The sequence below is a fragment of the Miscanthus floridulus genome, chromosome 1, assembly GCF_019320115.1.
Source record: "Miscanthus floridulus cultivar M001 chromosome 1, ASM1932011v1, whole genome shotgun sequence".
In the NCBI taxonomy this organism is placed as follows: Eukaryota; Viridiplantae; Streptophyta; class Magnoliopsida; order Poales; family Poaceae; genus Miscanthus; species Miscanthus floridulus.
The window spans coordinates 161,698,088-161,770,176 of NC_089580.1; the positions used below are offsets into that span (position 1 = coordinate 161,698,088).

At 46.2% G+C, this 72,089-nt stretch overlaps 2 protein-coding genes and 2 pseudogenes across 2 annotated transcripts; 2 read left to right on the forward strand and 2 right to left on the reverse strand.

Moving 5' to 3' along the window:
• Positions 1-546: 546 nt before the first annotated feature.
• Positions 547-2,883, forward strand: LOC136545865 (aquaporin SIP2-1). Its single transcript, XM_066537844.1, has 3 exons — positions 547-1,028; positions 1,483-1,743; positions 2,277-2,883. Exons 1-3 carry the CDS (start codon positions 714-716, stop codon positions 2,448-2,450), a joined length of 750 nt encoding a protein of 249 aa, XP_066393941.1. The 5' UTR covers positions 547-713; the 3' UTR covers positions 2,451-2,883.
• A 172-nt stretch (positions 2,884-3,055) lies between these two features.
• LOC136545876 (protein CHLORORESPIRATORY REDUCTION 42, chloroplastic-like) lies at positions 3,056-4,037 on the reverse strand. Its single transcript, XM_066537851.1, has 2 exons — positions 3,489-4,037; positions 3,056-3,407 (listed from the first exon to the last, which is right to left on the reverse strand). The coding sequence occupies exons 1-2, from the start codon at positions 3,776-3,778 to the stop codon at positions 3,272-3,274; spliced, it is 426 nt and encodes a 141-aa protein (XP_066393948.1). The 5' UTR covers positions 3,779-4,037; the 3' UTR covers positions 3,056-3,271.
• Positions 4,038-4,287: 250 nt separating this feature from the next.
• LOC136466415 (uncharacterized) lies at positions 4,288-47,107 on the forward strand (annotated as a pseudogene).
• Positions 47,108-48,291: 1,184 nt separating this feature from the next.
• On the reverse strand, positions 48,292-49,999 carry LOC136466422 (uncharacterized; annotated as a pseudogene).
• Between the last annotated feature and the right edge of the window lie 22,090 nt (positions 50,000-72,089).

A 72,089-nucleotide genomic window follows, 5' to 3' on the forward strand; every position in this document is an offset into this window, starting at 1 on the left:
TGCTCACCTATTTTTTAATCAAGAAATGTTATACAACACACATGTGTTTTAGCACAAAAAAACATATGGATTTTCTCTCTCTCTCCCTCTCTCTTTTCAACTGTCTTCTCGGCCTCGAGGACGACTTCTCCGTGCACTCCCGCAACGGCGTGATCAACTTGGCTCCCACGGAGGACCAGCGCGCTAGCTAGCCGAAGCTCCCGGCCGGCCCCACCGCCTTCGCTGCTGCCGTCGGTGCAGGGAGGCACCCGCACGACGTCCAATCCGTGCCAGACTCGTCGATGCTGGACAAGAACTCCTTGTTTGGGTCTACCTCCTCGGCCCCGTCGCTATCGAATCTTCCGCCTATTAGCGTGCGGCCGGAGGACCGCCCGCCGGATGTCCGATTTGTCTTTTCATGAAAAAAAATGTTTCTTGTAATATGTAGATTTGTGATCTTGTGATTGTCTGGAGATAGGAGAAGGACGAAAGCTGTTGGATCTTAATTCTATAGTATAAAAAAATTAACGTGTTGAAACTGTATAACACGTAGTTGTGTACTCTCGTAGATCCCACTTCCAACCAACGGGAGGGCGAATAAAACGCGAGCCGCCCCCAGATTACTTTGGTGGCCTCCTTCCTAATACCCGCCACGAGATTCCCTCTCCAGCTTGCGCACCACCGTGCACGGCCACTGCCCTCCTCCAAGGCTCCGACCCCGACCCGAGGCCGCCATGTCACCGGCGCCGTCGCGCCCCCGCATCCGGCCGTGGCTGGTGGTGGGCGACCTGGCGCTGGCGGCCGCGTGGGTGTGCGCGGGCGCGCTGGTGAAGCTGCTCGTGTACGGCGGGCTCGGCATAGCGGGACGCCCCGAGGCCGAGGCCGTCAAGGTCTCGCTCTCCATCGTATACATGTTCCTCTTCGCCTGGCTCGAGGCCGCCTCCGGTGGGGCCTCCTACAACCCGCTCACCGTCCTCGCCGCTGCGCTCGCCTCCCACGGCGGACCCGCCGTGTACCTGTTCACCGCCTTCGCGCGCATCCCAGCTCAGGTGATGTTCCTGTACTACACCGCGAATCCGCGATCGCGATCTGTGTCGTGCTTCTATTTGCTGGATTTGGTCTTCGGTCAATCGATCGTGTGCATTTTACCTATGAAGCTTATAACACTAACACCATCTGGTAATTTGGTTGAATGTGGGTGATCAACATTCAACAAAGACTGGAACTCGATAAGAAACTGAGCGATCACCATGACTAGTTATATAATTTGGTTGTCTCAAAACTAATCCAGTGTATTTCTAAAAAGAGAAAACGCACCAAGTCTAGCTATTATTACCATATATACTAGTGTAACATTCATTTATCGCAACATGGCTGATTCCATAAGTCAAACTTTGTTACTGTATCAAACTCACACTATGCAGTGATGGACATTTGGCTGCATTTATTTATGGATCTTCGTGTTTGTTTGTTAAGTTTTGTTGTATTCGTTCCGGTTATCAGGTGATTGGGGCACTTCTTGGAGTAAAGCTCATTCAGTTAACTTTCCCTAATGTGGGTAAAGGAGCCCGCTTAAGTGTTGGTGCTCATCATGGCGCGTTAGCTGAAGGATTAGCAACTTTCATGGTTGTTATGGTGTCAGTGACCCTGAAGAAGAAGGAGATGAAAAGTTTCTTTATGAAGACATGGATCACGAGCATGTGGAAGAACACAATTCATATCCTTAGCTCGGACATAACTGGAGGGATTATGAACCCTGCATCTGTAAGTTTGTCTACACATGAGGCATGACACATGTTTGATATACAAACGAACCTTTTTGGATTTAAACTCTTATTCCCTATGAATCAAACTGAAACAATCTGAAAAGTACAAGCACCAAATTTGTTATGATTCCGACATTCGGTACGCCCTCCTAGTCTGCATACTGTTATACCCATGTATTATTGCATCATACTATGATCGATTGAGTTATGCATTCTTCTCTTTGGCTTGTCAAATATTATGCAATGTTGTACTTGCCAAGTGGATCATGCAGGGGAACAGTTTATATGATGGTGTGCCTTATAAGATGTCTTGCGTATTGTGCATTTTTTTTTGTTATAGAAGTCTTGAAAAAGTTTGTTCTGTGAAAGGCTATGCAACAGTAATTGTAGATTATGACAACTAGCTTTATGTTAAAATGTTTGCTCCTATAATACCTGGCATTCATTGTTTGTCTTGGTTCATGTAATACTTGAAATTAGAAATCCAAATTCATTTTTCTGATTTTTGCATGTTCTGGTATGCGCTTGTAGGCTTTTGCTTGGGCGTATGCTCGAGGAGATCATACAACATTTGACCACCTACTGGTATATTGGCTGGCGCCCCTGCAAGCAACCCTGCTGGGAGTATGGGCAGTGACCTACTTAACTAAACCCAAGAAGATCAAGGAGCAAGAAGCAGATGAAAACAAGACCAAGAAGGAATAGACTATTCTTGAATTAGAGCTAGAGCTTCATACCATCTTCTTAGCCAGATAACTTGTGGAGCTAGAGCTTCATTTCATCTTAACCACACAAGGCGAAATGTTTTGAAGCTAATCTAAGAAATGGCAAATCTATCATGGTCAGCTTCTGAGAAGTCTCCTTGATCTGTATTTCTTGTATCTGGCTTAGCTTAGCTTATGCAGAAGCTTGTAAATACCTGTTCCAGGCTTCCATTCAAGACATTGTCATATTGGAAACAGTATATGAAAGTTAAATCTTCTTAGAGTTGACTCACAGACCACGCTATTGTTCCATAACATTGTTGAAAGTATCTTCAGTTCAATTGTCTATTGATAACCGGAAATTGCAGTCTCGTCTAGTTTCCAGGGAAATGAATTAGTCTGCGTTATGAATGATCGACTGCAACCTTTTTTTGTTTTTTGTTTTTTTTTTGGGGGGGGGGGAGGAGATATCAGCAAGGAATCAAGTATTGGACCGGTACCCCCAGAAACTGTTTGTTAGTCGTCGATTGGGAACTAGTCCGATGCCAACCTTTCTGAAATCTGATTGTGCTGTAGCACTGAGTTTCCCTTCAATGAAGCTGATGATTCAAAATCAAATGGTAGTTGATGTCATATGCGCATTGGACTTTTTAGACTTCGATCGAGAGTGAAACTTCAAGAATTCTACATTGGTGATACGATGCATGCTCACTTACTGTCGGCAGAAGTTACACATCATGAATCTTACAATGCAAATTGCAACCATTCATAGGCATGGACATGTGAGTAAACTTGCGATCCAACCGTCAAAGCATAGATCATTCATTCATCCTGGGCCTGGGGCTCATCATCGTCTCCGTTGTCAGAATCCAAGGGACTGAAAAACTTGCCGTCAAGCAGGTATGAGCCGACGGCGAGCCGCACGACCCAGACGTCCTTGGGCTTCCGCGCCATGATCCTGCTCGACCAAAACCAGCATAAAGGCACTGTATACAGTTCATTGTCACGTGCTAGCTAGAGCACTAGCTAGTAGTAGTACCTTCCGACGTCGCCGGCCTTGACCTGACCGCTGTTGTGCCGGAGCGACGGCACCGACGCGGCGGTCTTGAGCATCACAGGAGCCTCGAGGATGACGATCGGGGAGCCCACCTTGAGCTTCGACTTCGTGTCGGCGCCTGCTGTCACGCCACCTCCGTTCGGCGCGCACCGGACCGCGAAGCCACCAGGACGTCGTCGTCCCGGACCTGGAGAAGCTGGGACTCGCCGCGGCGGTGAGACGAAGGACGAAGAGACGGCAGCTGTTACTGCCGCTAGCAATGGGTGTAGCATCCTGTACCAACTAAAGAACAGGCACAGTACAGAGGTAAGTCCTCAAGTTTGAGCAGCTAGCTGCTGCCTCTGCCGCTCTGATTGGCGTGGTTTAGCTTCTCCTCGCCATTGCTACCCCTGCGTCAAGTTTGTGGGCATTGTGGTGATGGAATTTGGGTCCTCGCTCAACGTGTGGCTCTGACGGGATGGAGGGAGATGATGGAGTACTCGCTGTTCTGACGTTTTTTCCTTTTTGATTGATTGATTGAAAAGTGCGTGCGTGCTTGCGCGCTGTGGTGGCGCCAACGACTGGGGGAAGTGAACGGTGGCCGTGTGTCCCGTTGCCCTTGTTCCCTTGTTATCTCCTTATCCGTTCAGTCTCGTCCTGAGATATTGTTGAGTATGTGCTTTGTTCAGTCATCCTGAAATATGTATGTATTCGGTTGTAAAATCTCATCTAAGATACCGACCCAATTTGACATATGATTCTCGTTTATTTCTTGTGATTAAACTATGTCAAATGTACACTGATGTACAGTGGACCATCATACGTGATGGTTTGTGAATGTCATCATGCGGCAATTGTAAATACTTTGGTGTTAGTTTGGTGTGCAAGTGCAATAGCGTTACTGATTTTGACTGCAGGTATCCGGGAAGACATCTGTTCCCAATTACACACAACACACACATTCTCAAACTATCACGGGAAAAACTAAAAAAAACACTCCATTAGCGGACATTTGCTTACCTTTGTGTTTACATAGTCTCATGTACAACAATTCACTGGAGCTACGAAATCCAATGATTTTCCTTTTTTACGAGGGACACGATGTACTCAAGCTATGATGCATCTTTTTTTAATCCAAAGATATGATAGCTAAATAAATCGAACTCTTATTTGTAATTGCAGTCAAAATGCCATTATGAAAAGATTGCAGAGGGAGTCAAAGATTGAGATCTTTGGAATAGGTTCTATGAGTGGAGCGTCTGTGGTGTTGGTACTTGAGTGTGCATCGCTCCGGATGAGACAATGGTCTAGTACTTCGTGCCATATCTTTCGGCAATTCAATTGTACACCAACATGACAAATGTTCCTACTTCACAAAGGTATGCACAGGTATACATGTACTAATATCTGCATAAAACTTTTGTACATAATTGGAAAAAAATAAAAATAAAAGCTTACGGTACCGGTGTTGCTTACATGATCATTGATGGCATAATGGTTGCAACATGTTATATGATGGAAGATTCAATCAGGATAACCAATATGGTGCAATAAACTGGATGGACACTCATGGATATCAAGCACCATCACACATGTCCACTATTGGAATTGAAAGCAAGGGGGAGTTGTTCTTCAAGTATTTTGAACCTGACTCCCCTTACGAAAGGATACCTTTCGTAGACAAAGTTTGCTGTCCCATTATTATGTTCGGATCTAACTTTCAACATTCATGTTTTCCTAAATTTACAAACTTTATGATATGCACTCCACTTATGATACCTTGTTTGGCATCCATTCATAAGTTGAATTAGGTTCTAAATACTTGAAAGATACCCTCTTGCAGCGTATGTAGCTCCAATAGCTTTATATCTAGCGACTTCTATGTCATTCACATGTTTCAAATTTTCTACATGCACAACTCCCCCTGCATATATCAGATGAGAAGAGAAATTTATTAGCATACATAATTTACTGAATTTAAGATGTTTCTATTTACCTACCGCAAGATTTGTTTTCCCAAATAAGGAAGAATAAGTATACATATCTTTAGCAATGACGTTGGTACCTTGGATCTGGTTGTTAAAGACAACAAAGAGTGATTGGGGAAAATGAAATTCTAGATCAAGGCAGGCATCAGTGGAAATTATGTCGCTAGCTTGGATCAACGTAAGTGTACAAACAATTGAGGCTAGAGGGGACCAAAATTTAGATCAAGGTTCAACACCATCGATAACAATATAGCTATCTTGGGGTCCAAGCGAGTGCATAGGAAGCAAAGGCGTTGCATAACAAAGAGTTTGGATCAAGATGGGGGCACAACAAAAGGGATATGGTGTTTCTAGCTTTGATCTAGTGGAGCAGAGAGAAATTAAAGGATTGTGGGAAAACAAGAGATTGGATCTAGATGGGCTTGGACCAGTGGTGAAGGCTCCATGGGAGGAGCAAGCCAGTGGGGGTTCGATCCCCCGTCCCACACCTGGGCTCTTGTGAAGGCCGCACCAAGTGGTGCTACGAAATCCAATGATTTTCCTTTTTTACGAGGGACATGATGTACTCAAGATATGATGCATCTTTTTTAATCTAAAGACATGATAGCTAAACAAATTGAACTCTTATTTGTAATTGCAGTCAAAATGCTATTATGAAAAAGATTGTAGATGGAGTCAAAAGTTTCTACCTTGGAGATCTTTGGAATAGGTTCTATGAGTGGAGAGTATGTGGTGTTGGTACTTGAGTGTGCATCGCTCCGCATGAGACAATGGTCCAGTACTTCGTGCCATATCTTTCGGCAATTCAATTGTACACCAACATGACAAATGTTCCTACTTCACAAAGGTACGCACAGGTATACATGTACTAGTATCTACATAAAACTTTTGTAAATAATTGGAAAAAAGCTTACGGTACCAGTGTTGCTTACATGATCATTGATGGCATAATGGTTGCACCATGTTATATGATGGAAGATTCAATCATGATAACCAATTGTCGGTGTTTTGGACCAGCGGGCCCTCAACCGGCTAGTGAAAATGTACTGCGTGCCCCTAATCCCGGATGGTGATGCAAAGAGATACAAGGTTTATACTGGTTCAGGCAATAGGTGCCCTACGTCCAGTCTGAGAGAGCGATCTTGTATTCCTTGCACCGAGGTGCTTGTAGTAGGGGTTTACAAGCTGGGTGAGAGAGGGAGCTAGTCCTAGGTCGCTACATAGAGTGGCGTGGATTGCTTGAGATGTTGATCTCCTGCAGTGAGGAAGCATGAGTGTTACAGAGCGTTGTGCGTAGCTTGCGCGTGTGAGTCTCCATGAGTGTCTATGTCAGTCCCTCTAGAAGCGACCCTGGTCACTCCCTTTTATAGTCGAAGGGAGGCACAGGGGCGGTACATGGATTTGCTACGTTGCGTTTTGTGAGCTAAGGCGGCATGTCCGAGCCCTGCAGCTTGTCACTATGGTGGCATGGTCGACAGAGTGGTCTTGTCCTCGGTGCACTAGAGCGACGCGCCGGTCACACCCGATCCTGTGCGGCGTGGGAGGTCCTGTGATGGCTTAGTGCAGGGCATGGCACATACTGTGGACGACATGTCGGTCGCTGTATGTTAACAACATAGAGAGCCGAGGCCTAGTCGGTGCAGAGGCTGAACCATTGTGGGGGGGGCTCAGCGGGCACGAGTCCCGAGGCTACCGGGACCCCGAAGCGGATAGCCGAGGCTCGGAGGGAGCAGTTGGTCTTTGTACATCGATTCTGAGGCTACAGGGACCCGAACATGACTCTCCACGCCACGCTATCCTTGGAGCAGGGGTTAGGCAGCACAGTGCAGCATGGGTGTCAGTCGTGGGTATAGTGCCTAGCACAGTGGCCGGTAACCCCTGCCCCGTCCTATCCCGGACGGCATGGCGTCGATGTGACTCATGTCTCGTCGGCCACTCTGCTGTATCGAGCCGTCGTTCGGCTAATGTCGCGGGAGTGGTTGAACGCGCCAGTTGGACATGACGTCCTATCAGAGAGGTCGATCAAGGCGGAGGTGATGGGGTTGTTGCCGAGTCGGCCTTGAGCGAGGTGGAGAATCGGTACCTCGTCTGAGGCCTTACGGGCAGGGCTTCGGGCGAGTCAGAGAATCGGTACCTCGTCCGAGGCCTTACGCGCAGGGCCTCGGTCGAGGCAGAGAATCGGTACCTCATCCGAGGTCTTGCGAGGGGCCTCGGGCGAGTCGGAGAATTGGTACCTCATCCGAGGCCTTGCGTGGGGCCTCGGGCAAGCTGGAGAATCGATACCTCATCCGAGGCCTTGCGGTTTGGGGCCTCGAGCGAGGCGGAGAGTCAGTACCTTGTCCGAGGCCTCGTGGTTTCATTCTAGGCCGAGCCTACTTTGGGTGAGCCCGAATATTGTTCGAGGTGGGCCGGGCGGCCCAACCGAGCCTTGGATAAGGTGGGGGTTTGCCGGTGGTTGTCTCTTAGTTTTGATTTTTATAAGGTCTAAGCGATTTTTTCGGTCCTTGCTTAGGGGACCCCTTTTTATGGTACTCGACAGTAGCCCTCGAGCCTCGGGGAGAGTGTGAGCGTTCTTCCTGAGGTTTTGACGAGACTTGGCTCGCGGTAGCTCCTGGCGGGATGGTATTTTGTACTCGAGGCCTCGGTGGGTGCACGCGAGCACACCCACCGGGTGTAGCCCCCCGAGGCCCTGGAGGAGTGGATTTATTCCTCTAGGGGCTTTTCTCATGTTGAGCAAGGGGTTTTATCGCGTTTGCCGAGCCCACGAGTGCGAGTTTAGGTCGCTGGGCATCGACTTAGTTGTAGGAAGAGCCCCTGAGCCTCTGCTCAGAGCAAGAGGGTGATCAGGAGTTTTCTTGTCTTTTTTGTGTGGCCCTCGTGCATCCTTTTTATTTGGAAGGAGGGGTGGAGTATGCCATGCTACCCTCGATGGGCGTGAGCGGTGACACCTCCGGTGAGCTGTTATCGGGTAAGTCCAAGTGGAGGCCCGTGCCCCATTCGATAGGGGTCGGCTAGCAGTCTAGAGAAGCACTCCAAAAGTACCAGAGGGCTTCTCTAGTGGGTCCCAGGGCTGTTCGATTGGCCCCAGGGGCTCGGTGCCTCCCTACGGTGGGATCCCATTTAGAGACCTCCCTGCCGGTCTCGGACATGACTTAGGGCATTCCAAGCAATCGCTTGCTTGGGCCTCGACCATGTACGGGCTTGCCCATAGTCATCCCTGACTCTATTTGTCCTGGGACGGCTGTCGAGACCCTCGGGGGCCCAGCCTTTGAACCCCTGGACCGTAACAGGCTTGGTGCCTTTTATCGCGTTTTGCCGGAACCCTCGAGTGCGAGTTTGGGTTGTTGGGCCTCGGCTTGGTTGTAGGAGGAGCCCTTGAGCCTCTGCTCGGAGCAAGAGGGCGATCAGGAGTTTCCCTATCTTTTTTGTGTGGCCCTCGCGCATCCTTTTCATTCAAAAGGAGAGGTGGAGTATGCCAGGCTACCCTCGGTGCGAGCGGTGACACCTTCGGTGAGCTGTTATCGGGTAAGTCCAAGTGGAGGCCCATGCCCCATTCGATAGGGGTCGGCTAGTGGTCTAGAGATGCACTCCAAAAGTACTAGAGGGCTTCTCTAGTGGGTCCCAGGGGCATTCGATTGGCCCCCAGGGCTCGGTGACTCCCTACGATGGGATCCCATTCAGAGACCTCCCTGCCGGTCTCAGACACAACTTAGGGCATCCCAAGTAATCGCTTGCTTGGGCCTCGGCCACGTACAGGCTCGCCCATAGTCATCCTTGACTCTATTTGTCCTGGGGCGGCTGTCAAGACCCTCGGGGGCCTAGCCTTCGAACCCCTGGACCGTAACAGGCTCGGTGCCTTTTATCGCGTTTTGCCGAGCCCTCAAGTGCGAGTTTGGGTTGCTAGGCCTCGGCTTGGTTGCAGGAGGAGCCCCCGAGCCTCTACTCGGAGCAAGAGGGTGATCAGGAGTTTCCCTATCTTTTTTATGCGGCCCTCACGCATCCTTTTTGTTCGGAAGGAGGGGTGGAATATGCCAAGCTATCCTCGGTGGGCGCGAGCGGTGACACCTCCGGTGAGCTATTATCAGGTAAGTCCAAGTGGAGGCTGAAAGCATCTAGGCCCCTAGTTGGGTTTCGGTGATTAATGACAATACAAGATTACTATGACTAACATGTGTTTTACAGAGGCAATTAAGTTAGGTCATGGTAATGAAGATCGATTGGGCAATCAAAGTTGACATGCCCCCTCGATGGAAATCATTTCAATTTTCAAAGGATGGACGACAAGGTTAAGGATGACTAGTTCTAAGTGTCGATTAGAGTTGGAGAGACACTTAGAGTAGTTTAGGACTTTGTTTTTCCTTTGGCCATACTATTAAGGGGGGTATGGACGGGTAGCTTGACCTAGTTGAGTCTAGTGAGTTAGGTGTGGTGCACACTTAGTAAAACTAGCTCTAGGTAGCTCCTACGAAGCCCTTTGATCCCATGGAGCAAACTTCATTCATAAATGATCGAGAGTTGGAAGTGAATGGAGGGTCAAATACTGACCGGACGCTGGCTCCGGTACGACCGGACGCTGGCCGCAGGGTCCGGTCAGTTCATTTGACCGAGGAGAACAAGTCTGATGTGACCGGACGCTGGAAGGTCAATATGACCGGACGCTGAGGGCCAGCGTCCGGTCGACTCTAGTAAGGGTCCAGACTTGAGAAAGTGTGACCGGATGTGTCCGGTCAATACTGACCGGACCCTGAGTATCCAGCATCCGGTCGAGTATAGTAAGCATCCAAGAGCGACCGAACGCGTTCGGTCATTACTAATCGGACCTTGACAGCGTCCGGTCATCACTTAAAAACTGTTGCACAGGTTGATCTGTCCGGAGCGTCCGGTCAGCATGACCGGAGCGTCCGGTCACCCCGTAGAAGCTCATAACGGTTTGTTTTTTAGGCTGTCTTATAAATAGAAGCTCCACTCGTGTGTGGAGTCACTTTTGCTCATTCCAATAGCTGAGAAACATGTTTGTGAGTGCCAAGAAGAGCAAGATCCTAGTGAGGTGTTTGTGATTTGAGAATCCAAGAGTGAAACCTCATTAGTGAATCAAGAGTAGACAAGTGTGCATCCATCTTCTCATTAGGCTTCGCGTGGTCAAGTGAGAGTTTGTGCTTGTTACTCTTGGTGATTGCCATCACCTAGACGGCTTGGTGGTGATTGGGAGCTTGGTGTTCACCCGACGGAGCTTGTGGGTGACCCAACTCAAGTTATGAGCGGCTTTGGGTGATTCGCCGTGATGGAGGGTCGAAGAATCAACCTGTAGAGAGCACTTGATCCTCGCGCGGATCAAGGGGGAGCTACACCCTCGCACGGGTGCTCCAACGAGGACTAGTGGGGAGTGGCGACTCTCCGATACCTTGGCAAAATATCACCGCGTTCCTCTCTCCATTTACTTTGAGCATTTACTTTAAGTATTTACTTTGAGCAATTCAATACTTGTCTTTACATTCATAGAATTGCCATGCTAGAGTAAGTTTGGAACATAGGTTGTAAGTCTTTTGTGCGTTAATTTGATAGAAACACTTTTCTAGGCATAAGGGGTTAATTAGGCTATCCGCAGGATTTGATTATTGCAAGAAAATTTAGAATTAGCCCAATTCACCCCCCCTCTTGGGCATCTTGATCCTTTCAATTAGTATCAGAGCCTCGTGCTCATGTTTTTAAGCTTAATCGCTTAGAGTAAGATGTCTCACGGGGATGGACCTCCTCCTATCTTCGAGGGGGATGATTTTCCATATTGGAAAATTCGCATGGAGGCATACCTAGAAGCTCTAGACATTGGAATACTTAGAGCCGCCTCTCAAGGGTTCCCAACACCTAAGAATCCCACACAACTTCAAGGCGATGAAGTGAACTATGAAAAATGGAATGCAAAGGCTCACAACACCATCTTTAGAGGTCTTTGCAAAGATGTGTTCAACCACGTAAGGAACCACAAAGACGCCCTTGCACTATGGTCGGACATTTGTGCGCTCCATGAGGGAACTAAGAGTGAGCGTGAGAAACGCTATCATCTTGTGATTAAAAAGCTAAATTCATTTGAGATGCTTCCCAAAGAATGTGCTAATGAGATGTATTTATATTTGAATGTTCTTGTAGAGGAAGTCAATGGGCTTGGACTTACTCAAATGTCACCATCCAACGTTGTGAGAAAGATCTTGAGTGTCCTCCCCATTGACAAATATGGCCATATTGTGACCGTGCTATACCAAGGTGATCTTTCCACCGCTACACCGACACAAATCTTGGGAAAGATCAATGCTCATGAGATGTACATGCACATCACCCCACAAGATGGCTCATCCTCTACAAAGAAGAAAGAGAAGGACTTAGCATTCAAAGCGAGTCAAGATAAGGGCAAAGCAAAACTTGAGTATGAGAGCTCAAGTGATGAAGAAGATGATGAAGAAAGTCTTGCTCTCATGGTGAAGAAGACTGCCAAGATGCTAAAGAAGCTAAACAAGAGTGGCATCAAGTTTGATGGTAAGAAGAAGTTCTCCACTAGCTCAAGAAGAAAGCCAATCTCTGAGATAGATTGTTACAATTATGGTGAACTTGGCCATCTAGCTCATCAATGCACAAAGCCCAAGAAAGACAAGTTCAAGAACAAGAACAAGGGCAAGAAAGATGACTCAAGTAATGAAGATGAAGATGAGAAGAAAAAAAACAAGCCATACAAGAAGAGAGATAGCAAAAAGAGGGACTTCTACAAGAAGAAGAAGAGTGGAAAGGCCTACATTGTCGGTGATTGGCTCACGGACATTGATTCATCAAGTGGATCATCCGATGATGATAGTGACAATGAGAAGGTGGCCGCCATTGCTATTGATCTTGCATCTTCACCGCCACCATCACCATCATCCTCTACACACCTATGCCTTATGGCCAAGGGTGATCGCAAGGTAACTAAGAATGATGATAGTAGTGATGATGAGCAAGCTAGTGATGATGATAGCGATAGCGATGATGATGATTCACCTACATACGATGATCTTGTCAAAATACTAAGAAAATACACTAAGATCATTAGAAAGAGTAGAGCTACAAATGAAAAGCTTGATGCTAAAAATGATTCACTCCTAGCCAAGTGCGATACATTGGAAAAGGCTAATGATGAACTTAGACAAACTAATGATGCTATATCATCCAAACTCAAGGAGCTCAAATCTTCTAAGAAAGAGCTTAAAGACAAACATGATAAACTTGAGTGGGTGCACAATGAGCTCATCACTAGCCACAACAAGCTAAAAGATGAATATACAACTCTTAAGATCAATCATGATACTCTTGTTATTGCTCAAGAATTTTTACCAAATGAGCCACATGATGCTACTAACCATGTTGTTAAGATTGATATAGCTACATCATGTGATGATTTGATTGATGAGAGCATTGAGCAAGGATCTAGTAGCAAAGGCAAGCAAGTGGTTGAGTGTAATGACTATGATAAATATGTCAAGCTCAAGAACACAAATGAGAAGCTCATGAAAGATCTTGAAGAAATGAAAAGCCACAACACCATTGTGCTAGAAACTCTTGATCATGATGAAGAGTTGATCCTTGAGAACAAGAAGCTAAAAGAAGAAAACAAGAAGCTCAAGGAAGAGAAGAAAGATGATGCTCTAAAGGAAGAAAACAAGAAGCTCAAGTTGGAGAAAGAGCATCTCAAGATTGGATTGAGCAAGTTTGTAAGAGGCAAGCATCTCCAAAGTGAGCTACTTATAAACACCATCATGAAGATGGATAGAAGTGGCATTGGATATGTGGCACATATAGAAAAGAAGAAGGCTCAAGTTCAACAACAACAATCAAAGCCAAAGCCAAAGCCAAAGAGATGCTTTGAGTGTGGACAAGAAGGCCACTTTACTCATGAGTGCCAAACTCCACCACCACAACCCTTGCCCAAGCATGCTAGACCCTTTGCTTTCAATGCTCACTACATGCTTAGAAAGGATACTAGTGGAAAGATGAAAGTCATGTTCTTAGGTCCCCCCAACAAGAATAGGCCTAAGAAGATTTGGGTGGCTAAGTCACTTGTTGAGAAGGTGAAGGGCCCTCAACAAGTTTGGATTCCTAAAGCTTGAATCTCTTGTGTGTAGGTGAACTATAAGACCGGTGGAAGTCATTGGGTTATTGATAGTGGTTGCACTCAACATATGACCAGTGATCCTCGTATGTTCACCTCACTAGATGAAGAGGTAGATGGACAAGAGAAAATAACATTTGGAGATAAATCAAAGGGCAAGGTTAAAGGATTGGGCAAAGTGGCAATATCAAATGATCATTCCATCTCCAATGTACTCTATGTTGCTTCATTGAGCTTCAACTTGCTATCCGTTGGACAATTGTGTGATCTTGGCTTCCAATGCTTGTTCACCGAGAAGGAGGTCGTTGTATCCAAGGTAGATGACAATCAAGTGATATTCAATAGATTTAGATACAACAACCTATATCTAGTGGACTTTACCTCCGAAGATGCAAATTTGAATCCTATTCACCAAAACAACACTTGGGTGGCTATGGCATAGAAGACTTAGGGGGTGTTTGGTTCCATGGACTAAATTTTAGTCCATGTCACATCGGACGTTCGGATGCTATTTAGGAGAACTAAATATGAGTTAATTATAAAACTAATTACATAGATGGAGACTAATTTACGAGATGAATTTATTAAGCCTAATTAATCCATCATTAACATATATTTACTATAGCACCACATTGTCAAATCATAGACTAATTAGGCTTAAAAAATTCATCTCGCAAATTAGCCACAATCTGTGCAATTAGTTATTTTTTTCGTCTATATTTAATACTTCATGCATATGTCCAAACATCCGATGGAACAGGGACTAAAATTTCCCTGTAGTAACCAAACACCCCCTTACTCATGTTGGGATGAGCTCACTCAAGAAGCTTATGAAGAATGACTTGGTGAGAGGGTTGAAGGATGTGAAGTTTGAGAAGGACAAGCTTTGTAGTGCATGTCAAGCCGGCAAGCAAGTTGCAAATACTCATCCAACCAAAGCTTTCATGTCAACCACAAGAGTGCTAGAGCTCCTATACATGGATTTATTTGGACCAACAACATACAAGAGTTTGGGAGGGAATCTCTATTATCTTGTGATTGTTGATGACTATTCAAGGTATACATGGGTATTCTTTCTTCATGATAAATCCGAAGTTGTATCTTGTTTCAAGAAGTTTGCCAAGAGAGCTCAAAATGAATTTGAAGTGAAGCTCAAGAAGATAAGAAGTGACAATGGCAAAGAATTTAACAACACAAACATTGAAGCCTATTGTGATGAAGTTGGGATTAGCATGAAGTCTCCGCAACTTATACTCAACAAAATGGTGTAGTTGAGAGGAAGAACCAAACTTTGATCACTCTTGCAAGGACAATACTAGATGAGTACAACACCTCTGAAGCTCTATGGGCGGAAGCAATCAACACCGCATGCTATGCATCAAACCGCCTATTCCTTCAAAAGTTCCTTAGCAAGACACCTTATGAGTTGCTCAATGGGAAGAAGCCGGACATCTCCTTCTTTAGGGTGTTTAGTTGCAAATGCTACATCTACAAGAAGCGGCAACACCTAGGGAAGTTTCAAAGACGTTGTGATATTGGTTTTCTTGTTGGTTACTCATCAAAGTCCAAAGCATATAGAGTATTTAATCATGCCATCGGCTTGGTTGAAGAAACATATGATGTGGGATTTGATGAATCTAACGGCTCCCAAGGAGCACATGAGAATCTTGATGATGTAGGTGATGAACCATTGAGGGAGGCTATGAAGAACATTTCAGCGGGAGACATCAAGCCTAAAGATGATGAAGATGATGTACAAGTCATTGATCAACCTTCTTCATCAAGCATGCCACAAGATGATGAAAAAGATAGGAGAGTAGAAAATGAAGATACTCATGTCTCCCATGATCAAATGGTGATACAAGCACAAGATGTTGATGCTCCACAACCTCCTCCTCAAGTGGTCAATAGAAGAAATACACCTCTACTACAAGATCATCCACAAGATCTCATCATAGGGAGTCCATCAAAGGGAGTGATGACTAGATCTCAAAAACTTGCTTCATTTATTGCTTATCACTCTTTTGTCTCTTGCTATGAGCCTACCAAGGTAGAAGAAGCGCTCAAAGATCCGGATTGGATCAATGCTATGCATGAAGAGTTAAACAACTTCACTCGTAATGAAGTTTGAACTCTTGAAGAGCGACCAAAAGGTGCAAGAGTCATTGAAACAAAGTGGGTGTTTCGCAACAAGCAAGATGATCAAGGTGTTGTTGTGAGGAACAAGGCAAGACTAGTTGCAAAGGGGTTCTCTCAAGTGGAAGGCTTGGATTTTGGAGAGACCTTTGCACCGGTTGCAAGATTAGAAGCCATTCGTATCCTACTTGCATATGCATCACATCATGAAATGAAACAATATCAAATGAATGTGAAAAGTGTATTTTTAAATGGCTTTATTAATGAACTAGTCTATGTTGATCAACCTCCCGGGTTTGAAGACCCTTGATATCCTAGTCATGTTTATAGGTTGTCCAAGGCACTATATGGGCTTAAGCAAGCCCCAAGAGCTTGGTATGAGCGCCTTCAGGACTTCCTTATTGAGAAGGGCTTCACCATTGGGAAAGTCGACACTACACTATTCACCAAGAAGCTTGATGATCAAATCTTCATTTGTTAAGTATATGTTGATGATATCATCTTTGGATCATCAAATGAGGACTCATGCAAAGAATTTGGTGAATTGATGTCAAAGGAGTTCGAGATGTCCATGATTGGTGAGCTTACATTCTTTCTTAGTTTTCAAGTCAAGCAAATGAAAGAAGGTATCTTCATCTCTCAAGAGAAATACACTAAAGATCTTCTCAAGAGATTCAAGATGGATGAATGTAAGCCAATCAAGACCCCAATGCCTACTAATGGACATCTCGACCTAGATGAGGGAGGTAACCTGGTTGATCAAACTCTCTACCATTCTATGATTGGTAGCTTGTTATATTTGACCGCATCTAGGCCCGACATCATGTTTAGTGTGTGTATGTGTGCTAGATTTCAAGCTAGTCCTAAGGAAACACATTTAATTTCTGTAAAAAGAATCCTTAGGTATCTTAAGCACACCCCAAGCATTGGCCTTTGGTATCCCAAAGGAGCTATTTTTGAATTAGTTGGCTATTCCGATTCAGATTATGCCGGTTGTAAAGTTGATAGAAAGAGCACATTCGGAGGGTGCCACTTGCTTGGTAGATCATTTGTGTCTTGGTCCTCTAAGAAACAAAATAGTGTGGCTTTGTCCACCGCCGAAGCGGAATACATTGCCGCGGATGCTTGTTGTGCACAAATACTATACATGAAACAAACTTTGCTAGACTACGGTGTAGTTCTAGAAAAGGTACCTCTTTTGTGCGACAATAAAAGTGCGGTAAAACTTGCAAATAATCCGGTTCAACACTCTCGCACCAAGCACATAGATATCCGCCATCACTTTCTAAGAGATCATGTTGCTAAAAATGATATATTACTAGAAGGTGTAAGATCCAAAGATCAATTAGCGGATATCTTCACTAAACCGCTAGATGAGGCTACATTTTGTAGATTGCAGAATGAGCTCAATGTGCTTGACTTTAGCAACTTCACAAAAAATTGAGCTTGTGTTGTCTCGTGCATTCATTGTAATATACAACGTGCTTAATTTTTGGCAATGCATATAGGGCTTGTCTAACATGGTTAAGATAACCGCCGAAAAGCGTGTGAAGAAGCTTAACCTTGGATCAAACTTGACAAGCAACTAGTTTTACTTACAAAGTATTGCATGTGCATGGATGTTGTTTTGTCGTTTTGTTTCATTTGCCCTCTTATTGCCTATTTTCTTAAGAAGAATTATAGCATAAGGCAAAATATTTTGAAAAGTATGAGGGTTTGAGAGAGGTCACTCATATTAGTCCCAATTGGTGTTTATTTGGATCTTATTCATGTTGGGACTTGATTGGGAATAGGCAGCTCGAAGGAACATCGAAGATTTGCTGGAAAAGAGTGACCGGACGCTGCACGAACTCTAATGTCTAGCGTCCAGTCAGTTCACAAGAGGTGAACAACTGCTGTTGGAGTGACCAGACCCTACGCCTCAGTGTCCGGTCAGGAGGATCTTCAGCATCCGATCGATCGAAGGAAGAATAGGCTGTACTGACCGGACCCTGCCTGCGTCCGGTCATGGACCACCAGACGTGTCCGGTCCCGATTCCAGAGGATTTGGACCTCTCTGGAATCGACCGGACGCTGGGTGGTAGCGTCCGATCGCTACCACCGGAGCGTCCGATCAGTGGATCTCGCGCGACTTCAGGATTTTTTTTCCCGTTTCCTTCTCTGTCGCGTCAGGGGATCTATTTATTTTGGCCGTACCACGCCTGTTTCCCCGTGACCTAGCCCAAGCTGCCATTGCCGCCGCCTCCTATGCCTCCACAGCTCGCCACCGCACAGCCCGCGCCGAGCACCTGCCTCCACTGCCAGCCGCCGTGTAGCAAGCTCCGCCCAAGCCTCCCCGCGCGCCACCGTGCCACCGCAGCACCGCGCCCTCCACGCCGCTGCACTACCCTATCCACACCCTTGCTCCACCTCTTGCCAGAGTCATCATGCCCTAGCCTGAGCAGAGCGCCGCCTCTCTAGGTCACCACCAGGCAGTGCCTTCCTCGCCGTTGTTTTCTTCGGTAAGGACGTGCCTTTGAACCCGCATTAAGTTGCCCGTGACCTAGATTGAGTTCATCTAGCATTGATTTCACATTATGTCAGGGGCCATTGATTCACTACTTACCCTAACCCTAGCTTGGTTTTGAGGATCCCCCGCGTGACATCTCATCTTTTCTCGGATCGCCGTTCGTCAGGTAGAAAGCCATTCGATTCAAGTTCATATCTACATTGCTTTCTCTATTAGGGTTTCGCATCTATTAGATATATTGTATTTATTTGTATATCCATCTATTCTATCATGCGGCGTGTCGTGCCGCTGAGTTTCGTGTGACAGTTGTCAGATAACTCAAGGCCAAGCTCGCGAGTACGGACCGAGGCCAAGCCTCGAAAGCGGCAGTTTGATAGTTAATCTTGGTCAGTGACAGCTCATCATCTTATCAGATCAAATGGCTCGCACCAAGAATGTTGGAGGTGGTCTAGGCGATGATGATCGGAGGCCCCTGCCTCGCCAGCCTATAGATCCAAAAGGCAAGGCAACAAAGAAGACTGCATCTAAGAAGAGGAAGTACCCAGATAGAGAGACAGCCAGAGCAACAGCAGTTGCAGAGGCAGCAGACCATGCCGAGAGAGGTGGTGCCCGTAGCAGAGTTGTCATTATAGATCTGATTGGCCAGATAGGAGTATATGTACCTTCTTAGGTCCAGTAGTTTTATGCTTCGCTCTATGTTGACCTGCATCATAACTTCATACACTTTGCATTCAACGGCAGAGACTATAGGGTGACGAGTCAGAGGGCCAGAGAGATACTGAGGCTATTGGTTCAGCCTGTCAGGATGCATGAGGTTTGTTATGGAATGTAGGAGCCTCCTAGGCGTCCTCATGGTGGTCAGGTGCCCCCTACAGATCTTGTGCGCCATTGCTTCAAGGAGCCCTTTGGTGAGGGGTCGAGGAGGAACCCTAGTGACCTTACTCCTATAGCTAGAGTGCTAGAAGCTATCATCAGGAGGACACTACTTCCTAGGATAGGATACAAAGAGGGATTGACTCGTCTATAGCTTTGGCTCCTCAATGCCCTGATGCAACAGACATTATTTGATATTTAGGACCTCCTTCTTTTAGAGATGGAGGATACAATAGCTAAGGGATTCAAGGGTCGCAGGTAGCTTCCCTATGCTCACTGGATCACGTTTCTCATCCACAGAGTAGTGCTTGATAAGCCCCCAGGTATGATGGATGAGTATACAGGTGCCACCATAGAGTTCCCAGCTTACAACTTATCACAGAGGATCAGACACAACACTCCTTAGGCACCCAGACAGCCTAGCTATCGTCCCGACGTTCCAGAGTCCGTAGCTCAGCAGGATGAGATTATCAGAGGGATTGCAGCCACTAAGGAGGAGGAGCTAGAGGCACAGCAGGAGGTGAGCGAGTATAGTGACAGCTCTGACAACGACTACCAGCCTATTCCTTAGATGCCTCCATGCAGACACGATGCAGAGGCCGGTAGCTCCAGTTCTGCTCCACCTGCTCCACAGACAGACCCTGCTCTCATTGCTATTCTTGAGCGGATGCAGCAAACATAGGATAGACAGGCACAGGAGATAGCTGCTACTTTTGCCCAGTTTCAGGCTCGACAGGATGAGTTCTAGAGGTAGCAGCAGGTCATGCAGCAGCAGCAGCAGTAGTAGATGCATTAGCAACAGATACTCTTGTAGCAGCAGCTTATGGGTTTCATGCAGCTTGTAGTGACAGCTCGTGGGGCCCCACAGCCACAGCCTTCACCCTAGCTTGCTCAGCCTGCTACCACTTCAACGACTCCAGTAGTACAACCCAATGGGCTCCAAAGTCAGGGACAGCCTCTAGCTTAGTTTGCTTCACCTCTTGTACAGGTGTCCCAGTGGTTAGCCTCACCCATGGTAGCCTCGCAGTTCACTCCACTTTAGACGGGCTTCACACTAGAGTAGTCACCCTTGCTATTTGTGCCTGACACATTAGTCTACAGGAGTCTTGGAGCATCTTTCAGCGAGCTGACTGGCATGCCCACACCACCTCATATGCATGCCATCGGTCCCTCTACAGTAGCCCCAGTCGTAGTGACTACTCAGAGGCTTCCTAGCTTAGTTGCATCATCAGATCCTATAGATGTACCAGCAGCCTCACAGGTAGCACCTGTCCCAGCTCAGACCCAGACCGCTTCAGCAACACTTCCTACCACAGAGGGTCAGTCAGTTCAGAGCTCAGGGTCAGATGATGATGGCACCCAGTTCCAGCTTGCTCCTCACACCTCAGCACCCGGCTCGTCCGCTGCAGCCCCACCGACCGACCCCTAGGTTTTGGTGTTTGACGCCAAAGGGGGAGAGGGTTCGAGTATGTAGACTCAGGGGGAGCGACATTTAGGGAGGAGCTAGTTATCTAGTATTAGCTTATTATATACATTTGGAGTTTCTTTTGTGTGATACACTATTACTTTTATGCATTCGTGTGTTTAACTTTCATGCATATTATTATATCTATGTGATAGTGATATTTTCGTGATTGTGATATATAACATGTGTGCTCTCTACTTTACATTATTTATATGTCATATCACTTGTGTTATTGCTCATTTGCCTTTGCTTCCACATTTATACTCTGATGCAAATGAGCTTTGTTAATCGTACTCATGCTTAATTCACATCCTTTGAGTACATTGTGTTGGCTTGGGTCATATAAGCTTCACTAACACTTTTGTTCTTATCGACAAAAGCTTATATGAACCAAGCCCATCAAAAACCTCACTCTTTCACATACTCGAGGTGGTATTGTCATCAATCACCAAAAAGGGGGAGATTGAAAGCATCTAGGCCCCTAGTTGGGTTTCGGTGATTAATGACAATACAAGATTACTATGACTAACGTGTGTTTTGCAGATGCAATTAAGTTAGGTCATGGTAATGAAGATCGATTGGACAATCAAAGTTGACATGCCCCCTCGATGGAAATCGTTTCAGTTTTCAAAGGATGGACGACAAGGTTAAGGATGACTAGTTCTAAGTGTCGATTGGAGTTGGAGAGACACTTAGAGTAGTTTAGGACTTTGTTTTTCCTTTGGCCATACTATTAAGGGGGGTATGGACAGGTAGCTTGACCTAGTTGAGTCTAGTGAGTTAGGTGTGGTGCACACTTGGTAAAACTAGCTCTAGGTAGCTCCTACGAAGCCCTTTGATCCCATGGAGCAAACTTCATTAATAAATGATCGAGAGTTGGAAGTGAATGGAGGGTCAGATACTGACCGGACGCTGGCTCCGATACGACCGAACGCTGGCCGTAGGGTCCGATCAGTTCATTTGACCGAGGAGAACAAGTCTGATGTGACCGGACGCTGGAAGATCAATGTGATAGAACGCTAAGGGCCAGCGTCCGGTCGACTCCAGTAAGGGTCTAGACTCGAGAAAGTGTGATCAGACGCGTCCGGTCAATACTGACCAGACCCTAAGTATCCAGCGTTCGGTTGAGTACAGTAAGCATCCAAGAGCGACCGGACGTGTCCGGTCATTACTGACCGGACCCTGACAGCGTTTGGTCATCACTTAAAAACTGTTGCGTGGGTTGATCTGACCGGAGCGTCCGGTCACCCCGTAGAAGCTCATAACGGTTCATTTTTCAGGCTATCTTATAAATAGAAGCTCCACTCATGTGTGGAGTCACTTTTGCTCATTCCAACAGCTGAGAAACACATTTGTGAGTGTTAAGAAGAGCAAGGTCCTAGTGAGGTGTTTGTGATTTGAGAATCCAAGAGTGAAACCTCATTAGTGAATCAAGAGTAGACAAGTGTGCATCCATCTTCTCATTAGGCTTCGCGTGATCAAGTGAGAGTTCGTGCTTGTTACTCTTGGTGATCGCCATCACCTAGATGGCTTGGTGGTGATTGGTAGCTTGGTGTTCACCCGGCAGAGCTTGTGGGTGACCCAACTCAAGTTGTGAGCGGCTTTGGGTGATTCGCCGCGATGGAGTGTCGAAGAATCAACCCATAGAGAGCACTTGATCCTTGCGTGGATCAAGGGGGAGCTACACCCTCGTGCGGGTGCTCCAACGAGGACTAGTGGGGAGTGGCGACTCTCCAATACCTTGGCAAAACATCGCCGCGTTCCTCTCTCCATTTACTTTGAGCATTTACTTTAAGTATTTACTTTGAGCAATTCAATACTTGTCTTTACATTCATAGAATTGCCATGCTAGAGTAAGTTTGGAACATAGGTTGCAAGTCTTTTGTGCGTTAATTTGATAGAAACACTTTTCTAGGCACAAGAGGTTAATTGGGCTATCCGCAGGATTTGATTATTGCAAGGAAATTTAGAATTAACCCAATTCACCCCCCCCCTCTTAGGCATCTTGATCCTTTTAGAGGCCCATGCCCCATTTGATAGGGGTCGACTAGCAGTCCAGAGACATACTCCAAAAGTACCAGAGGGCTTCTTTAGTGGGTCCTAGGGCCGTTCGATTGGCCCCGGGGGCTCGGTGCCTCCCTACGGTGGGATCCCATTCAGAGACCTCCCTGCCGGTCTCGGAAATGACTTAGGGCATCCCAAGCAATTGCTTGCTTGGGCCTCGGCCATGTATAGGCTTGCCCATAGTCATCCCTGACTCTGTTTGTCCTGGGGTGGTGTCGAGACCCTCGGGGGCCCAACCTTCGAACCCCTGGACCATAACGGGCTCAGTGCCTAGTTCCTTAGTCTGAAAGGAATTGGGTGGGGGATATTCCCCTCCCTATCGGCTAACAATGGTAGGTGCACCTTTTGAGGTGGTTCCTTGGGGAGACGGAACAGCGCCTGCCATTGCTGTGGTTAGATGCGACGCGACGTCTACGGATGGGACGTTACTGTGTGCGCACAGTTAATAAGGAAAAGGTGGACGTGTGGGCGGTTTAGTCGGATCCGGATTAACTGCACTAGATTTGAGGGAAACTTCCCTGGTTTCGTCACCCATCCGTTTTGCCCCCTTCCCTCCCTCATAAATACGTGACGAGCCTCGCCCCACCCCTCCTTACCTTACCTGCCTACGTTCGCCCTTTTTGCCCTCGAGCGGTTGCTAAGAACAGAGAGCGTCGGGGAGAAGATGGGAGATGGGGGAGGAAAGGAGAGAGAGAGGGATAGCGAGAGCACGCCTTACCACCGTAGCCGCATTCTCCACCGCACCCATGGCCGGCGGCGCTGTTGTTGTCCAGGTGGATCCTTGGGGTCCGTCCGATGTGTCCATGGTGACGCTACAGTCACTCGTCGATGACAGCCTCCTTCGCCCGGTTACCGACCCCAACAGACCGGAGTAGATTGCTTCGAGGGCCGAGCCGGAGCCGAGGCCACGCGATGGCTACATTGTGAGCTTCGTGGCCTTCCACAAGTGCGGTCTCGGCCTGCCGGTGGACCAGTTCATGCGGGCGCTCCCGCATTACTACGGCGTGGAGCTCCACAACTTTAACCCCAACTCTATTGCGTAGGCAGCCATCTTCGTCGCTGTCTACGAGGGGTACCTGGGCATTGCCCCCCACTAGGAGCTATGGCTCCACCTCTTTTGGGCGGGGCTCACCACCAAGCCGGCAGGCACGATGGGCATGTGGAAGGCGTTGAAGGCCGGCGGCTGCACTCTCCAAGTGCGCCAAGACCGGCAGCCCCTCTACATCCTAGCCCAACTCGCGTCATCCAACCATCGCTGGTACAACAGCTGGTTCTACCTCTGTAATGACAACAGCGGGCTTCCCCCCTATACCAGGCAGGTCATGGAGAGCCAGCCAGAGAGGTGGAGGTATGACGTCCCGATGGTTGATCAGCCCAAGCCGTGGCCGCTCCTAGAGGCGCTGGAGAGGCTACGCAGCTGTAGCCTTACAGCGGCTGTGGTCGTGGCGGCCTTCCACTACCAGAGGGTGCTGTCGCTGATGGCTCGGTGGCAGCACCCATTCGAGATGACACCGAATGAGCCGGTCGATGGTGTCCGGTTGTCCGCCGTCGCCCTCTCCGATGAGGAGATTCTACGTCGGGTGAGAGAGATGGTGGAGGGGCGGTGTAACACCTCAGGTGTTAGCCTTGCATAACTTGGCTTGCATAACATGAGCATGAGCATCAAGCATTCATAAATCATCAATTACAACTGAAACATTTGATCGAAACACATGAAACATTACTTGTTATCGTGTGTTTCTTAGAACATATGCATGTGATCATGTACAAATGAATGCAAGTGGGTAATGTTGGTCACTAAAACACCTTAGCTATACTTAGGTTAACAAAAGGAATCTTGTTCATGAAGGCCACATTTCATGATCCAGCACTTAAGTGATATTTCATGTGTTGACCTAAATAGCTATATGTGTGACTACTACATGAAATGCTTAAATAACCTTGCAAATTGCTCAAACATGCTTAGGATATCATTAGGAACAACTTTGGTATTTAGTGCTAGGGCTAGTTTGGTCATTAAGCCATGCCTTGATGTGTTTCCTCTTTTAAATGTGACATGTTTGACCAAAGTTGAACTAGGTGTTAGGGACCTTGCATGGAGGAGTTCACTAAAGCAAAGTTGTAGTGTTTGACATAAGGAACAACTTTTATTTTTGGGTCCCTGACTGATTCAGCTCCTAACATGTTTGAAATTAGATCACAAGAATCATCAAAACCTTGACTTCAACACTTAAGAAATTTTTCTAAGTGGTTGATCGACTGACCGACTGATAGCCAAGATTGGGCACGAGATTACTCCGTCTCTGTTGCAAATTAGAACGAAGTGCTTGAACCAAAGTTGTAGCTGGTACTTCGGGCTACAAAAACCATGTAGATCATTTTCGCTGAGAAGCTACGGATTAGCGGTTAAGGGAGTGTCAAAACTTGTCGTCAGGCTCGGCCATCGCGTTTCTGACTAACTGAATCGCGACGTCAATGGCCGACCGGCTTCAGACATCGCGCGCCGCGTGTCCCCGGCGATGGCCGCGCGTCGCCAGCACTCTGTCCGCGCAAGCCACGCCGCGCCCGAGCGTGCCTTCATCACGCCAGCGCCCGCCCGCACTTGGCCGCGCTCCCATTTCGCTCCCAGCGCCCTTTCTTCTCCGCTGCAGCAGCCGCCGAGCGCCCACAGCTCCGCCATCGCCATAGCCGTGCGCAGCCCACGCCTAGCCACTCCAGCACCACCACCAAAGCTCCACCGTCTTCTCAGCAACCCACTGCTCCCTCCCGTGCTCGCTGACCAAGCTTGGTAAGCCGCAGCAACGCGCACGCTCTCGCCGGAGTTCGCCGCCGTGATCCGTCGTAGTGGCCACACCGTTGTAGCCTACCATTCCCCGCGATAGCTGGTGCGCTAAATCCACCGTAGTACCCCGGTGCTCGTCCGAGCCTTAGATCGGGCCACCGAGGTCATCACCGGCGTTTCACTGTCGACCCGCGCCTCCACCCCGCCATGGCCACCGCCGTAGCCGCTAGCTCCGACGAGAAGGCCACCCACGTAGCTCAATCGATGCGCGAAGTCGAGTAGATCATCGTGTGATGATGTCACCGCCGGCGAGTTCGCCGTCGGCGAGCTCTGGCCGCACCCGCAGCGTACAGCGCCGCCACTCTGCTTCGGTGTCGATGACATGTGGGGTCCCCTGACCAGTGGGTCCCACCTGTCAGCGACAGCAGTAGTGAAGGCTAACTCATTTTGAATCCAGTTTTTGATGTGTTTTGTTATTTTTGTATCTTTAGTTTGGTAGCTCCTAAAATTGTTAAATAAATATGATTGTGTTGCTTAGGAAATGTAGTATTTAAGAAAAATATGTTCTTGGCTTCAACAGTAGAAATTTCGGGAGATTTAAATAGGGATTTCAAATGTGCTTTTGAATGCATTCAAATTTGTTTATTTTATATCTAAAGTTCCTTTGCTCCAAAAATTATGAAATTTTTGTGGTAGGCTATTCTTGTCATACATGAGCTTGGGTAAAAATTTGAGGACCAGTGCATGTGTAGATCTATAGTTATAGATTTTTCTTTTATAAATAGTTAATCCTTGCATGAATTTTTATAAATTAATTATGAGTCCAAAATTCATGAAATTTGTTGGAGGTGATACTAGTACCATATGGATGTTAGGAAAAATAAGAAATCTATTGCTTGACACTTTTCAATAGGATTTTCCATTTATGCTATTTCAAGCCTTGCTTCCTTATCATTTTTGTATAGAATGTTCTACTTAGTAAAATGACATAAAATTTTTATAGTAGTCCTTTGATAGCATTAATAAGACTCTGTAAAATTTTGAGAATTTATTAAGCACATTTGATATATATTTATTATTTAACCTAGATATCTAAATAAAATAATAAAGGCAATTTAATAAATAGTTTGGGCTTCACCATTATATCATCTTAACTGTATTTGGTATGCTAAAACTGTTGGTAGGTTCTAGGTTGTCAAATTTTGAATAATTACCTGAAGTAGAAGTGTTATTACTTTATATTGCATGTTAAGTAGTTTTTGGACTGATTCTAGAGTGTAATGAGTTACATGTTGAAACAAGTGTAGGCTGTAAAAATGGTTAATAACAAAGTTGTAGAGAATTTGATAAGCTTTCCAGAAAGTCTAGGATCACTGTTTTTGAATTTGTAGAACTCCAGTTATGAGTGAAACAAGTAGCTACTGTTTGTGGTATAGTCGATGCATTGTAGAAATAGTTAAGTAGTAATCGAGAAGAGATATGCACCTACTCAAACAACGTGATGCACTTGTTAACATTATGCATTCGTAATACTCATATCATACTCATGCATCTAGGATCGGAGGAAGAGATCACGTTGCTAGAATTCGAAGAAGCAGAGGAAGGGAACCCGCAGGAGAATCCGCAAGCCCCAGCTCCCGAAGGCGTGGAGCAGAACCCTAAAGAGCTTCCGGAGTGCCCTGACCACCACCCTACTTCCTTTCTGCGAGGCAAGCCCTAGAGCATTATAAGTCTCCCAGTAATTTACAAATGTTTACTTACGTATTGATGTTTACCCGCGAAATGTGTACCTGAGTTGTACCAAAGGTGACCTAAGACTATCGTGGCTGATAGATCTGGGTTTGTGTTAGGAATAAATTCCCAGCTGGTTGAAATCGATTCGAATCGCCGTCTCTCCCGGATAGTGAGAAACTTGGCTAGTCCCAACATCGTAGCAACTATATTATGAAACATGATGGTTCAAATGAATATGGAATTACAATACCTGCTATGGTTACTATTGTATGATTCTAAATAATATACGACATGTTTGGCATAGGATAGTTGCTAATCTAGAAATGGATAGTTATAATTAACTTGATAAAAGAATCACAATTGTACAACGGTTAATTGCCTTTTTTGCAAAATGTTGTCAAGTTACGTCCACTTATATAGCATTGCATAATCCTTGGAGTCATTTTATTTCTGGTTCATGACGGGTAAGTCTAGCTGAGTACCTTCTCGTACTCAGGGTTTATTTTCCCATTGTTGCAGATGGCATTGTGTATCATGGTTATTGCAAGAGTTGCTTCTATCCCGCTGTGGATGAGGAGTAAGCCTTGGGCAGGCTTCTCTAGAAATTCCTATCCTTGCTTTTGTGGACCGTGATCTGGCTTGGCACTGTATCAAACTATGTTGGAAACTTTATCTTCAAACTTATTTGCTTCCGCTTGTTTACCAAACTCAGTTTGTAATAACTTTTTATTCGTACTCTGATGACGAAAAGTATCTGCGAACTTTATGTAATATGTGGCATGTATGTTGAATCCTGTACGATCTTGGTTGTTGTAAATCGTTTATCGAGACCCGTCGTGGTACTCGACGGACTACCGGGTTTATATGGATTCAAGTATGACAGTGCGACCGCTTGCGGATTGCCATTGTACTTGTATTCTTATAAATTGGTCGGTTCCGCGATAGCTGGTATCAGAGCAGGATTCAACGTTAATTGTCACAAGTGTATTTAAAACAAAAGTTTTTGTGTTCCAAAACCCTTTTCTAGCAACTAATAGTAATTAATCGGTATTTGAAATCTAAAGTGTGCCAATGATCACTTTCCTTATGCCCAGATTAAGGACTATTAGGTGGCTATTTAAGTACTAACATGGGGGTTTTTACTTCATCGTCCATACGGCGTGCTATAGTATGGATGCCATTCACTTGAGTGGTAATGTATGGATCAAATGCCTCTACGCCAAGGTAAGATGAGTGCATGATCGCAAGATGTGAGCGTGCGGTCGGGAAGAGTTTGCTTTGGTACGGCTATGTATGCCTGCTTGCATGTGTACATGGTACGTATTTAATTGTGGGTTTAAATTATTGTTGGGTAGATTGATACGGAAGTATATGTATGGGGATACATATATGAAAGTATTTACAATTACATTCTACATATTTCATTATGGGTTTAGGGCTGAAATGAAATTTTATGCAGGTACACTAACAACGAAACGTGTAGTTCGACTAGTTACAATCTATATGAGAGAACGTATGTATGCCACCGTGTCTACCGTTAGAAACAAATTTTTCCTAAGTTTGTAAGGACGTACGGAACGAGCATGCATCATGTTAAATTACCATTCACAAAACTACATGGTTCCTCCCCTTATAAAATTCTTACTCGGTTATGTAACTCTTATCCATTATGGCATTGTCTCACAAAAGGGTACATGTTGATGGTGCAGATGGCATGCACCAAGCAGACTGCTCGCAAGTCCACTGGAGGCAGAGCTCCTAGCCGTCAGCTTGCTCCACGTACCCATCAACGTCACACGTTCCTCGGAGAGTTTGGGATGCCTACACTCTTGTGGAGAGTGCTCAGCTATGTAGGTTATCCCGATGGAATGGAACCCCGCTACTTTTGGGCAAATGAGCGGTTGGGAGAAGGTCTCTTAGTTACAGTGGAGGCCATTGTCCGTCCCCGAGGTGACGATTCTGAGTGGACAGGTTGGTGTTATGAGTCGACTGGCAGGACTGCTGAAGAAGCAGCTGGCAGGGCAGCCTTTGGGATCCTGAGGGATATCATGGATCATTTTCCTCAGGAGCTAGTAGCCGCTTTGGTTGGAGTCTTTCCAAGAGGTAATCCCTCCACTGACTCATGGCAGTAGGAAAGAGGAAGATCTTTGGAGATTGGTGCAGCAGAAGGGCAGAACAGCGATAACCCTGCCATGAGTGCCATGTTCGCAGTGATGAGAGTGTTAGAGGGAGTTGAAGGTAGCCTCAGACGTGTGTCTGGTGCTCTTGGTCATGCCCGCGAAGACCGACGTCAGCTTCAGAGGGAGCATGACGCCGAGATTGAGAGGCTCACTGAAGAAATGATTCGGTTAACTCACCAGCGAAATGCAGCTTGGTCCAGGGAAGATGTCCTAAGAGCTCGATAGTTTGAGCTAGGACAGCAGCTGGCCAATGCGGAAGAATACAACGATAATCTGCATGAAGAGGTTCATCTACTGCACAATCAGCTCCACCCTTATGTCCCACCTGGAGTCGTAGAAATGGATCTAGAAGGGTACGAAGAAGAAGAAGTGGCACCTGAAGAAGAAGTAGAACCTGAGGAAGGAGGTGATTCTGTGTCTGACCTCGATAGTGATCATGATGAGGATTAGATCGCTTAGCGTGTAGTGGGAAGACTAATGTATCACCTTTATTTATGTAATGGACCTGTAGTTCCAAGTTGGCATTAGTAACCAAACTATCATGTAATGTTAATCGCACGTTTGGGTAAACATTAATGCAATTCCAGTTCCTTGTCGGTAATCACGCTTTAAATTACATGCGTTATGAGCACGATAAGTGGTCAAATTGGCGATGTCATGTTGCGAGAATGAATTATTATGCCTCTGTTTTTATTGTGTTTTTGAGAATTTTCTCCAGTAATTTCATTTTGGCATGAGTACCTAATTCATCTGCAATCTCTTGGCATCGACCAATAATCGCTTATTGTTGCAACTTCGCAGATGATGCGCACCCGTGCTGGAGCTAGCAGCAGCCAGGATGGCAACCATGATGACTTGCCACCCCCACCGCCACCATCTGCTCAGGAATTCTTTACCCAGTTCCTAGGGAGCCAAAGGACAATGGAGGAAGCCTTGCGCCTTATCACGCAAAACACTGCTCGTGGCCACCCACAGCAACCAGGGGCCGAGCCAAATCAGCACAGTTCATTCAAGGAGTTTCTGAACACGAAGCCTCCGATCTTCAAGGTGGCTGAGGAACCACTGCAGGCCGATGAGTGGCTGAATACCATCGAGCAGAAATTTCGTCTGCTAAGGGTCACAGAGCACCTGAAAGCTGAATATGCTTCTCATCAGCTGCAAGGACCAGCAGGAATCTGGTGGATGCACTTCCTGTCGTCTCTGCCTGCTAATGCGAGAGTGACCTGGGATCAATTCAAGCTAGCTTTTAGGGGACACCATATTCCCCCGGGCCTGATGCGCATGAAAGCAGCCGAATTTATGAGGCTCACACAGGGAACCAAGTCACTCACAGAATATATGCACGCATTCAACAACTTGTCAAGATATGCTCCAAGTTTTGTGGATACTGAAGAGAAAAAGATTGAGAGTTTCAAGCGAGGTTTGGGTACCAAATTAATGAAGACTATGGCAAATTCTCGATGTGCCACGTACAATGAGTTTATTAGTGATGCCTTGACCCAAGAAAACCACAACAACATACATGCAGTTGCTAAGGGTCGCAAGAGGGCATATGAGGCCGGTGCATCCGGATCTTTCCAGTCAAAAGCGCCTATCGCAGCTAGGCCACCATTCCGTCCACCTACATCCAAGTTTAGGCCTCCACCACCGAAAGCTCAGAATAACAGGCCACAGAAACCGTTTCGTAAGGCGTTCACTATTGCCTTACCAAAAGGAAATGGCAATCAGGACAGCTCCACCGGATTCAAAAGTAATCAACCTTGTTTCAACTGCAACCAACTGGGTCATTGGTCCAAGGAGTGCCCCCATCCCAAGAGGAATAGCAACTCAAATCAGAACAATCAGAGGCAAGTGAATGCCAGGGCACGTCAGGGACAAGTGCACTATACCGTTGTGGAGGAAGTGCCTGCCGGAGAAGTTGTCACGGCTGGTATGTTTCTCGTCAACAAACACCCCGCTGTTGTTTTATTTGATTCGGGAGCTTCTCATTCATTTATGAGTCAAGCATTTGCATCTAGACATGATCAAGAAATAATAGAAGTAAGTAAAGGGGGTTTTAACATAAGTTCAGCAGGGGGTACTGTTACTACCAAAAAGATAGTCAAAAATGTACTCATCTTGATACAAGGGAGAGAGTACACAACAGATTTGATAATATTGCCGGGGTTGTCGATAAGTGTAATCTTAGGCATGAATTGGATGAAGGATCATGGTGTTCTTATTGACACTAGCACCCGTACTATTATGTTGAGAGAACCCACGGGAGGGAATGCTTTTCTAGTTCCACTCTCCCGCGATTTCAAACCCCAACATTTAGCCTGTGCTATCCAAACCACCACCATATGTGATATTCCAGTGGTTTGCGAGTTTCCGGATGTATTTCCAGAGGAATTACCAGGTCTACCACCGGATAGGGACGTGGAATTTAAGATTGAATTAGTGCCAGGTACCGCACCCATATCCAGAAGGCCCTATAGAATGCCACCCAATGAGTTAGCAGAACTCAAGGTTCAATTGCAAGATCTATTGGACAAAGGTCTTATCCAACCTAGCTCATCTCCATGGGGATGCCCAGCATTGTTTGTGAAAAAGAAGGATAAGTCACTAAGAATGTGTGTAGATTACAGACCACTCAATGCTGTGACCATCAAGAACAAATACCCATTGCCCCGCATTGACATCTTGTTCGATCAACTAGCGAAGGCAAAGGTATTCTCCAAAATTGACTTAAGATCAGGGTACCATCAAATAAAGATCAGACCGGAGGATATACCTAAAACCGCTTTTTCTACTAGGTACGGCTTATACGAGTATTTGGTTATGTCTTTCGGACTAACAAATGCCCCAGCCTATTTTATGTACCTAATGAACTCGGTATTCATGCCCGAACTGGATAAGTTCGTGGTCGTGTTTATCGATGACATATTGATTTATTCAGAAAATGAGTCAGATCATGAAGAACATCTGAGGATTGTCCTATCCAGATTGAGGGAGCATAAGCTATATGCTAAGTTTAGCAAATGTGAATTTTGGATGAGCAAAGTACCTTTCCTAGGTCACATTTTATCGAGAGATGGAATCTCAGTAGACCCATCAAAAGTACAAGAGGTCATGGAGTGGAAAGCCCCAACTTCGGTTCATGAAGTTCGGAGTTTTCTAGGGTTAGCAGGATACTATCATCGGTTTATTCCAGATTTCTCAAAAATAGCTAAGCCTATGACCAGACTACTTCAGAAGGATGAGAAATACAAATGGACACCAGAATGTGAAACCGCTTTTCACACCCTCAGAACTTTGTTGACTATAGCACCTGTGCTAGCACAACCAGACATTGAAAAGCCTTTTGATGTATTTTGTGATGCATCAGGAATAGGTTTGGGATGTGTACTTATGCAAGAAGGGAGAGTAATTGCATATGCCTCTCGGCAATTGAGGAAACATGAAGTCAACTATCCTACACATGATTTGGAACTGGCAGCCGTTGTCCATGCATTAAAGATATGGAGACATTACTTGTTGGGCAATGTATGTCATATCTATACTGACCACAAAAGACTCAAGTATATCTTTACCCAGCCAGAACTGAACATGAGACAACGTAGATGGTTGGAATTGATTAAGGATTACAATTTGGAAGTGCATTACCATCCGGGTAAAGCAAATGTAGTAGCTGATGCACTTAGTCGGAAGTCCCATTGCAACACTATGGAAGCACTATGGGAAGATGGATTCAACTTGCTACATCCTGCCGTACTCCACAATATCACAATCAGTTGTTCGCTTGAGGGCAGAATCATAGAGCTACAGCAGACAGATGTAGGAATAAGTCACATCAAGAGAAAAATGCTAGAGCAAGAAACCAAACATTTTAGATTGGATGAAAGAGGTGTATTATGGTTTGAGGACCAACTAGTGGTGCCGAAAGACCGTGAGCTAAGGAATCAAATTTTAGAAGAAGCTCACTCCTCCAAATTGTCTATCCACCCAGGTAGTAGTAAGATGTATCAAGACTTGAAAACTTGTTTTTGGTGGACTAAGATGAAGAAAGAGATCGCGACCTATGTTGCAAGGTGTGATAACTGCAGTAGAGTGAAAGCCGTCCATATGAAAACCGCTGGATTACTTCAGCCACTGCCTATTCCAGGATGGAAATGGGAAGAGATCAGTATGGACTTTATTACAGGCCTTCCAACAACGCCACAAGGTCGTGATTCAATCTGGGTTATTGTTGATCGTCTTACCAAGTCAGCACACTTTATACCCATGAACATAAGGTATATAGTTGGGAAATACACTGAGATATACGTATCCCAGATCGTGAAGTTGCATGGAGTACCCAGGACCATAATCTCGGATAGAGGACCGCAGTTCATAGCTCGTTTCTGGGAACACTTACACCAAGCTTTGGGAACCAAGCTAATCAGGAGTTCAGCTTATCATCCGCAAACTTCAGGACAGACAGAGAGAGTAAACCAAATCCTAGAAGATTTACTTAGAGCTTGTGTTATATCTTCAAAAGGGTCATGGGAGAAATGGTTACCTTTAGCTGAATTCTCCTATAACAACAGTTATCAAGTGAGTATCAAAATGGCTCCATTTGAAGCCTTGTATGGCAGAAAGTGTAGAACTCCATTGAATTGGATTGAGCCCGGTGAAAGGAGATATTTTGGTATTGATTTTGTCAATGAAGCCGAAGAACAAGTACGTATCATCCAACAACACATGAAGGCAGCTCAATCAAGACAGAAAAGTTATGCCGATAGAAGAAGAAGACCACTAACTTTTGAAATAGGTGACTATGTGTACTTAAGAGTATCGCCCATGAAAGGTGTGAAGAGATTTGGGATGAAAAAGAAGCTTTCACCAAGATATGTAGGGCCATACAAAATTTTGGAACGAAAAGGAAATGTTGCGTATAAGCTACAACTACCACCAGAGATGAGTGCAATCTTTGATGTGTTCCATGTTTCTCAGCTAAAGAAATGTCTTCGAGTGCCGGAAGAAGCTATTGCACCCACCAACGTGCAACTTCAATCGGATTTGACTTATGAGGAAAAGCCAATTCGAGTATTAGAAGTGATGGAGAGAGTGACAAGGAGTAAGATTATTAAGTTCTATAAGGTGGTGTGGAACAATCATAGTGAACAAGATGCTACATGGGAAAGAGAAGATTATCTGCAAGAAGTTTATCCCGCCTTTTTCCAAGAATGGTAGGTCTTGCAAATCTCGGGACGAGATTTTTATAAGGGGGAGGGGCTGTAACACCTCAGGTGTTAGCCTTGCATAACTTGGCTTGCATAACATGAGCATGAGCATCAAGCATTCATAAATCATCAATTACAACTGAAACATTTGATCAAAACACATGAAACATTACTTGTTATCGCGTATTTCTTAGAACATATGCATGTGATCATGTACAAATGAATGCAAGTGGGTAATGTTGGTCACTAAAACACCTTAGCTATACTTAGGTTAACAAAAGGAATCTTGTTCATGAAGGCCACATTTCATGATCCAGCACTTAAGTGATATTTCATGTGTTGACCTGAATAGCTATATGTGTGACTACTACATGAAATGCTTAAATAACCTTGCAAATTGCTCAAACATGCTTAGGATATCATTAGGAACAACTTTGGTATTTAGTGCTAGGGCTAGTTTGGTCATTAAGCCATGCCTTGATGTGTTTCCTCTTTTAAATGTGACATGTTTGACCAAAGTTGAACTAGGTGTTAGGGACCTTGCATGAAGGAGTTCACTAAAGCAAAGTTGTAGTGTTTGACATAAGGAACAACTTTTATTTTTGGGTCCCTGACTGATTCAGCTCCTAACATGTTTGAAATTGGATCACAAGAATCATCAAAACCTTGACTTCAACACTGCTCCCTCCCGTGCTCGCTGACCAAGCTTGGTAAGCCGCAGCAACGCGCACGCTCTCGCCGGAGTTCGCCGCCGTGATCCGTCGTAGTGGCCACACCGTTGTAGCCTACCATTCCCCGCGATAGCTGGTGCGCTAAATCCACCGTAGTACCCCGGTGCTCGTCCGAGCCTTAGATCGGGCCACCGAGGTCATCACCGGCGTTTCACCGTCGACCCGCGCCTCCACCCCACCATGGCCACCGCCGTAGCCGCTAGCTCCGACGAGAAGGCCACCCACGTAGCTCAATCGATGCGCGAAGTCGAGTAGATCATCGTGTGATGATGTCACCGCCGGCGAGTTCGCCGTCGGCGAGCTCTGGCCGCGCCCGCAGCGTACAGCGCCGCCACTCTGCTTCGGTGTCGATGACATGTGGGGTCCCCTGACCAGCGGGTCCCACCTGTCAGCGACAGCAGTAGTGAAGGCTAACTCATTTTGAATCCAGTTTTTGATGTGTTTTGTTATTTTTGTATCTTTAGTTTGGTAGCTCCTAAAATTGTGAAATAAATATGATTGTGTTGCTTAGGAAATGTAGTATTTAAGAAAAATATGTTCTTGGCTTCAACAGTAGAAATTTCGGGAGATTTAAATAGGGATTTCAAATGTGCTTTTGAATGCATTCAAATTTGTTTATTTTATATCTAAAGTTCCTTTGCTCCAAAAATTATGAAATTTTTGTGGTAGGCTATTCTTGTCATACATGAGCTTGGGTAAAAATTTGAGGACCAGTGCATGTGTAGATCTATAGTTATAGATTTTTCTTTTATAAATAGTTAATCTTTGCATGAATTTTTATAAATTAATTATGAGTCCAAAATTCATGAAATTTGTTGGAGGTGATACTAGTACCATATGGATGTTAGGAAAAATAAGAAATCTGTTGCTTGACACTTTTCAATAGGATTTTCCATTTATGCTATTTCAAGCCTTGCTTCCTTATCATTTTTGTATAGAATGTTCTACTTAGTAAAATGACATGAAATTTTTATAGTAGTCCTTTGATAGCATTAATAAGACTCTGTAAAATTTTGAGAATTTATTAAGCAAATTTGATATATATTTATTATTTAACCTAGATATCTAAATAAAATAATAAAGGCAATTTAATAAATAGTTTGGGCTTCACCATTATATCATCTTAACTGTATTTGGTATGCTGAAACTGTTGGTAGGTTCTAGGTTGTCAAATTTTGAATAATTACCTGAAGTAGAAGTGTTATTACTTTATATTGCATGTTAAGTAGTTTCTGGACTGATTCTAGAGTGTAATGAGTTACATGTTGAAACAAGTGTAGACTGTAAAAATGGTTAATAACAAAGTTGTAGAGAATTTGATAAGCTTTCCAGAAAGTCCAGGATCACTGTTTTTGAATTTGTAGAACTCCAGTTATGAGTGAAACAAGTAGCTACTGTTTGTGGTGTAGTCGATGCATTGTAGAAATAGTTAAGTAGTAATCGAGAAGAGATATGCACCTACTCAAACAACGCGATGCACTTGTTAACATTATGCATTCGTAATACTCATATCATACTCATGCATCTAGGATCGGAGGAAGAGATCACGTTACTGGAATTTGAAGAAGCAGAGGAAGGGAACCCGCAGGAGAATCCGCAAGCCCCAGCTCCCGAAGGCGTGGAGCAGAACCCTAAAGAGCTTCCGGAGTGCCCTGACCACTGCCCTACTTCCTTTTTGCGAGGCAAGCCCCGGAGCATTATAAGTCTCCCAGTAATTTACAAATGTTTACTTACGTATTGATGATTGATGCATTAGGTTATAAGAGTTGAATGAAACCACTTGATGCATGTACCTTCCTTGTCCAGATATTACACCTTTAACCGGTATAGGTCTAGGATCGAATATATATGCTTAGCCATGCTTAGACTGGTAGAAGTCGGGTGATGTCCTGTCACCTACGAGATATAGGTGGATACCGGAGCACGGTTGGCTATATCTGCTATCGTGGAACAGAACCATGTGGTAAAAGTAAATTGAGACCGGACAGGAGGTCGATAGGGAAGCAACAAGGCATGGAGGTCTTGGGTGTGGACTTATCCCCATCTGTGTCGATTAAGGACCATACCGTTGTTGGCGCTTCTGACAAGATTGAACGCATGCCTCTCACTTAGCTGGCCGGATAACTCGTTCCGACCGCGAAGCCGAGTAATTCAACTCAGGCCGGGAACCATTCTGTTGTGCGCTCCTTTCGGGGAACGATCAGACTGAGCCCAAGGGCAGGTTTGGCCTGAGCATCCTGGCATCTGGTGTTCCAGATTGTGCGGCGCGGTACGGACCCGCAAAATGTGTACCTGAGTTGTACCAAAGGTGACCTAAGACTATCGTGGCTGATAGATCTGGGTTTGTGTTAGGAATAAATTCCTAGCTGGTTGAAATCGATTCGAATCGCCGTCTCTCCCGGATAGTGAGAAACTTGGCTAGTCCCAACATCGTAGCAACTATATTATGAAACATGATGGTTCAAATGAATATGGAATTACAATACCTGCTATGGTTACTATTGTATGATTCTAAATAATATACCATATGTTTGGCATAGGATAGTTGCTAATCTAGAAATGGATAGTTATAATTAACTTGATAAAAGAATCACAATTGTACAACGGTTAATTGCCTTTTTCGCAAAATGTTGTCAAGTTACGTCCACTTATACAGCCTTGCATAATCCTTGGAGTCATTTTATTTCTGGTTCATGACGGGTAAGTCTAGCTGAGTACCTTCTCGCACTCAGGGTTTATTTTCCCATTGTTGCAGATGGCACTGTGTATCATGGTTATTGCAAGAGTTGCTTCTATCCCGCTATGGATGAGGAGTAAGCCTTGGGCAGGCTTCTTTAGAAATTCCTATCCTTGCTTTTGTGGACCGTGATCTGGCTTGGCACTGTATCAAACTATGTTGGAAACTTTATCTTCGAACTTATTTGCTTCCGCTTGTTTACCAAACTCAGTTTGTAATAACTTTTTATTTGTACTCTGATGATGAAAAGTATCTGCGAACTTTATGTAATATGTGGCATGTATGTTGAATCCTGTACGATCTTGGTTGTTGTAAATCGTTTATCGAGACCCATCGTGGTACTCAACGGACTACCAGGTTTATATGGATTCAAGTATGACAGTGCGACCGCTTGCGGATTGCCATTGTACTTGTATTCTTATAAATTGGTCGGTTCCGCGACAGGCGGCTGAGGAGCAGTGGTCTAACCCCATTCCTGATGCGCTCGTTGCGGGGGTACATCTCTCTGGTGAGTCACGCACCACTGTGGCCCCCGAAGCCTCCTTGCTCCTTACATTATCGATCTGTTCCCTTATTTGTGTTTGTCGTTCCTGCAGAGGATGAGGGATGTGCGAGCCTCTTCATCGCTCGTTCCCGAGGACGCAGAGCGATGGGCAGCGAACAGGGTGCAAGCCGAGGCATACAAGAAGCGAAAGGACACCGAGGAGACAAGGCACAAGAGGAAGAGCCTCAAGCGCGACGAGCTAGAGAAATGTCGTCGGTAGTAGAGGCACGATGGTCTCCCGATGGAGCCATCTCCATCACTGTTGTCGATGGATTCTTTGAGTGATGACGACGAGAGTGAGGTGGGGTCCTCTAGACCATCTCCCTAACATCAGGGGGACTACGCCCGGGGCGTCGGTGAGCGGCCTAGTGTTTCTAGGAGGAGGAGGAGGAGAGGATGCCTCGTGGCTGGCGATCGCCCGCCCTAGGGCTGAGGCCAACACGCTCAAGGCACAGGCATTGGGGAAGCACGCCGTTAGCCCGATGGGCTCGACGGCGGAGGTGGAGCGGGCGATGGTGGGGGTGACCCAACAGCCTCCGTAGAGGGTCGAGGGGGCGTCGGAGTCCAGCGAGGGCCGGACGGCACCGGTGGACATGGGGGCCATGCCACCATCACCGCCACCGTCACTGCAGAGGATGAGGGACGCAGTGTGGAAGCTATTGTGTCCCCATTCGAGGTAAGTGTTTTGTCAATGGAGTTTGCGACATCTTCCACTTGTTCTTTGGCCGTATGCTGACCTCGTGAGTGCTTTTCCTTTAGCTGGAAGCGTTAGGCGGAAGCGCCTACCCTGCCGCCACATAAGGCACTCAAGGTGAGCACCAGCTCCACTGCCTAATGAGTGGTAGAGGTGCAAGACACCATACAGCGTGGCGTGGCGTCGGCCAGGGCTGACCCGAAGGAGCCGGTCGCCCAAAGAGAGGCTACCGAGGTGGCCACGAAGCAAGCGGGGGAGGAGGAGCCTACGCCCCGCAAGGCCGAGGCCCACGAGTCAGATGAAGCTAAGGTGCCTTCAGTCGCTAAGGCCATCGAGGGCGAGGCCAGGGCCCCTAAGACCTCTAGTGCTGAGGTGGCGGATGCTGAAGCTCCCAAGACCACCGAGGCTGAGGTGGCAGAGGCTGGAGCTCCCAGGACTACCGAGGTCGAGACGGCGGAGGCTGGCATGGGCGTAGCAGAGCCGGCAGCCCAGGATGCAGAGACGGAGGTGGGGCAAGCTTCGATACTGCCCCCGGAGGTGGAGGTTCATTCAATCTCCTCCGACGATACTTCCTGGGGGAAGGAGGTGGCGGATGCCAAGGTGGCCAGCACCACGAAGCAGCTGGCTCTGACCTCTGGTGAGGGGAGCTCGGCCCTTGTCTGGGTACAACCCGAGCCCCATGGGTGGGATAGCCCGTGTGTCTTATGGTGGAGCCAGGGTGACCCTGAGGAGGAGCCTTTGTTTGCCCTCAAGGACACGGCCGAGGGGGGCGCTGGGACTCCTTTGAGCAATTCCGCTGTCTGGCGGAGCAGTCATTTTGGACAACGCTGTCCGTCGTGGCTGATGACCTGCCCGGTGTTGCCTAGGTATGCGCCTTCCTTTCTCGTGCTGTGTCGTCTTTTTCCTGAGTTTTCTCGTAGTGCTTGACGTCTGTTCTGCCTATCTAGGAGCTCGAGGCCCGGTCCCTCGGAAAGTCATTGTTCCTCCAGCGGGAGAGGGACGTCTGGGACCAACTCTGGCAGTAGAAGGACTTGCTTGCCAATGCCAATGAGCTTCTATCGGCATGGAGCGCGGAGGTGGAGGACCTCCGCCTTTGCTGTGTTGATATGAAGGCCGAGGCGGCCACGGCTTGGGAGCAGGCCACCCCTTTGGCGGCGTGGATCAAGGAGCTGGAGGAGGAGTTGACCCAGGTGGCTGGCGAGCAGGACAACTTTAGGTCCCGGGCTGAACAAGTGGAGGCCTCTACCAAGGCCATCGCCGGGCAGCTAGGGGTGGAGCAGGGCACGCACCTGCTGACGAAAGGTGCCCTGGCGGAGGGCCTCAAGGTGGCCGAGGCCTCCCGGGTCATGGCCTTAGCCTGGAAGGAAAAGGCCGAGGGTGAGTCCCATTGAGCCGCGCCCCTTGTTTTATTTGTTTTTCTTGTGTTCGACCCCTAACTCCCCGATGTGACGCAGGGCTAGAGAGGGAGGCTTCCAGGATGATCGAGGCCTCCTGGGTTGAGGTCCAAAACTAGAGGGAGAAAGCCGAGGGTGAGTCTCATAGGCTTGTGCCCCTGTTTGGCTTGTTTTCTTTCGTGCTTAACCCCGTCCCGCTTGTCTTGGCACAGGGTTGGAAAAGGAGGTCACCCGGGCAGCTGAGGCCTCCGTCGCAGTGTAGGCGGTGCTCGAGGCCGAGATCTGGGAGCACAACGTGCTGTAGAGCACCGCTCGTACCGCCTGCGAGGCCTTAGAGGTTGGGGGGGGGTGAGTCGGGCAGCTCCCTCGGGAGCCGCCTGATCATGTTGAGCGACCGAGTCCATGAGCGGCTCCGGGGGGCGCTGCATACGGGCGTCAAGCGTGCCCTGTCCATCGTTTCCTCGCACTATGCTGGCATCGACCTTGAGGCTGTTAGCGACGGTTACGTCGTGGCTAAAGATGATGAGAAGGTCGAGGAAGAGGTAATGAAGCTGGTGGAGGTGGCTGAGGCCCCTGGCACGGCGCTGGCCAAGCTGTTCGAAGAGGAGGTGGTTCCTCCTACGCCGACGCTGGCGACCCTGAGCTTTGACCTAGGCCAAAGGGGCCATGTAAATAGATTAGGACTTACATTATTGTACCATAATACTTGTGGCCGTCGAGGCCTTTTTAAAGTACTTATGCGTATATGCTTTTTAATCGTTTTTATTGTATTTCCGAGCCTCTACCCTCTGTCTCGTCTTCGAACATATCTCTTGCAAAAAACTTCCTTGGAGTCTAAGCTACCCTTAGGGCAAAAGGTGGTGAGGGAGTTGCCATAGCCTAGAGGCGTAGGCCATCTCACGGCTCGGCCGGCCTTTTGGCCCTGAGATAGACTTTTGGTCCTTAGGTTTTTTACAATCGATTTGTCAAAGTACGCTAGAGAGTTTGGCATAGAAATTTTTTCGAAAAACAACTAAAAATGGTGCTTGGGACTTAGGGGGGTCCCCCCCTTCTAGCTCCCGAGGGAGGCTCGGTTCTGCAGAGGTAGAGCCAAGTCTTGTTCGAGCCCCGCGGTGGGCACCTCTGCAGAGGCAGAGCCGAGTCTCCCTTGTAGCGTTATCGTAACACTGATCCCCCATCGATGGGCTCGGGGGGTTTCTCGAAAAATTAGAATAACTAAAGAATGCTTCTTTATTATATTTCGAGAAACAATGTATATAATGCTTGGAAATTTAAGGGTAGAAGCGACGTAGCTGTTCTATGTTCCAAGTGTTGATGAGGATTTCACCCTTCTCGTTGGCTAGCTTGTAGGTCCCAGGCTTTAGCACTTGGGCGACGATGTATGGCCCTTCCCATGGTGGGGTCAGCTTGTGGCGGCCCTTATTGCTCTGCCTCAGTCTCAGCACCAGGTCGCCTACCTTTAGGTCTCGGCTTCGAATGCAACAGGCTTGATAGCATCGTAGGGCTTGCTGGTACTTGGCCAAGTGTAGCAGCGCAATGTCTCTGGCTTCCTCCAGTTGGTCGAGGGCATCCTCGAGGGCACTGCAGTTGCTCTGCTCGTTGTAGGCCTATAGCCTCGGGGAACCATACTTCAAGTCAGTGGGGAGGATGGCCTCGACTCCATAGACCAGGAAGAACGATGTGAACCCCATGGCTCGGCCCAGAGTGTTCCTCAGGCTCCAGATGACCGACGGGAGTTTGGTAAGCCATTTCTTGCCAAATTTCTTCAACCAGTTGTATATTCTTGGCTTGAGACCCTATAGGATCATGCCATTGGCACGTTCTACTTGCCCGTTTGTCAAAGTTCCTCGGGGGCGGGGTTCTCGTTCAGCGCTGCCCGAGACTCGACATGTGGAGGCATGGCATCGCCTACCCCCTCGCGGGGTGGGAAGCGACTGCCTGCCCCTTCATCCTCATCGCCCGCGCTCATAAGTGCCTTCATCATTGGAGTTGGAGTAGCCGAAGCAGTAGTCGCTCACGGCCATGAAGCGGCGCATGGCTTCAGGGTCGCGAACCCCGAAGAAGTCCACTCCAGCCCACGCCTCATCCTCCTCTGAGGAGTCAGCGTGGGTGTGGGTCGAGGTTGTGGTGATGAGGTCGAGGGCGAAACGTTGGTGGCGTCCTAGGGACTCTGCGTGAGCGAAAGCATAGGCAGAAGCGTAGGCGGCGGCATTGCTCAACCCAAAGGGGTACGGGGATGGTGTCGTCGCCTGGCTCTGCTCTGCCAGAGTTGACTCCTTAGGAGGTGGTGGGGTAGAGCTTGATGACGGAGCATCGCTACGCACCACCGGCGTCTTTCCTTTGCCCAGGCTTAAGCTAGACAGGTCCCCAACTAGGGACTCCGTACCAACAGCTGGGCATGGGATACTGGCGGAGCGCGGTGCGTTGCCCTAAGCTCGCGCGGTGTCAGGGTGGTCCCGCTCGCGTCGTGCCTAGCGAGCGCAACGAGAGCGATGGCCCAGGCGCCGTCTGCGCCTAAGCTACTGGTGCATGATGTCATCATCGGTCGGTGGGGCTCTGGGTGTGAGGAGTACCATATCATACTCACATCCTAGAGACATAAACTCTAGGCTCCTAAACTAGATCACCGTGCCGAGACACAGTGGTCGCACGGGGTTTGCCATCTGGAACTTGTTGGGATGACTAAGCTGACACGCAGTATGGCCCCTACCTGGCGCGCCAACTCTCGGTATTTTGGACCGGCGGGCCCTCAACCAGCTAGTGAAAATGTACTACGTGCCCCTAATCCTAGATGGTGATGCAAAGAGACACAAGGTTTATATTGGTTCAGGCAATAGGTGCCATACGTCCAGTCTGAGAGAGCGATCTTGTATTCTTTGCACTGAGGTGCTTGTAGTAGGGGTTTACAAGCTAGGCGAGAGAGGGAGCTAGTCCTAGGTCTCTACGTAGAGTGGCGTGGGTTGCTTGAGATGTTGATCTCTTACAGTGAGGAAGCGTGAGTGTTACAGAGCGTTGTGCATAGCTTGCGCGTGTGAGTCTCCGTGAGTGTCTATGTCAGTCCTTCTAGAAGCGACCCCGGTCACTCCCTTTTATAGTCGAAGGGAGGCACGAGGGCGGTACATGGATTTGCTACATGGCATTTTGTGAGCTAAGGCAGCATGTCCGAGCCCTGCAGCTTGTCACTATGGCGGCATGGTCAATGGAGCGGTCTTGTCCTCGGTGCACTGGAGCGACGCGCCAGTCACGCCCGATCATGTGCGGCGTGGGAGGTCCTGTGATGGCTTAGTGCAGGGTATGGCGCATACTATGGACGACATGCCGGTCGCTGTATGTTGACAACGTAGAGAGCCGAGGCCTAGTCGGTGCAGAGGCTAAACCATTGTGGGGGGCTCAACGGGCGCGAGTCCCGAGGCTACCAAGACCCCAAAGCGGATAGCCGAGGCTCAGAGGGAGCAGTTGGTCTTTGTACGTCGATTCCAAGGCTACAGGGACCCAGACATGACTCTCCACGCCGCGCTGTCCTCAGAGCAGGGGTTAGGCAGCATAGTGTGGCACGGGTGTCAGTCGTGGGCACAGTACCAAGCACAGCGGCCGGTAACCCCTGCCCTGTCCTGTCCTGGATGGCATGGCGTCGATGTGACTCACGTTTCATCGGCCACTCCACTGTATTGAGCCGTCGTTCGGCTGATGTTGTGGAAGTGGTTGAACGCGTCAGTTGGACGTGACATCCTATCAGAGAGGTCGGTCAAGGCGGAGGCGACGGGGTTGTTGCTGAGCCGGCCTCGAGCAAGGCGAAGAATCGATACCTCGTCCGAGGCCTTACGGGCGGGGCTTCGGGCGAGTCAGAGAATTGGTACCTCGTCCGAGGCCTTACGCGCGGGACCTCGGGCGAGGCCTTGCGAGGGGCCTCGGGTGAGTCAGAGAATCAGTACCTCGTCCAAGGCCTTGCGCGGGGCCTCGGGCGAGCTGGAGAATCAGTACCTCGTCCGAGGCCTTGCGCGGGGCCTCGGGCGAGCCGGAGAATCGATACCTCGTCTGAGGCCTTGCGGTTCGGGGCCTCGAGCGAGGCGGAGAGTCAGTACCTCGTCCGAGGCCTCGTGGTTTCATTCTGGGCTGAGCCCGCTTTGGGTGAGCCCGGATATTGTTCGAGGTGGCCCAGGCAGCCCAGCCAAGCCTCGGATAAGGTGGGGGTTTGCCGGTGGTTGTCTCTTAGTTTTGATTTTTACAAGGTCTAAGCGATCTTTTCGGTCCTTGCTTAGGGGACCCCTTTTTATGGTACCCGACACCAATATGGTGCAATAAATAGGATGGACACTCATGGATATCAAGCACCATCACACATGTCCACTATTGGAATTAAAAGCAAGGGAGAGTTGTTCTTCAAGTATTTTGAACCTGACTCCCCTTACGAAAGGATACCTTTCATAGACAAGGTTTGCAGTCCCATTATTATGTTCGGATCTAACTTCCAACATTCATGTTTTCCAAAATTTACAAACTTTATGATATGCACTCCACTTATGATACCTTGTTTGGTGTCCATTCATAAGTTGAATCAGGTTCTAAATACTTGAAAGATACCCTCTTGCAGCGTATGTAGCTCCAATAGCTTTATATCTAGCGACTTCTCTGTCATTCACATGTTTCAAATTTTCTACATGCACAACTCCCCCTGCATATATCATATGGGAAGAGAAATTTATTAGCATACATAATTTACTGAATTTAAGATGTTTCTATTTACCTACCGCAAGATTTGTTTTCCCAAATAAGGAAGAATAAGTATACATATCTCTAGCAATGATGTTGGTACCTTGGATCTAGTTGTTAAAGACAACAAAGAGTGATGGGGGAAAATGAAATTCTAGATCAAGGCGGGCATCAATGGAAATTATGTCGCTAGCTTGGATCAACGTAAGTGTACAAACAATTGAGGCTAGAGGGGACCAAAATTTAGATCAAGGTTCAACACCATCGATAACAATATAGCTATCTTGGGGTCCAAGCGAGTGCATAGGAAGCAAAGGCGCTGCATAACAAAGAATTTGGATCAAGATGGGGGCACAACAAAAGGGATATGGTGTTTCTAGCTTTGATCTAGTGGAGCAGAGAGAAATTAAAGGATTGTGGGAAAACAAGAGATTGGATCTAGATGGGCTTGGACCAGTGGTGAAGGCTCCAAGGGAGGAGCAAGCCAGTGGGGGGTTCAATCCCCCGTCCCACACCTGGGCTCTTGTGAAGGCCGCACCAAGTGGTGCTTTTTTTTTAAAAAAAAAGGTTGTTGATTTTGGAGGTGGAAGACTCACCGTAGCAAGTGAAGAAGACGATAGTCATCGTGGGAGACGACGATGAGTGACACCATCATCTATCTCTTGGATGGCTATAGGTGTAGCAGACGGTGGTTGATTGATCAATCCTGTATTGAAGGAATTTTGGGTAGATAACATGTGGGTAGGGTGGAGGCAGCGGAAGAGTGAGTAGGGTTAAGGTAGAGACGACGGAAGGGGAGGGCCGTATATATAGAGAACAATGCAAGGATGAACCCGTTTGATCTTGATCCTAGGGTCACTAGATACACCTTTTTTAAGAGGAAAAGTCATGACGTTGATGGGGGTGTTTGGTACGGATGGGCCAGTCCATAACTGTGTCTCCTTGGGTTGTAAAGGGTGGGGCAACAGTTATTGCTGAGTGAATGCTACCGTATAAATCGTAGCGGTTGCTACAACAATCACAAGCAAACATGCTCGTTGTCTCTTTATGCAAAGTCACATGCAGAACACTAAAGTATCAGGTGGAGTTAGACTTAAATGTGAATTTTTCTAGGGGTCCATAAAATTCCCTATATTTTATGATCTTATTTGCAGTTTTTCTCTTGTGTTTAGGTGTATGATCTATGCTATGGTTGTCCTTCCCTATCATCTTTCAGTAGTGCAGAGCTCTCACGATCAAGTTGGATGTCGGTTTTTTTTGTAACTTTTCATAATCACTTACTTTCAATCTTGACATAGAAATATTTATACATATATGACATTCACTTAAAGTAAATAATGACCATGATTTTACTTTCTTCTATTGTCATCTAGGTATCCAACAAGTCATGTCCCTGTGAAGAATAAAAAAGATCTAAATACTTGCTTTTTGACCTACCATAGCCTTTCAACATGCAAAAGGTATGCGACACTTATAAAAGGTAGTAATAAGGAGTATTTATTGTGATTAAACTGTGTCAAATGTGCATTGATATAGAGTGGACCATCATGGTACGGAATTACGGATACATGATGGTTTGTGAATGCCATCATCTGGCAATTGTAAATACTTTGGTGGTAGTTTGGTGTGCAATTGCAATAGCGGTACTGATTTTGACTGCAGGTATCCGGGAAGACATTTGTTCCCAGTGACATGCAGTACAGCAGTACTGTATATTCTGTTTCAGTTGATTTGGTCTACGAATGATTTTCTATAAGGATCCTTGTCATGGGGATGATTTGAGTACCAAGTGCCAGCAGAGTTGCAGAGAAGTACTAAAAATCAACAACAGGCCATCAGACGGGCTGCTAAGCGGGCTAGGACAGAAAAAGAGGGCTTCACCTCTACAAAAGCATCAGCATCGTGGGAGGCAAGCATCGAACGAGAACAGAACCCTCTGCTCTGCTGTTCTTGCTTCCTGCCTCTAGTTCTTGCTTTCCCCGTCTATTTACCCTGTTGAATCCTGGATTGAGTAAATCTTGATACTACTGTTTTTTTTTTTTTTTGAGCAACATCTTGATACTACTGTTGAGTGAATCTTGTTGGGACATCTAGGTCCAGAACACAATGGGCCCGTTTGCATGGGTCCAGGACTCTAGTAGGTCCATGTGACATGCCTCTTTTGTGCAGCGCATGTGGGCCCGCGAAAGGCATGCTGGCCCAGTTCAGAACTCCAGACCCACCACTGTCAGCTACATGACCATGAGTAAATGCTGGTCCTTTTCTGTCTCTCTTTTGCGGATCCATTTTCCTTTTTTGCTGGGAGATTGCAATTAGTACTAGAACGCAGAGACTCTTTTTAATGTACAGAGACAACAAAATGGTGTCCTAAACTGAGCAGTTGCCCATGGTGAAAAAAGTCTATGCAAGTCTCTCGCTCAATATGGATGGTTTTTACAGCGACACATGTTGCCGAGGTTAGAATTTATCGATCCACAATTTGTAGTGCGTTTAGCGTAAAAGGCCCTACGAAGAGAGACAGAAAAAAAGGGGAGTAATATGCATCGTGGATCCTTAAACTTGTCTTGTGGTGTCACTTAGGTTCACAAACTTTTAAATCGTACTTCTGGCACCCTAATATTGTTTAAGTATGCCACTTAGGTCCATAACTCATCGGAACAAAGTTTTCACCGACGTGGCGTGGACAGCGTGACGCAAGCGCACAGGGGCACGGGCGAGCAGCATGCACGAGCATCCGCCACATAGCGAGCAGCATGCATGAGCAGCCACCTTTACCAGCGTGTATGTTCGGCCTGTGTTGTTGTTGCTGCTGCTGCTGCGGCGGCGGCGGCGCTTTCCCGCGCGACCACGACAGCTGCTTGCTCGCGCACACCAAGCACGCCCTCGCTGCAAACCTATAGAGCCTAATGGAGAGAGTAGCCACGCGTCACTCACTCCTTGCCCCTCTTGCCAAACGCCGCCCTGGTCACGGCCCTGATGCCCCCCACCCACATCTACGCGGCCTCCTCACCGTCTTGGCACACGAAGTGCACCTCCCTCCCTGTCGCAGTCACCACATGGAACAGACCCGGCTCACACGCGTCTCCCTTCCGCTGCCTATGCCGCTGGAACGCCGAGCTGCCACCGACCTTGCCCTCCCGGTAGATCACGTTGCGCCGGCTCGACCCGCCCCACCGGACCACGCCCGTCGTAGCGACCATGCACAGCGACTTGCCATGAGGCCTCCCGCGCCCACCCTTGGTGTGCTTCCTGACGTGCGCGCCTTGGAGGACCACCTGCCGGCCCAGCTCATCCATGATCACGTCCTTGGTCTTGCTGAACCCCGCCGTGGCCAGCGCTGCTCGCGCCAGGGAGAGCGCCGTCTCGCCGCGCGACGTCCGGAGGTCGCAGTGAGCGTCGTAGGAGATGAGAAGCTCGCCCACGCCCACGTGGCCTTCCCTGGCCGCGAGCATCAGCGGGGTGTAGCCATAGCCGTCGAGGATATTCACGTCACAGCCTGTGCTGGCGAGGTGCCGCACGACACAGTGAAGCGCATAGAATCCTCCAGGCATGCCCTTCTCCAGTGCGAACTCGAGCATGACCAGCTCGAAGAGGTCCCTCTTCTTGCTCTGCTGCGCCAGCCCAATGGCCGTCTCGCCACGCTTGTTGCTCAGCTTCACGTTGGCGCCAGCAAATACGAGGGCGCGGAAGGCCTCCACGTTGCCCATCTTGGTAGCAGCCATTATGGGCGAGCACCCATCCAAATCCTGCTCGTCCACGTCCATGCCTGACTGAGCGAGCAGCACTTCCATCGCGGTCGTGTTGCCGCAGAGTGCGCCGAACATCAGCCGGGAGAACACGTTCCGATCGCTCGAGCGTGGGATGGTCCCAGACCGAATCGCGCCAAGAACAGCCCGTTCGAAGCGGGTCTTCCATCCCCCAGAGGAAGCGACGGAGGCCGGGGAGTCGCTAGCCGAGTTTAACAACGCGACGTCTGTACCGGCGGACACGAGAACTCCAAGGCAGTCCTTGCGTTTGTGGCGCGAACAGAGGATGGCAGCGGTGTCGTCGGCCTCTGCCCTCGCGTTCACGTCGCAACCCCCTGTCAACCAGTATCTGCAGGATCTTCGGCTGGCCGAGGCATGAGGCGAGGTGAACCGGCCTGGACCTGTTGCTCCTGGACGTCTTCACGGGAGCTTCGGAGTCCGCACCGGACGCCAGCAAGGTCTGGACGGCACCGGCGCTGCCACAGAGGATGGTGTGGTGGAGGAGCGTCCAGGCGAGGTGACTGGCAGTCGACGTGTACTCGCTATGGAGGAGCATGTGCAGGATGGTGCGCGTGCCTGTCCGGCTGCTCGTAACACACATTCGCATCGGGAGCCGACGGCGCAGAACGGTGGAAGGAAGAGGAAGGAACCGGCGGCAGCGACACCCTCCCCCTCGGTGAGCCTCGCAGGCATGGCGGCTCGCCTCCTCGGCCCGCGACGCTGCGCGAGCACGACCTTTGCGCGGTTGCGCCCAGCTCCAGCGGCCGGCACTCGGCAGCAGCGGCGGCGGGGACACCGCGAGCGCGGCACCCCGACAACCCGTGACAGGCACGGTTTGGGAGCCGGCTTGCCCGCGCGCCTGTGCGCGGGCGCGGCTGGTGCTAGCCTGCATGGCGGCGGCTTACACGCGTGCCTGTGCGCAGCCGCGGGCTCGCCTGCACGGCGGTAGCTCGTGCATGTTCCTGTGCGGCTGCTCATGCATGCAGCTTGCGCCGTGCTCCTGTGCATGATGCTCGCCCGTGCCCTATGTGGCTGCTCATGCATGCTGCTTGCCCGTGCCCCCTGTGCGCTTGCGCCACGCTGTCCACGCCACGTCGGCCAAAACCTTGTTCTGATGAGTTATGGACCTAAGTGGCATACTTAAACAACATTAAGATACCAGAAGTACGATTGAAGAGTTTGTAGACCTAAGTAGTACCCCAAGACAAGTTCGAGTACCCACGATGCATATTACTAAAAAAAAAAAAAAGGTGTTAACTCGTGGACATGAAAGACTCCACGTCATGCTGACACGGGCGTCCTATTCTTTCATAGTTATCCACTTCGACTTGCCCTAGCCAGCACATCCGTGTTTGGAATAGATTTTCAAAATCATACGTACTCCTAGGCACGTAGGAGTATATCATCTTACGTTGACGACGATATGCCTCGGAGGTTGGGATCGTGTCTGTGTCACCTATCGCGGCGTGTGCAGCGTGGAGGCTTATTTTGTCTCGAGAGGCTTCTAATTGCTGATTGGAGTTGCCATTGTTTGCCGTCAGACAGTTTGAAAGCAGGTGTGATTAGCACATAAAAATACATGTTCGCTTGATCGTAAACGATCGTAAATTTCTAATCAAAATAATATTTTTTCTCATATCAAACTAGCCAATAGTAATAATCTACGATCGTATGAGCACCAGCCGAACGGGCCAAAGATTTTGTTGTCGTCAGATAATAAGATATAAAATAGTACATGTTGAAATGCAGATATGGAATAGTATGTTAAGAGAACAGGTACGGCGGAAAGATTTGGAATCACGGAGCCATCTCTGAACTCAACAAGTCAACAAGCCTACACATGCATGATTGCTTAAATCTTTCTTGAAGAAACAAACAAGTACGGCAAGGAGTAGGTAGCAGTAGTGTGTGGATGTGCCCAAAACGTTCACGGCATGTACCATCAGCCGAAGAGAAATTGATTCCCTGTAGGCTGTAGAGCAGCTGAAAATGCTATAGTTTTTTCTCCCCCGGCTTATATTGTTTTTAGAGGGGTGCGGTGCAGTTGGTTGGCATGGGTTTTATTTCTCAATGCTAGAAACACGCACGCGCGCAAGAACACAAAACAATCAACACAGAGAGACGACACACCAAGTGGAAGTACAGAACGAACGGAAAATCCTATCGAGCGTACAAGAAAATACTATAAAAAAAAACAAAATGAAGTTCCATTCGTGCGAGCGGCCAAAGAAAAACAAGGGTGCCCATATCAATTGCTACGCGTTTGAAAACAAACAATCGTTTGTTTCAGTAACATTGTTGCCATGAAATCCAAATATGTAAAACGGCTCTAATAGCAGTAACATTGTGCGCCGTCTCCACCATCTCTCTTTTTCAGGAAAGTCTGTAAATACCATCCTATATCGCTTGGATTTTGATATATCATCGTACAACACATTTTATGGGAAATGCACAACGCCTAGTCTACTTTGTTGAAAACTATCCCACCACACGTGTTTAGCTGATTTCGTCCATTCTCGGCCAATGTAGATGATCCACATTACAAGCCACATTGGCTGAGTTGACCTGGTGTTTAGATGATGTTCATCACATTGCTATGATGAAACTTGGAGATAACCAACACCATTATATTAATGACTGTTTGGCATATAAGCTTAAAAAGGGTTGGGTTTAAACTTCTATAAGTATCTAACTTTGATAAAAACTACTTTAGCAATCCACATTGGTAAAAAAAAGGAATTAGCTTAGCACATGTGGGGTAATTTCTGCAAAAAAAGAGGTGCATAATTAAGATAAAATCTCTTATGAGCTGAATATCAAAACTAGTGTGAGATATATGATACTTTTTACAATTTTTCTATCTTACTACTCTCTCCTTCTCAAATTATAAGTCATTCCAAGAATCTTAGAGAGTCAAAGCATCTCAAGTTTAGCCAAATTTATATGATAAAATAATAATATTTATGATGCCAACTAAGTATCATTAGATTCTTCATTAATTATATTTTCATAGTATACCAATTTGATGTCACAAATCTTTATAATTCTCTCTATAATTTTAGTCAAACTTAAAGTGCTTTAACTCTCCAAAATTGTTAGAATGACTTATAATTTAGAATAGAGGGAGTATTTAGCTTTCTAGCACTCTTGTCCTTGGTAGTACCTTTTGGCTGCTGAATCAAAGTGCACCACCTCTGGTCGTGCTAATGTATACTTACTTCTTCCCTCCCTGCCACTGCCACGAGACTCAAACTGGCTTAGGTTTCACCTGCTAAGAGCACATTGGCCCTGTTCGCTTTGCTGATAAGCCATAGATAAAAGTACTGTTGGCTGGTTTGTTGTGAGAGAAAAACACAGTTCCGGCTGAAAAAACAAGCTGAAAAAATAAATTGAAAAGTACGGATTATAAGACAAGCGAACAGGGATTAGTGCTATTGTGTATGTACCGTAGCACATTATTGGTTTATGTTTGACAAGCTTCTAGCGAATAGTATTCACATTTATGGCTCCAAATCAATTTAGTATGAAATTATATTTCATAATTAATCTAATGATATTTATTTCATGTCATTAATATTGATATTTTTAGTTATAATTGAACAAGCTTAAGACACTAAAACATGACAGAGCTAGAATTGTATTCTTTTTGGGACGGATGGAGTAGTTGTACGTCTGGTTTCTTAAAAACAGAATTTCTCTAAAAACTAGACTGGATATATAAAAACTATTAATATTTATGACTCGCAATAAATATTATTAAATTGAACATGGAATATATTTTTAAAATAAACTTATTTAGATAGGTATAATGATCTTGTTATACTTAAAAAAAATAAAATTTTGAAAAATAAAAAATACGGTTATTTTAGTACGGAAGAAGAACCGTGGAATGGAGTAGTATATTTTTGGAGTATACTGTACCAAGACCGTGGTGGTGCCCCGCGCCCGCGCCGCACAAAATTCAAACGCGAATTGTGCTCTGTTCGTAGCAGCGCAGGACAGAACCATAGTCGCGCGTGTAGCAGACCAGCACGACGACGATGAAAAGCACGTCCACGATGTGGTGGAAGGCACACAGCGCCTATCATTCAGGGCCGCCGTACGTATAGTCCGGCCGGCGGCTGCACTGCACTCTGTAGTGCACTATGCACTGAACGCCGGCCGCTGCGCCGCCACCCGGCCGGCGTTTTTGACCGCAAGCAAAAGTCCCGCCACGCATGGGTTGGGCACGTCCGTCCGCGCCCGTTTTGCCCAGTGCAGCAGCATCCCAGTCCGAGGCAAGAGAAGCAGAGCACGGAAACCTCGTCGGTCGACAAGGCGCCGCAGCCACGCGCCGCGGAGGCGGCGGCCGACGAACCGAGATAAGATGATAAGCACGGGCCGTGCCGCGCGGGCGCCAAGCCAACCCACCAACGGTGGCGAATCTAGAATTATAATTTAGGGTAGGCGGTTCAAAAATTTTTATATACAATTTAGTAATAATTGTAAATATTGTAACATGATTCGGTAAATTCAAGGATTAAGTTAAAATCATCCACTAAATACATTATAAATAATTCAAATATAGGCGTAAAAGAGTACCAAAGACTTATAATATTATTTTTCTAAATATTTTATTCGACGCTTTCGAAGAGACATGAATGTCTTGAGTATATCATCTTCATCAACTTAAAAAAATATGTCTTGAGTTAGAAGGATTGAAGGCTGACATACAAGACAACAACTCCATATTACTGTGCTAAGAGTCTGCTCTTTCAGCATAGGTTCGACCGGATCAAGGGAACGTTTAGAAGTAAGCCAGGCTGAAAAGTACTGTTCACTGATTTGTTATGAGAGAAAAACACTATACCATGACTGATAAGCCAGGCTAATAAGTTAAGCGAACATGACCGCAACATCCGAGTTTATCTTCATAAAAGCACAAATATTAAACACAATACTAAATAATTAAGCAATTTATTATTTGTGATGTTTGAAAATTGCTATTGAAGTACACAAATTTTTTTTAAATACAAATAACACAAGAGACCGAATAACCAATTTTGGATTTCATCTAAACAAAATAACGAATCAAGAATCAAGACGAGTAGATGACGAACCTCCGTGAGACTGTGACTATCTGATAATCTAATTAGTGTGACCGTTCAGGCGGCACGATATGAGGCTGCGTGTTCGATCACTTCGATGTTCCATCCTCTCGCTGCGTCGCCTCTGATCAAGATTAGATTAGGCCATTAGGGATAGGTTAGGGAAATTAGGAGGCAAGTCTCCCGTACTCGCGTGGGCAGTGTGATTGCGTAACTGCCTATGTATGCACGACGGCACCAGGTGACCATGCCATCACGGCGTTTCATGGTCCTTTGGACTTACCGCGTGGGCCTTTCTTGGTGGCGTGATCGAGATTCCACCAGATAAGTCATTTTTTCTTTTTTTATAATATAGATACTTATACACTACACGATATATATATATATATATATATATATATATATATATATATATATATATATATATATAAATAAATATAAATAATACTATGCTGGCCGGTACTGCAGGATACGCCAGTGCCCACCGACAAGGCCGAGGGTGAGGACGTGCGTCGCGTGGGCCGGCGGGCGCCTGGCCTCACCCGGCCCCCCACGGCCCCACGCACGCATGTGGTCGTGGTCGTGGTCGGACTCGGATCGATGAAGTGACGGGGGGAGCGACTGGCGACAGCGTCTCCAGTCCCGCCTCCCGTTCTCCGGCTCGCCTCGCGCCAAGCGGGTCGTCCGGCGCGTGGGCCACGCGGGACGCCCGCGCGTCGCCGTCGTTTTCCCCTCCCTGAGATGAGACCCTGCCACTACTGTCGCGTAGCCGCCCCCACCTCCGGGCCCGGGGTTCCCCCGGACGAAGCTGCCGCGAAGCTTCCTCGGCCGCTCGCCATCCCCGCCCGATCCGGCCGAGCACGACGTCGGGCTGGGTGGGGGCCCGGTCATTGGTTCGGCCGTCTGGGTTGGTACAGCCAGCCAGGCCAGCTGAGCTAGCGGCCCGCCCGCTGTGTTGTCTTGGCCCGGTTTGGCCACGCACGCAAGTAACTGCGAACCTTTATGGCCACGGAAAGCAACTGCAGCTCGCTCGCTCCCTCCGCGGCTGCCTGCCAGTACCGCCCTGGACTTGGACGTACTGCTACGTGTCGCCCGCGCCGGGTACGGTACGGATGTTGGGGCCGCCGACTGCGTGGCGTGTTTGTGGTGTGCCCCCGATGTCGATCTGACCTCACCGCTCGGGCCCGTGCTTCGCACTGTTCCGCTCGACGTCGCGAGCCGGCGTGAACGAATGAATGGCTGCGTGCGACTGCGTTGGCTGCTCTCCTCTCCTGTACTGTGCTCTACTGTACGTGCTCACGCGAGCATCTACCACTAGCCATCCAAATCGGACACGACCACAAGGATCTGCCATCTGTGGTGGAGCGAGCGATGCTGGGGCGGCGTGGTGGCTACCGTCACCTGATATTCATTCCTCTGTCGTCCGTGGCGAAGACCGAAGCCACTAGCGGCCATTCGTCCCCAAACCATCGAGACATTCGGAGCAGCAGCAAAATTCGAAGACCGCGCCGCAGCAGCCATTCGTCCGGAGGCATTTTCGAGCAAATTCTCACATCCTCTGTCTGGCGATCCAAAAGAGGCAGTGGCGTGTGGCGGCGACGCGGTGTGGAGCTTTCGACAATTCACTCCCCGCCCTCTCGCCCGCACCTGCCAGGAAGCTTCCTAGTGCCCGTCCCTTGGACGGGACTCTGCTCTGACGTGGCTCGAGCTCGATTCGATCATAGGGACGTCTGGCTCTTGGCGCTTGGTCAATCCTATGGCTCCACGAATTCTTGCTATCACAGCCAAGGATTCAATTCCCAACCGAGGTGGCGGCGTCAAAATGTTGTGCCAGTAACTTTACACTTGCGTACTTCCAGAACCTAGCAGACGTGACAGCGATAAATATCAGGACGCGTTGCTTTGTTCACGTCTGACGTCTCGCTAATCTCAGGGCCTTTACATCAAAGAAACCTGGCCAGTCTTTGCCGGCGCGTTTGGACATTGTCCTCGTCGACCTTTATAGATCGACGACGGTCATCATTGGGCGAGCGGTAGAACTGAGGAAGGCGAGACTCGCCCGCCACCTGATACAAAATGGCGAAGCTTTTTTAGGCGCGTACGGTTGCGACCACGACCGGGCATGCATGTTCCGAACTGGCGCGGCCATCGTCGCCCTCGCCTCGCACCTCGTGTGTTCGAGCGCCTTTTCTAAGGAACAACAGGCGCGTGCTCCCGCCAACTCTTGCGCGCGGTTGCCAACTTTTGGATGGAACAAGCAAAAGCGCCCGACGCCCCATGTGGCCGCGGTCCGAAGCGGCATCTCCGATGGCGATGCCGAGATATGCTACACATGTGGTGACTGTGTAGGTTCCACTTCCACCCCACGTTGTGGTCATCCGTCGGCCTCAGACTACTGCACAAAAGAATCTTTTCATTTCCTGCTATTGCTCTCTTTTGTGGGGAGATGCAGCTGCTCCAGGCAGATTTTTCTGTTTTTCTTTCTTGCAACATAGGTTTCCGCGTAGTCACAAAGTACTACTCCCTCCTTCCATACTCGTTAAAGTAGTTTAAGTCTGATCAAATTTATAGGAAGTAATATTCATATTTATGTTTTTATATTAGGTTATTATGAAAATATATTTTATAATTAATCTAATGATATTTATTTTTTTATCACAAATGTTAGTATTTTTCTTGTAACTTTGGTTAAATTTAAAATAGTTTTTCGAAATGCGAGAATTGCATTTTTTCTAGACGGAGGGAGCACTTTGTTGCTTATGCAACCTCTTCGGCTTTTGCTGCAGCCACAGCCTCCGCAAGCTTCAACCGTTATGTTATGACTGTGGGGTTGTTAGCTCGTCCATTTACAACCTTTAGTCCCTACTTCAGCCTCGTTGTCTATGTCGCTACCACACCAACTGTGGCGGCATTACGGTACATTGGTGATGATATGTAATATCAGGATTGTTGGTGAACAATCACACAAGCATCAAAGAGTGATTTAATTCTATTAGATAAAAATTTCATGTCCAGAAAAAGTACATGTCAGGGGGTATTTATAGGGGGTGGAGTCTTCAATAGTCCTATTACAATAATCATTTTACCCTGATGAATCAGGTATTACATTCAAAACTAGCCTTCTCTGTTCAGAAGGACAGTTTGGTCATCATAATTGCAACAACATTTCTACATTGTCCGCATGGCTTCGCCAGACAAGATGAGCCTTTGCGGGCCTAACTCATGTTGGCTTGGTTCCACTCGCCCTTGGCTTCGCTCTTCTGCGAAGTGGGTCGATCACCTTCGGTCCTTTATCCCCAACTTTGTATTTTCACCCTCGGCTTCGTTCCTTAGCTTCACTGAAGGCCTCCGAAGGTTCGCTTTTCACATTTTAGGCGAAGTCACTCGTGAACAACAAGGACAATTTGCGACTTGAAAGTACATTAGTTAAAGACATGTTAATTGGCTTCGGGACTGCGTTACTTAAGGTTGAAACCCCAACAGGGATTGTGATGAGGACATGACCTCCATACATATGACCATGCTTGGAGAACCATATGGAGACCAAGGAGATCAGCGAGGGTGTCCAAGTCAAGAAGGAGGTCCGAGGCTAATTCGGTTCGAGTGCCCGAGGTGGAGGCCCAAAGCAACTCAAGTTCGAGTCTGTCTCGGGTTCCAGGACCAGTCTGTCTTAAACTAGTCACCCAGGACGTATCCGGACTCCGTTTTCGACGATCCACGTATGGTTGGAAAGCTAATTTGATAAGGAAGCCAATCCAAGTGGTTTCACGTCAAAAGACCTTTGGAATCAATGGAAATCGTCAAAAACAAGTTAGCGTCCAGAATCTATCAGGGTGCTGCGACACCGTCTTTTGGTCCGTTGGACCATGTATCGTGTTTGGGCCCATTAGGGGGCGCGTCCAGGGGGTGACGCCCAAGACTCTATAAATAGCAGTCGTCGCTCTCTTTAGGGTTTGTGTTTTATTTAGTTCTTGATTTCCTCATGAAACAGATGTCGTTTTGCTGCAACTGTCGCCGCCAAGGCCGCTTGCTGTGAACCAGGGCCCCAGTTCTTGATCTTGTTCGCCTGTGGCGATTAGTCCTTTCGAATAAAGACTTGAACTCTTTGTCATTATCATAAGCCTCATATTTATTTGCAATTTCAGATTGCATTTATCTCGTTCTTGCTTGTGTTCTCGATTCGCTTGCAGGAAAGCCTTCTCGGCGAGGTCAATCGTGTTCGCGTGGTTGATAACCAACGGAGCAGTGGTGTAATGGTTGTGGGGGTCCGAATCAATCTTAGTTCGAAGCCTAGATCATGAACGTCGAGTCTCCACCAATCGACGCTATCATACCTTTCGGAAGATCGGGCCTAGTCTACATCAAGTGGTATCAGAGACCTTGTTGCCCGTTAGGTATAACTTTATTTTCTTCTTTGGATTGTTACTGTTTTTGCATTACCTATAGTCCATAAAAAGCTAAAAAAATATACATTGTCACATATTCCCTGTCCTATAGCCTCATTGTGCCGTGCAATTTCGTCTCTGTTTTGCGTTGTTGAGTTTGTGCCCTAGGTCAAGTTCTGGTTGCTGATTTTAGTTCGTTTGAGTCTAGTTTGTGTTTTTTTTCTCTTTGTTTTTCATCATAATCCGTGAACACCTTCAAGTCTTGCTGTGATTCTTGTGTATTCATCAAATCTTAGTCCATGCCATCTTTTTTTGTTATACTTGTCTTCACTGTTTCCATCAAATCCTTGCTGCTGTGATCAATTTTACGCGCATTGTTTCTGTTTTATCCTCTAATTCGAAGTGCGTTCGTAAAACTGGTCTAGTTTTTGCATACGAACTTGGATTTTGATGATCCATATATCAAAATCGATCAGAAAAAATTTCGGATCCATCCATCCCCCGCAGTTATTTTGATCAAAAAGTGGTCACAAGATCCTCTTTTCGTGGTCACAAGGTCTTTGTCGATTTTGAGCACGTCTTCTAGAAATTCCACAGGCCACGTCTTTCACTTGTTTAAGCTTATATTTTCTGTGGTTACTTCTTTTGTGCTCCGAAGTGAAGAAAAAATATCAAAAAAATAAAAAGAAAAAGTTGAAATTTCTCAAAAAACAACGACAGCCCAAAAAAATAGAAAAAAGAGAGGGGCAAAAGTGGAACAATATCTAGAGGAGCACATAGAGAGCACCATTTGAGCTGTGTTTGTGTGTGCTGATTTCTATCTTGTTTCTAATCTTATTCTTGCTGTTCACATCACTTGATACATCTAGTACTTAGAACATGAGTAGGCCAGCAACTAAGACAAGTACTTGGGATACTTATTTAGCTTTGCTATTTAGTTGCGAATTTTGCTATTCCTTGCTACTATATTGTGTCTGTCCAAGCTCCACTTTCTTCTAACCAAGTACATGTTCGCCTTACAACTGTTACACTCAAGCTACAACGGTATCACAGTCACCGACCGATTACATCGCCTGTTGCTTTGGTAAGAATACTTGTAAGACCGTGGTAAGACGCTTGAAAGTTGAGTGCCTTGATTTTTCCTTGTCCACAACCTAAGTTGTTGATAGGGATAATACTTTTATGTTGTCTTTTGCTGTCTTCTAACAATGACATGTTGTTTGTATCCACTGACTTATAATGGTATAGGTGCTGATGAGTACATGGAGTGGGAAATTGCCATAGATAACATATTTGCTACTCGCTTTATGTGTCCAAGGAGGAAGATAACAAATGCAGCTAGTGTTTTACAATATTCTACTTTATCTTGGTGGGAGTCTTTAGATTCTTCTGATAAACCTCAAACTTGGAATGATATGAAACTTCTTATGCGAGAAACCTTTATTAATCCACCTCCTGTTTTGACTTCATATGCTGATGTGCACCATTTAGAGGATGAGTCTATTGTTATTCCTCTTGCTATGACTAACCTTCTGTAGGATAATGTACATAAGCGAGAGAATGACATGGAAGAAAATGTGGAACTCACAACCTTATATGCAAATTCAGAACCATCACTTCACAATGCACCTATTACTCCTACTAAGAACACACGTAATGCCCATGGTGCTACACTTACGGAAGGTGAGAATAGTTTTAATGTACTAAATTTTTCCACAAACCATGCTATCATAGAGCAATTGTTAGTAGAACCGTCTCTTGATTTATCTCCGTCCCATGATAATTTGCTTAAAGTTCCTTATGATAAAGATGAATTGGTTGATGATGCCTTAGTTTTACATGTTTTGGAACCAGTCACTTGTGCTGAAAATAAACATGTTATTCATATTGCTACTAAAACTGATGAGTTCAAACTGTTGTCTTCTTTACATACTTTGGGTTATATTAAATTTGATGTTTTGTGTAACCTAGATTGTTTAGAGGAGGGCCTATTTAAATATGTTGATTTGCCATGGTTCTCTAGACATACATATCATGTTTTTGGTAAATATAACAACCAAGGACAATATTTGATACAATGAGTTTACATTTGTATAAATTCGAATTCTTCTTTTGTTGTACAAATTAATGATCAACTAGAGGACAGTAAAATCAACACTGTTGTTATGCCGTATTCCTCTAGTTTTGTTTTTCGAGCATAAGTGGAATCCAAAGAAAGGGAGCATATATTTCTTGTTAGTACTAATCTTTTGCAGGATAGTATTGGCAAAGATCATGTGTATTTCAATCGAGTAGACTACATGTCTGTAGGACAAGACATGCTACAAACCTAGACATGTGGTCATATTCTTTCTCACAACATTGTTCATTCCTATTATTTTAGAAACCTCGTTTGTCCTCATGTTGTGCAGGACCGATTTCAAACAAAATCGACACCGAGGACGACTTTTCATCAAGAAAGGGAGGATGCTGAGGACATGACCTCCATACATATGACCATGCTTGGAGAACCATATGGAGACCAAGGAGATCAACGAGGGTGTCCAAGTCAAGAAAGAGGTCCGAGGCTAATTCGGTTCGAGTCCCCGAGGTGGAGGCCCAAAGCAACTCAAGTTCGAGTCTGTCTCGGGTTCTAGGACCAGTCTGCCTTAAACTAGTCACCCAGGACGCATCTAGACTCCGTTTTCGACGATCCACATATGGTTGGAAAGCTAATTTGATAAGAAAGCCAATCCAAGTGATTTCACATCAAAAGACCTTTAGAATCAATAGGAATCGTCGAAAGAAGTCAGCGTCCAGAACCTATCAGGGTGCTGCGACACCGTCTTTTGATCCGTTGGACCGTGTATCGTGTTTGGGTCCATTAGGGGGCACGTCTAGGGGGTGACACCCAAGACTCTATAAATAATAGCCGTCGCTCTCCTTAGGGTTTGGGTTTTGTTTAGTTCTTGATTTCCTCGTGAAACAGACATCGTTTTGCTGTAACTGTCGCCGCCAATGCTATTTGCTATGAACCAGGGCCCCAGTTTTTGATCTTGTTCGCTTGTGGTGATTAGTCTTTTCAAATAAAGACTTGAACTCTTTCTCATTATCATAAGCCTCATATTTATTTGCAATTTTGGATTACATTTATCTCGTTCTTGCTTGTGTTCTCGATTCGCTTGCAGGAAAGCCTTCTCGGCGAGGTCAATCGCTTTCGCGTGGTTGATAACCAATGGAGCAGTGGTATAACGGTTGTGGGGGTCCAAATCAGTCTTGGTTCGAAGCCTTGATCATGAACGTCGAGTCTCCACCAATCGACGCTATCATACCTTGCGGAAGATCAGGCCTAGTCTACATCAGATTATGTAAACCCTCTACTGAACGCCTTTACAATAGCAATTATATTAGTCGAGGACTTGTGGGCTATATCTGACAGGTGCACTTTCGCACCCCGCTAGATGCCAATAAAGACTTTAGGGCTTGGATCACCCCATTGAATGAATGGTAGACCTGATTGAGTTGTATGGCTCCTTGTCGTCCGAGGGCTCCAGCAGAGCAAACATGGTTGGGAAGGCAGGGTGTTAATGGTGAAAATGTCATACTTTCACATACTCAAAACACCATCAACATCCTCAGAATAAAAGGAATATAAACATATCATGAGCATATTTTTATCAAACAACAAGTTCCATATGTTAATGGAGTATTTGGTGCAAAACTGTAGGAAATGGAGAAATTTGAGAAAGTAGGACCACCATATGGGGGTCAGTCGACCACCTTATGGGCCCACCAGCCTTTCCAAGCCTTCATGATCTATGTGAAAGGCTCTAAAGTGATTCTCCACCCTCGGATCAAAGTTGTGTTTGCTCTCAAGGGTGAAAGATCAACTCACATGGATTGATGGGCCCACATGTGACCAAACCGATGTGCCAAGTGGATTTGGATGACACTTACCCACTCTAGATGAAGGCAAGAGGCCCCACAAGCAAGGGGAGGCCCCATCTGTCATATGGTTGGCCGGCCCTCCACCTTCACCCACAGCCTTGGTGCATGGTGGTATGTAAAGAAGCACAAGTGTGGAGTATCTTGGCCCTTGATTTGAAGTCAGTTTGATCCTATGGTTAATGAAGGATGTCACATGGATCCATGGGTCCACCTCTATCCATCTATAAATAGATGCTAACATCCCCTCTCTCCATTCATGCCTTCAAGCTCCACGTGAAGAAAAGCATAGCTCTATTGTATCTTCATAGTGTAGGATAGTTTAGTGTGGGAGTTAGAGTTGAGTGCACGTGCACTGCTACGAGCATATATGTAATGGAATCCCATGACATACAACCACACGCATAAAACATATGTAAAATCTTATGGATCACCAACAACTAACACTAGAATACATAATGCAAACTGTTTTCTTCAAAATCAAAGAAAGCAAGTACAACTTTTTACATGACCTAGACAAACTAATACCAAATAATAATTTATTATTTTATTGTTTAAGACTAATGTAGTGTTACAAAAAATGGTGTTCCTATGCATCTTTAAGAGTGTAAAAAATCATATGCAATATCATTTCCATCCAACTCAAACTCGCTGAATATTGCAAACCAAATAACAAAATTTTATATCTGGTTGAGCTTTTACTCATTGTTAAAAAAAATTAATAAACAAGATCTCTATCAACCTAAAATAAAATTCAAATAAAATTTTTCAGTCACTATCAGTATGAAAACTAAACCATTTTTTTTATTAAAACACAAAACCCAATTATAATCTGAATATGAGTTTACCATCAAAATCAAAGCAACACATAACAAAAAACACTATTGGAGGGATACTATGTAGAGCTTTGAATTAGAGAGGGAACATGTACGACAGTCATTTGAAAAGTTAATAGCAACACAAATTAATCCAGTGGTAGAAGAGAAATAAACACAAATTACGGTCTTATATTTGAGACTAAAATAAGCTTGAGTATACCGACTATTATACAAGTTTAGAATTACGGTGGCAGCATCTAGAATTTCATTCCAACAATGATATGAACGCTTATTTCTTGGTGCGCACTTGTGTAGTATGATAAAATCAAAACATGCATAAGATGCGAGTCTAATAATCTGAATAAAACAACATATTAACATATTATCATAGTATATAGTTATTGCATATTAGATCGATGATCCAGGACCCACACTTGTATATGATCATTGTCTTTCATTAGGTGCTCTAATTGATTTTTGCATGCGCAATTAGAGTAGTGAGAGAAGGTGTAAGCGTAGTGCTTATACTCTATCTTGCCTTTGGCTATAGCTTGTTGCACAGATAGATTGTGGATGCTAGCAGATGGTGATAGCCCTGTCTATGCTTTGTATTTCACCATGTGTTTGAGACAAGTTCTTAAATGTAATGTTAGTGTCAACTGTATAGCTGCTTCTGGTAGGAACTATTGTTACTATTGTCTTGCCTATCTCCATTGTGTTACTCAATCTAAGTATTTCAATTATATGATTAAGGTAGAACCATAGAAGTAGAGTTTGAATCATAGGAATCATTTACTCTCTTATTGTCCTCCCACCTAGCTATACCTTGCTAATTATCATGAGCTATCATTATATTGGCTTGTTGCATCAACCCTTACTATCACATTTCGATTACCCCTACACTAATTGATACTAAGTCATGGTAAACATAAAGATCTCCCATTTATTATCATTTCTAGCTACCGTTTCACTTGAGATTAAACAAATAATGATACCTTCGAATACTCCTTAGTAAAGTGCTACAACTGTATTTTGTGCACTTGCGAAACATTCTATCTGAGCATAAGAAACACCAATACACCTAGGCTTGCTTAGGAGCTCCAACTGGGTGAACTTGGCTTGGCAAGAGGAGCCTAGAGTCCTTCCTCAAACCATCTCATGGGAGGACCTGACTAGGCAATGGATCTAAGGGACACTTCGAATCTCCCAACAAATGCATGCTATGGAGTAGCCACCACCTACACAATAGGCTAAGCAGTTGTCCCACTGCACTGACAGAGCACCACTTGCGTACTCTAGCAAGAGTCATGCCCGAGGCATTGTTGGTGCTTCTTAGCGTAAGCAGAAAAGTTCGCAAGCGTACAGAAGTACCGTTGTAGCACTTCACCCAGTGGTATTCAGAGTATCGTATTTCCACAAGGAACGGAGGTGTAAGTAGTCTCTTGGCTAGATTACCTAACAAGAATTGGAAGAAGGATAACTTGGGTAGTGAGGTTCTTCTAAGGGTAGAAACCTTTAAGCAAAGATAACTTTGCTACTATAGACTCACTTTGGGCACCGGATTGCAACTGGTCTACCAGTCGATGCCGGTCTATAACTCTACATCGTATCCGAACATGGGGGATTACAAAGGATGGACAGGGATGTCACCACCTACCACCTACCCCTCAACTGGAGGATACGAGGCAAACAAAGGTGACTTTTAGCTTAGACACCATGTCTACATTATCGATCACTACTCTAGCGTTCTCTAGGAACTTCTGTCTTTATTAGGAGTCCCCTACTAGAGCATCCATCATGAGGACAGATGATGAACCCGTGAGTAAGTAGTAATAATGATAACTTTTACTTAAGGGATCAAACCAAAAGATGAACACAAACTTCTTACTCTAAGTAGTAAGACGAACATAGAGGTACAAGTGTAGAGGTGGGTGACAAGTTTGGCACTCTATCCACCCAATGTACAAGGCTTGCCGAGTGCAAGAAGTAGAGGGCACCGCTACTCCGCTATTCCTCTAACTCTTTCCTCTCCCACTCCCTACTCTAGTCTAGCTAGAAGCTAATGGAATGTGTGTAGCCCTTCTTCTTCTTCAATGTGTATGATGATTCTCAAATGTGAAGAGAGGGCCTCCTTTTATAGCTTGAGTATGTTGGTTTGCTCGTGTATTTTAGGAAAGCACCACATGCAACCGCCTCCCCCAGCATTGAATGCACCGCCTGAGCAAGGTGGGGCTAGGTGGAGCTGGGGGCGGTGTGCCCACACCATGGGTGCGCTCGCACCCTAGGCCAACCCACTTGCCACCACCTTGCTCTGGTGGGTTGTTGGCTATGGCAGAATTGCCCAAAATAACACGCTTTTGGAGGTGCACGTCTTCCTCTAGACACTAAGCACCCCAAAAGTTAGCTACATCGGACAGTTTTGTCGAGCCCACCCTAAGGGAGAACTCGAAACAATCCACATTTTATATCCAGAATCCAATAATGAGTATGAGCTTACAATACTTAATCCATTTCATACAACAAGAGTTCTTAGAAATTATTTATTATAATACCAGAGTTCAGAGTGCGATAATTAAACATCAGAATGAAAATAAACATCTAGCGGAAATGATACAAGGATCCATCTATGCCCACCAGACCAATCCTCCACACAAGAGCTACTCCTCAAGCTACACCTGCAACTAGGGTAAAATAAACCCTGAGTACACAATGTACTCGCAAGACTTACCCGACTAGTGGGAATAGTTTCCCGACTCTTAAGGAGTATGATAGGCAATATGGGTTTGTTGTTTTCTTTTTGTTTGCGAAAAGCATTAGTTGGAGTACGTCCTTAAGGTCAAGTTTTATTAGCAGTCGTGATTAGTTTATTAGCTAACCATTCTAAGTAAGCACTTGTTCTACTTTCAAGCAAGGATTAAGCAATCAGAATCATTTTGCCAACTTTCATCTTCCAGTTCTTACTACAGTGTTAGACCATAGCCAAGTCGTACCATCTCACGGAAACAGTGATTTATGAACCAATGTATCCCAGCTGGACACCCCGAAACACATGCCTCATTTGTACCCCAGGCACAAACAAGACCAACCCATTCCACTCCTATTGAGGGGTCTAGGTCCCTATCCAAACTTAGACTCCAAGCCCCCACACTAGAGATCCAGTCTCAATGTGGTGCTTAGACCTCCACCTTTCCCCGCCTCCAATCAGTTGGTCCGAAAAGAGCCGGAACCCACCACAAGAGCATAATGAGCCTTCCCGCTCCCATAAGCAAGTATGTGCTCAGAATAATAAGTCTGTGACCTGACTACCATCCACAGCAATGGACGGTCCTTAATCGACACAGACTGGGAAAACAGTATAACCAAGCTAAGCCTAGTTGGCTATGGGACACAACCTGTTACACCCACCAAAAACCATACCATATCCCTACCCTGTCTCCATTTTTCCTTTCATCATTTTATTATGAGAGTAATAATAATACCCTATTATGAGCAATGGCAGGTTACTCACGCCATCGATGACCTAAGCATAGCATCTACTCGAACCTACACTAGTAAAACTCTTAGGATAGATATATTTATGCATGTAGTTTCCATAAAATCCCTGTAACGTAAATGCACATAACATATATAAATAGTGATTATAAAAAAAAAGGGATTATACACCGGGGCTTGCCTTAGGCAGGCATGGTGTCAGCTGAGTCAGTCAGTGGTGGCTCCGGGACCTCCTTTTGCATGAGAATCTCCTCCTCATACTCCTCGATGATCTCCTCGAACTCGTGATCGCTGGTGGTTACGATCTCCACCAACTCGTTCTCTACATGCATGTGATGATGATGCAAGACTTAGCATTTATGCAACAACAACTCTTAAAATAAGAATACGCATACTAAGCTACTAAGCTAGGTCTAATGACTAAGATACTAAGCTAACTATCATTTTCATCAAGCAAGGTGTTGGATTCAACTAACAAACACCTAGCTTTATAAATGAAGGATACATCTTTATTTCTATTAATGATTTAATGTATATTGAAACAAAAAACATTTAACTACCCTAATGCTTAGTCTATTCTAAGGCTACAAAAATTACAGTGAGCACATAATAACACCATGAAGCTACTATAAAATTGTTAGGACTAAATCTACTACCAATTTACCACAAGGATTCCTACAATAATTCTCATAACAATATTAAATATTTTCAAATGATTTAATAGCTCCTGGTATCAACATGTACATATATGAACTAAATACACTAATAGATAGAGCACAATTTTAGAAACCTAACAAAATTTGTTTCACAATTTTTAGACACCTACATGATTTTATATGATTTACCAAAGATCAGCTCAAAAATTAAATTAGAAAACTATTTCTAATTCCTTAGGAAAAGAAAAACAAAACCTCCCGCTCAGCCCACGTGACGTGGCCCACTGCGGAGAAGCCCCCGCGCGCTGGCATTTTAGCAGAAAAGCCCCCACGCTTTCTGCTATTAATGTGACCACTATGTGCCCTATTCTTTTAGTCAGCAATTATACATGAAGGCCCCCGAAGAGACTCATGTTCGCATCGGGAAGGTCCCTGAAGCCCTCGTGCTTGTCGGTGCGGTGGTGACCGGCATAGAGCCGCTATGCCAGCCAACTGGGACCTGCACAGACCTAGCTAGGGGGTCGATGCTCACCTATGAATCAACATGCAACGCTAGGCAGTGGTTAGAAGACCAGAGACGAAGTGAGGCGACTTCTCCACGTCGACGGGCAACCTGCGGTGGCGACGACAACATTTCGGTGAGCCATAGTGCTAAGGAAGAAATAGAGGTAGCGACTGAGCATCAACGACTCACCAAGGACCTAGCCTAGGCGATGGTTCAGCCGAAGATGCCCCGAGCAAGGCTGACCATGTACGCGCGGCGAGCTCAACGATGAGCCATGGCAGACACGACTGTGTCGGTAGTGTTGGGATAATGGTAGGGGTACGACATAGGTGCGCATGGTGAGGAGGGGTTTGAGGCGAGTCTAACGATGAAGCCAATTTTGCTCGAGCTGGTCAGATGGGAGCTGCCATCAGTGATGGGTGGACTCGGCCTTATCGACACGTTGGCGGGGAAAAGCTCCAAAATTGAAGCTCGGCCGAGCGCCATTCAAGGCGAGGTGGGGGTGGGTAGCTAGGCAGCTATGTGATGGAGCTAGCGACACGATGAATCAGGTGATGGTGACTCCTCCCTGCTTGTTTTTAATGGTGTGGCTTAGTCCACCAAGGCCGTAGCGAAGGGAGAGGGGAGGGGGTAGGTCAGAGCTCAGTTAGTCCTTGCCTTGGTGGGACACGAGTGGTGCGATCATGACACCCACGTGTAGGCACTATAGATAAGGCATGCTCGTGTCTGATAGGCGTGGCCCACGCAGTCATAGTGTCTTAAATGACAAGGTGATGGTGGCTCTACCACGTTCGTGCGGCAGTGGCGCCCTTGATCTTGGCCAGCGGCGGCGAAGATGGTACAATAGATAGGCGTGGGTGCGATGACGATGCGATGGTCGTAGCAGCATCGCACGCACGAGGCTAGTCGGTCATGTGGCAAGACAATAGTGGGCGGATGCAATGGCAAGGTGATAGCAGCACAGTGTGGCTGTGGCGGCACCAATGGCGGTAGCATGAGGTAGGGCAACAGGGCACGGGGCCAGCGGCTCACTGTGGCTGGCCTCAGCCAAGCCCAGGTGGCCCGACCAACCCAGCATGGTGGCATGGGGTGACCGCAAAGGATGCAGTCATGTGCACGGCACGGGGTGGCCACGCGATGACCATGCGCACGGCGCCAACTATCCCGAGATTATGACGTGCATGAATTTTAAAGCGTCCAACATGACTAAATGGTTGCTCCAGGAGCCAAACCATCGTCACCATGCTCAAGATGGCACATGAGACTACCAAATCAAGTTATAACACTACACCACCCCTTAACCCAATCTCTCAAAATAATTTGCTAAACATAGCAATGTCTAGCTGTTGACAAACTTGGAAATTTTCTATGTTTTTAGCTGAACTTGATTTCATTTTGTAATTGATAGGCTAGTATAAATATTAGCTAATAATATCATTTTTCAACAACAAGTATTTCACTATCATCTACAAAGTTTGTACTTCAAACTTTATTTAAGTATCACACACATGTTCTATAGTATTTTTGCTTAATAAAAAATGGTTTTCAACCCTACTTGATATACAAGAGCTATTGAATCAACTTTCATTTAGCATTTTTATTGATTATTTTAAGTTACAAGAAATTGATCTACACACTTTATCATATGCATTAACACATAAACATGGTGCTCATGACATGTTTTAGTAAATGATTTAGGGTGTAACACCGAGGGTGTTACAACTTCCCCCCCTTAAACAAAATCTTGTCCTGAGATTTCATGTGAGTGCCTTGTGTAAGAAAAAGGGTAAGGGTGAGCTTTTAACATAAACTATTAGCTTGGCACACTAGGGAGAAGATGGGGATAATGCTCCAGAATATAACCCTCTTGTTCCCAAGTTGCTTCGTCCTCCGAATGGTTTTGCCACTGGACTTTATAAAATTTGACCACTTTGTTTCTAGTAACTCTGTCTTTTTCATCCAATATTTTGATAGGATGCTCAATATAAGAAAGATCTGGTTGGAGAGGGAGTCCTTCAATTTCCACCACTTCCTCAGGAACTCATAAACACTTCTTTAATTGGGAAACATGAAAGACATTATGTACTGCTGACAAAATATCTAGAAGTTTGAGACGATAAGCAACCACACCACATCGCTCCAAAATCTTATAAGGTCCGACATAACGAGGAGCTAACTTTCCATAGACTCCGAACCGATGCACACCTCTCTTCGAAGATACCTTTGGGTACACATGCTCACCAACTTCAAACTGCAAGGGCCTTCTTCGCTTGTCCGCATAAGTTTTCTGATGATTCTGAGCTGCCTTCAAATGACTCTAAATAACACTAAGTTGCTTTCGAGCTTCAATGATAAAATCAGGTCCAAAGTAACCACAATCACCCACTTCAACCCTGTTAAGAGGTGTTCTATACATTTCTTACCATATAGGGCCTCAAAAGGTGCCATACGAATGCTTTCTTGATAGCTATTGTTATAAGAAAACTCAACTAAAGTCAAGCATTCATCCCACTTTTCTGGATAATAGATGACACAAGCCCTCAACATATCCTCAAGTACCTGATTGACTCTTTCTATCTAGCCATCAGTTTGTGAATGATAAGCTGAACTTCTGAGGAGATGAGTACCAAGGCATTTCTAGAGTTGCTCCTAGAAACAAGAGACAAAGACTGATTCTCTATCCAAAATAATAGTAAGAGGAACTTCATGCAAGGTTACAATCTGATCAAAATAGAGCTTGACATACTTCTTGGCGGAATACCTTATATCCACTAGGAGAAAATGAGCAGACTTGGTGAGGTGGTCCACAATGACCCAAATAGAATCATACCCCTTTGCCGTACGGGGCAAACCCACAACAAAGTCCATGGAAATATCCTCCCATTTCCAAACAGAGATAGGCAAGGGTTGTAGAAATTCAGGCGTATGCATATGGTCTGCCTTAACCCTTCCACAAATGTCACATTCTGAGATGTATTTGGTAATGTCCTGTTTCATATTTGGCCACCAATACAAGTGACGCAAATCATGATACATCTTGCTACTTCCCGGATGAATAGATAATTTGGAGTTATGAGCTTCATCCAAAATTTTTCTCCTAAGCTCATCACTTGAGGGAACCACCAATCGATTCTTGAACTTTACCACACCTTGATCATCAACACTAAAATGAGGACCACGCCCTTTGGCAATTAACTTCTTGATATGCAGAATTTTTGAAACATCTTGCCTTTGCTCTATAATAATTCGCTCAAGTAAATTCGAGACTAGAGCAATATGGGCTAACACCTTAGAATGGTTGAGAGACAAAGATTCTTTTTCAACTTGATGTGCCTTCCGACTTAAGGCATCAGCCATCACATTAGCTTTTCTAGGGTGATAATGAACTTCTAAGTTATAATCTTTGATTAACTCAAGCCACCTTCGTTGCCTCATATTCAACTCGGATTGAGTGAAAATATATTTGAGGCTCTTGTGATCCACAAAAATGTGTACTTTATTTCCCAATAGGTAATGTCTCCAAATTTTTAGAACGTGCACAACTGCAACCAGCTCTAAATCATGAGTGGGATAATTCAACTCATGCTTTTTTAGCTGACGTGAAGCATAAGCGATCACACGTCCACCTTGCATAATCACACATCCCAGTCTAGTCCTAGAGGCATCACAATACACATCAAACGACCTATCAATATCTAGTTGGGCAAGAACAGGAGCAGAGGTAAGAAACTTCTTCAGGGCTTGGAAAGCTTCTTCAAAAGTCAGACTCCATACAAACTTGACATCCTTCTGGAGCAACTTGGTCATTGGTTGAGCTATTTTGGAAAAATTAGGGATGAAGTACCAATAATACCTAGCAAGACTAAGGAACTGATGAATCTGATGCACTGACTTTGGAGATTTCCAATTTAACATGTCCTGTACCTTGCTAGGATCCATAGAGATGCCTTCAGGTGTTAGGATATGTCCCAAAAACTACACTTGATCCAACCAAAACTCACACTTGCTAAATTTGGCATACAACTTATGTTCCCTTAACCATGTTAGGACTATGCGAAGATGTTGTGCATGCTCTTCATTGTTCTTAGAATATATCAATATGTCATCAATGAACA

Coding starts and splice junctions, on each gene's coding strand:
- LOC136545865 (XM_066537844.1), top strand. CDS start 714: ATGTCACCGGCGCCGTCGCGCCCCCGCATCCGGCCGTGGCTGGTGGTG. Junction 1,029..1,482: donor TCGCGCGCATCCCAGCTCAG/GTGATGTTCCTG, acceptor TCCGGTTATCAG/GTGATTGGGGCACTTCTTGG. Junction 1,744..2,276: donor GGATTATGAACCCTGCATCT/GTAAGTTTGTCT, acceptor ATGCGCTTGTAG/GCTTTTGCTTGGGCGTATGC.
- LOC136545876 (XM_066537851.1), bottom strand. CDS start 3,778: ATGCTACACCCATTGCTAGCGGCAGTAACAGCTGCCGTCTCTTCGTCC. Junction 3,408..3,488: donor AAGGCCGGCGACGTCGGAAG/GTACTACTACTA, acceptor TTGGTCGAGCAG/GATCATGGCGCGGAAGCCCA.